Below are 60,948 nucleotides of genomic sequence, written 5' to 3'. Positions count from 1 at the left end.
CCCTAAAACTTAAAGTATAATTAAAAAAAAAACTTTAAAAAATTTAAAAAAATTACAAGATATACTGAAAGGCAAAAACAAAGCAAAACAAAAAACAACAAAGAAAACACAGTCCAAACAGACAAACCAAACAGCAGAACCCAATTTAGATATGGTGGAGATTTTGGAATTATACTGGGAGATCAAAATGGAAAATATGGACAACATGTGGGAACAGATGGGTAACATAAGCTGAGAAATGGAAACTCTAAGAAATAATCAAAAGAAAATGCTAGCAATAAACAACACTGTAACAGAAATGAAGAGTGCCTTTAATGGGCTCATGAGTAGACTGGATATTTCTATGGAAAAAGAATCAGTGAGCTTGAAAATATGCTCTTAGAAATTTTCAGAACTGAAATGCAATGAGAAAAAAATAAGGAAAATGATGGAAGAGAATATTCAAGAAGTGTGAGACAACTACAAGAGGTGTAACATATAAGTAATGGCATTACCAGAGGAGAAGGAAGAAAGGGAAAGAAGAAGAAATATTTGAAATAGTAATGACTGAGAATTTTCCAAACTTAATGACAGACAGTAAACCAAAGATCCATGAAATTCAAGCTCATGAAGCTCAAATCATGAACATCAAGCAGCATAAATACAAATAGACTATATTTAGGTATATAATATTCAAACTGAGGAAAATCTAGGATATTAGGCATATCATATTCAAACTGAAGAAAATCTGATAAAAGAAGAGAAAACATCTTACCTAGAAAGGAACAAGGATAAAAATTTTATCAGACTTCCCTTCAGAAACCATTTAAGCAAGAAAAGAGTAGAGTGAAATATTTAAAGTGTTGAAAGGAAAAAAGACAACCTAGAATTCTGACTTCAGCAAAGGTAAAGGTAAAATAAAGATTTTCTCAAACCAAAATTGGGGAAATTTTTACTAATAGACGTGCCTTACAAGATATATTAGTATTTTAGGGAAAGGAAAATAACATAGGTCAGAATATTTTATCTGCATAAAGAAAGAGTGTCAGAAAAAGAATAAATTAAAGTGAAATTGAATCTTGTATTTTTTTAAATTGATCTAACTGATAACATTTGTTTAAAACAATAACAACAATATATAGGGTGACTATAGCTTATGGATAAGTGAAATGAATGACACCAATGTTCTAAGGGATGTGAGGGAGAATTGGGAATACTTTATTATAAGATACTCTTACTACCCATGAAGCAATATAGTGGTATTTGAAAATAGACTTCGATTGTGCAAATTACTTTATAATTTGTGTAATATCAATTATCTATTGTTTTAAAAAAGGCAAAATAAAGTATTTCTAAGCCTTCTTCATATTCAAGGCCAAGTCTCCTGATCAGTTTTCAATTCAGTCTCTGATATACACAGTATGGTCCTTCCAGTTATCAATAATATGGTGATGCAATGTATCTTAAAGAAAGTCATAGAAGTAAAACCAAATGGTGCTGGCATTTAACCTGGCTTTGGAATTACTATATGTAGTTAATCTACTTTGGACTCTTCATTTAGGAATTTTGGAATGCTGCTAAACTTGTCTGATGCACCACCTTCTAACTCCTTCCCACATCCATTTGGTTCTTGGGTATAAAATGAGTGGTGCTCTTATTGTGTCCAGGTTTTGCTTCTATACTGCTGAAACCTATTCTATAAGTTTTAATCCATGCACTGTTAATATTTGCACATACAGAGGCAATGATGACTGCTTGACCCTCACATGATACCAATAATTGTAAGATACATTCCAATTTTAGAAATATTAAAATTTAGAAAGAAGTGTTCATTGTAGAATTGATGAAACAAAGTAAATTATTTGGATGACTCCTGTGCTTAAACCTCCTGTATTAATCTGTTTTCTTGCTGCTGATAAAAAGATACCAAAGACTGGGCAATTTACAAAAGAAAGAGGTTTAATGGACTTACAGTTCCACGTGACTGGGGAAGCCTCACAATCATGGTGGAAGGCAAGGAGGAGCAAGTAACATCTTACATGGGTGACAGCAGGCAAAGAGAGAGCTTGTGCAGGGAAAACCCTCCTTATAAAACCATTAGATCTCTTGAGACTTATTTACTATCATGAGAACAGCATGGGAAAGACCTGCCGCCACGATTCAATTACCCCCAACTTGTCCCTCCCACAATACCTGGGAATTCAAGATGAGATTTCAGTGGGGACACAGCCAAACCATATCATTCTGCTCCTGTCCTCTCCCAAATCTCATGTCCTCATATTTTAAAACCAATCATACCTTCCCACAGTCCCCCAAAGTCTTAAATCATATGGGCATTAATTCACCCTAAGTCTACAGTCTGAAGTCTCATCTGAGACAAGGCAAATCCCTTCCACCTTTGAGCCTGTAAAATCAAAAGCAAGTTAGTTACTTCCTAGATACAATGAGGGTACAGGCATTGGGTAAATGCAGCCATTCCAAAGGGGAGACATTGGCCAAAACAAAGGGGCTACAGGCTCCATATGAGTCCAAAATCCAGTGGGGCAATCAAATCTTAAAGCTCCAAAGTAATCTCTTTTGACTCCATGTCACATCCAGGTCACACTGATGCAAAAAGTGGATTCCTATGGTCTTGGGCAGCTCCACCCCTGTGGCTTTGCAGGGTACAGCCTCACTCCTAGCTGCTTTCACAGGCTGGCATTGAGTGTTTTCAGCTTTTCCAGGTGCACAGTGCAAGCTGTTCATGGGTCTACAATTCTGGGGTCTGGGGGATGGTGGCCCTCTTCTCGCAGCTCCACTAGGCAGCACCCCAGTGGGGACTCTGTGTGGGGGCTCCAACCTCACATTTCTCTTCTGCACTGCCCTAGCAGAGGTTCTCCATGAGTGCCCCACCCCTACACCAAACTTCTGCCTGGACATCTGGGTATTTCCATACATCCTCTGAAACCTAGGCAGAGGTTCCCAAACCTCAATTCTCAACACCACGTGGGAGCTGCCAAAGTTTGGAGCTTGTACCTCTGAAGCCACACCCTGAGCTGTACCTTGGCCCATTTTAGTCATGGCTGGAGTGGCTGGGACAAAGAGTACCAAGTCCCTAGGCTGCATACAGCAGAGGGACCCTGGGCCTGGTCCACAAAACCATCTTTTCCTCCTAGACCTCCAGGACTGTAATGGGAGGGGCTGCTGTGAAGACCTCTGACATGCCCTGAAGACATTTTGTTCCTTATCTTGGTGATTAACATTCAGCTTCTCATTACTTATGCAAATTTCTGCAGCCAGTTTGAATTTCTCCTCAGAAAATGGGATTTTATTTTCTATTGCATTGTCAGGCTGCAAATTTTGCAAACCTTGTGCTCCCTTTTAAAACTTTCCCTTTTAAAACTGAATGCCTTTAACAGCAACCAATTCACCTCTTGACTGCTTTACTGCTTAGAAATTTCTTCTGCAAGATACCCTAAATCATCTCTCTCAAGGTCAAATTTCCACAAATCTCTAGGGTAGGGGCAAAATGCCACCAGTCTCTTTGCTAAAACATAACAAGAGTTACTTTGCTCCATTTCCCAACAAGTTCTTCATCTCCATCTGAGACCACCTCAGCCTGGATTTAATTGTCCATATCATTACCAGCATTTTGGTTGAAGCCATTCAACAAGTCTCTAGGGAGTTCCAAACTTTCCCACATTTTTCTTTCTTCTTCTGAGCCCTCCAAACTGTTCCAACCTCTGCCTGTTACCCAGTTCCAAAGTTGTTTCCACATTTTTGGATATATTCTCAGCAGTGCCCCACTCTGCTGGTACCAATTTACTCTATTAGTCTGTTTTCAGGCTGCTGATAAAGACATACCTAAGACTGGGCAATTTACAAAAGAAAGAGGTTTAATGGACTTATAGTTCCGTGTGGCTGGGGAGGCCTCACAATCATGGTAGAAGGCTAGGAGGAGCAAGTCACATCTTACGTGGATGGCAGCAGGCAAAGAGAGAGAGAATTTGTGAAGAGAAACTCCCATTTTAAAAACCATCAGATCTCGTGAAATTTATTTACTATCATGAGAACAGAATGGGAAAGACCTGCCCCCATGATTCAATTATCTCTCACTGGGTCCCTCCAACAACAGATGGAAATTCAAGATGAGATTTCTGTGGGGACACAGCCAAACCAAATCACCTTCCCAGTTGATTGTGTGCTGAGCACTGTGATTTCCCAGTCTGATCTTCTATAAAGGAAGGCTTTGCTGCCCAGCTCCTAGAAGTGCTCAGAGGACAGTCTGCAACTGTCCGTCCATCTGGGGACTTCATAGTTGCAAAGAGACCCCATGTGCCAAGATAATTCCCCTTTCAGAGTGGCCCACATCCACTGACTGATGGAGGTAGGAGTATAAAGGCCTAGCTATATCTGCTCAGCATGTGGCCACTCTTACTGGCTGTGTTAGCTCCCTGTGGGGTTGGCTGAAGATGTTGGATCTTGCAGTCCAACTTCTCACTTAGCCCAATTTTGCCTCCCTCGCTGCTTCCCACAGGTATTAATCCCAAGGACATCCCCTAATAATCCTCTTATATACTGAACTTTATCTTGGAATCTGCTTCCTGGAAAATTCAAAATATTACAGCATTCTATGGCACTTGGAAAAAAGTCAAAACTTTGCTGGGTGCAGTGGCTCACACCTGGAGTCCCAACACTTTGGGAGGCTGAGGCTAGTGGATCACTTATGGCCAGGAGGTTGAGACCAGCCTGGCCAACATGGCAAATACCTGTCTCTACTAAAAATACAAAAATTAGCTGGGGTGATGGGACATGCCTGTAGTCCCAGCTACTTGGGAAGCTGAGGCATGAGAATCACTTGAATCTGGGAGGTGGAGGTTGTAGCACACTGAATTGCAGCCTGGGTGACAAAGTAAGACTCTGTCTCAAAACAAAACAAACAAAAACAAAAAACAAAAACTCAGCAAAACTCTTTCCATAGAACATACAGTTTTCCCCCTACTTCTTAGCTTCATCTCCTGCCACTATCTCCCTGGATTCCCAGGTTCTAGACATACTCACTGCTATGAACTCAATTGTGTCACCCTCGAAATTTAAATGTAGAAGCCCTAACCTTTAATGTGATGGTACTTGGAGATGCGGCCATTGGGAAGGATTAGATTTGGATGAAGTTACCAGGGTGGAGTGCTCATGATGGGATTAGTGCCCTTATAAGAAGAGAAACCAGAAAGCTTACTTCCTCTCTTTCTCTCTGTCAAGTGAGTACACAGCAAGAAGGCAACCATGAGCAAGCCAAGAAGAGAGCCCTCAAGGGGGAACCAAAAGGCTGGCTGGTACCTTGATCTTGGGGTTTCCAGCCTCCAGAATGGTGAGAAATAAATTCCTGTTATTTAAACCGTACCGTTTTCTGGTATTTTGTTACAGCATTCTAAGCTAACATAACACCTGCTTTCTACTTTTTGCAAATGTCAAGCTCATTCTCTCTTCTCCCCTGTTCTTTGCTATGTGTTATTCTTTCTGCTTAAGCACCTCTTAAGTGGTGCTTGTTTAGCAAGATCTCTGACCACCACATTCAAATTAGCACCACTCTCTTATTCTCTTCATAACATTTATAGCACTTATATTAAATCAACCAAATTACCATATTTGAGTATGAATTAATTTGTCACTTATGGGACTGCTTCTCTCACCTCCCTACATAAGAATATCAGTTCCATGAAGGCATGCCATAGCAGCTTAACAAATATTTGTTGAATGAATGAATGAATCATGATTTAGAAAGATGAATACGTATATGCTACCACCACCCCACTTAGTTCTATGTGATCTGAGAGGTCTGAGAAGACTGTTGCTTTAAGCCATGATTCTCTCAGATCTGGCTTGGCTTAGAAGAAGTTATGTACAAGACCTAATCATTAGCTATTTTATTTCTGTCATTGTTGTGAAGTGCTTGCCCAGTTAAGGTTTAAACACCAATTAGAAGATGCTGCAACAGCCATATTGTGAATTTCTCAGGGCAGTCTGAAAATTAACCCAGTATTTGGGGTGGCAGATGTCACTCAAACTGGGTTGTTTATTTAAAGGGCCCTCCTGAAGAAAGCAGTCTGGCCTGAATATCTTTCAGTGTGGATTGGAACGAGTCCTGGCCCTTCTCCTTCTGGTGGTTACTGTTCTGAAAGACATCCAATTGCAGCACTCTACAAATAGTTTAGTGAAAAATGCCGAGAGCATCTCTTTATCTTTATCTTGTGTTCTTGCTAAACTGACTGAGTTCAATATCAGCTTCTGGAAAGCATTCTAATAATCTCCAAAGTGTTTAAGAAGCATTACTCACATTATCACAGAAACATGTCTTGCTCCAGAAATGTATTTACTGTTCTTTTTAGAAACACAGATGCATTGTAGGTAAATAATACAAAACAGTTACTTTCTTGCCAAGGGAAAATGCCGTTTTTGTATTTATCTATTTAAGAAGCAAATGAAATCACTCATGCTGGAGGAAGATGTATGATAGATGAAGATCTTAGACTTGCTCACTTCTTAATCTCTATATTTATTCATAACTATATTTTCAAGTTTATCTTTTTTTGGTTTAACTGTGGAAGTCCTATCTTCTTTTAAGTCAGCCTGGTTTTAACAAACAAAAATATATTATCTTAACTCTTCCATGGTTAGGAGTCATGGCTTCTGTTAATTGACCATCTGGCCGCACGCTAGGAAAAAGGTAAGCTTGTGTAAGTCTTGGAAGGAGGAATTTAAAGTCTCAGCATTTAGAGATTATCTATTACTTTATAAAGTTTTAACTTGTTTGAAATATCAAATTGTGAATGATTACCCTTTGATGAGAGAGAATTTGAATGAATCAACAGTGGCAGCAAAGAGCATGCCTCTTCTTGCTTTCTTCCCTCTATTTCATGATATAACAGCCATACCATTTACAATTAGATGGTCATTTTCAAAACGGCAGTTTTTTTTTTTAGTTTGTTTTCTTGAGACGTAGTCTCTGTCACTAAGGTTGGAGTGTGGTGGTTTGATCATGATGCACTGCAGCCTTGAACTCCTGGGCTCAAGTTGTCCTCCCGCCTCAGCCTTCCTACTAGCTGGTACTACAGGCTGGCACCACCATGCCTGGCTAATTTTTTTTTGTGTATATATATATATATATATATATATATATATCAGATATGGGGTTTCATCATGTTTCCCAGGCCAGTCTTGGACTCCTGAGCTTAAGCAATCCTCTTGATTCGGCCTCCCAAAGTGCTGGTATTACAGGCGTAAGTCACTGCACGTGGCCTAGAATGGCAATGTTTTAAGTATGCTGAATCATTCTTGTTGCACCTCAACTACACGTGCATGATTTAATGTCTCTCCTGTGGTTGAAGCAATTTAACCTTCAAGTTATTGATGGAAATCTACAAAATACTTAACATGAGCCAAGTGCCTGGCCCATGGTATGTACTCAAGAAATGAATATTGAATGAATTTGTCCTACTTCTTCAATTCTGTTTCCAATATTGAAATTGCATGTAAATTCCATTGAGACTCACTGCTCCGGAGGTTAGGGTGGGGAGAGGCATTTTCAATCTGGATCTTCCCAGTATATTTGCCAAAGAGCTCTAAGTGAAGTCAAAGCAGCAGGCTAAGGTAGAAACCCTTGATATTGTTGTTGGATTCATCTTGGATATAAAAGGAGGGGAAAGTAGTTTAATATGGGAGTTCTGCTGATTCTCACAGGGGCTTTTCTCTTCTGTGCATAGGCCTAGAATCTATGGAGACCCAGGTGTATGAGCTGGTTTGAAATGGGTGTGCAGATTTCTGAGCCCGAGGCATTTCTTGTTCTGCTCTGTAGTTTCATAGAGAAAATCCAAGAATGAATCAGTGGGAGGTTTTGAGGTTGATGGAAGCTACATTTTGGGCTCAGCTGTATGAGAGGAGGGAACAGTAAGAATTGCTGGCCCACTGATGTGGTGTTGAATCTGCGTGGCATATGTTATCTGACATCACAATCCTGGAACACTCTTAATGGCTGCCAGAAAAATATAAAATCTAATGGAAAAGTAATCCACTGAACCAGAATGAATCAGCTGTTCATTCCTCCTCTATTGGAATTTATCTTAAAAATGGAAATTAAGCCTGAATTCATATAATTTAGAAACTCAAAGCAAGAAATAGAAAAGCTCTTAAAGGATCATTAATCTGTCCCTCTTGCATATCTAGTTAGTTACATAGATTTTATGAAAGAATTTGGAATATAGATGAATCTTTAACTTACAGTTTTTCTTTTTTGAAGAGATCTATTGCTCTCATCTAAGTGGTTCAATGTTTCATTGACACTCATTAATCTCTGTTACATCCTGTGAGTTAGGTAAGTGGAAAATATTTTTCTTCCACTTGTACAACACAAAGTCCTATGATGAACTCCTCTATGAATTTCCACATTCACCCTCTGGGCTTGGAAGCTAAGTATCCATTAGCTGTGCACTCCACCTCCCTCTTCTTCTCTCTACCTGAATCATGGACAGTTCACTTTTTATGAAAAACTGGTTTTGGCATGGGGTCATGATTAACATATTTGCATGATTATTGCTGGCACAGAGCATGACGGTTAGACATGTGCACTGCATTTACCTCTTGCAAAAGCTGGAATAATGTAAATGGCATATAATCATAAGACTGATATGAAGATTAAGTGGGATTTATAGAAAACATCAAAGTTCCTGGCACATGCTAAGTGTTTCATATAAATGTTCAACAGAAATGCCAATACTAATGGTCTAGAGCTGGCTGTGCTTTCTAAAGATGTTAATTGGGTTTTTAAGTTTTAAGTATTTTTAAAATTATAATGTCTTAATTCAGGCTGCTATAACCCAATACCATGGAGTGGGTGGCTTCAGCAACAGAAATTTATTTTTCATGGTTCTGGAGGCTGGGAAGTCTAAGATCAAGGTGCCAGAAGATCTGGTGTCCTGGTGTGCAGATGGCTGATTCCTTGTATCCTTACAGAATAGAGAGCAGAGAGCTGGAGCAAGCTCTCGAGTATCTTTTTCTAGGGGCATTAGTCCCATTCATGAGAGCTTTACCCTCATGATCTGTGTACCCACTAAGGGCCCCACCTCCAAATTACCATTACATTGAAGATTTGGATTTCAATATATATATTTTGAAGGGACATATTCAGTTCATGTGAAAAGAAGAAATTTCTTCATTTGAATATAATACATAGAAAGGACATTGCAACAATATGAATAGTTTTTTTTTTTTGTTTTTGTTTTTGTTTTTTTTTTTTTGAGATGGAGTCTCACTCTGTTGCCCAGGCTGGAATGCAGTGGTGCAATCTTGACTCACTGCAACCTCCACCTCCCAGGTTCAAGTGATTCTCCTGCCTCAGCCTCCTGAGTAGCTGGGACTACAGGCATGTACCACCATGCCCGGCTAATTTTTGTATTCTTAGTAGAGATGGGGTTTCACCATGTTGGCAAAGCTGGTCTGGAACACCTGACCTTGTGATCCGCCCACCTCAGCCTCCCAAAGTGCCGGGATTACAAGTGTGAGCCACCGTGCCTGGCCATCTCTTTTCTCAATATTATATTGTATTATTTGTCTATTGTCTTTCACCATTTCACATGATCAGTGACTTCCCAAAAATTTCAATTGAAAGGAGTGTGTAGTGAACTTGAGAGTATAGGACAATGAGATATGTAACTGCCTATGTTCCATTGCTACTTTGAGCAGAATCCTCTGGAAACACTATGGAGTGATGGAGAAAGCACCATCTGGGGAGTCAGATGACCTGCTCTCTATCCCAGCTCATCAGGGAGTCTCTGAGACAAACACTTACCAGGTTAGAATTTGAAGCTCTTTATCTGTAAAGTAGAAAAAATGGTAATACTTGCTGTATAAACCTCATGAGGTTGCTGTAATGTCCCAATGAGATAATATATGGGAAAGTACTCTGTAAACTCTAACCATTTTAAAAGTAAAAGCATCACTGTGGGTGGAGACTCATAAGTAGATTCTTCCCAAAAAAGATAGTCAAAAGGTAGCAGTTGTTTTAGAGAATCTTCCACATATGATGACATTATTCACTACTGTCATTTGAAATTTTATGAAACAACAAGTTATTAGTTTCCTGATACATTAAACAATTTTAATCTGTTTTCACTTTATGAGATCCCAACTTTAGTGACCTTTTTAACAAGAAACTTCTATCATATTACGGGAAAAAGTGAGAAATCGAGTTCATAGACTTAAAAAATTGTCATTTTAGCTAACTCTGAATGCAGATGTACAGGAGACATTGCAGTTTAAGTTTCCCAATACCTAGCATTAGAGAGTAAAAATTTAGACCAAATTCCTAGACAGTATGTCAATAATGAATAAAGCTTGATTCCTTTTTTTTTTTTTTTGAGACGGAATCTCACTCTGTTAGCCAGACTGGAGTGCAGTGGCACGATCTTGGCTCATTGCAACCTCCACCTCCCGGGTTCAAGCGATTCTCCTGCCTCAGCCTCCCAAGTAGCTGGGACTACAGGCACATGCCACCACGTCCAGCTATTTTCTACTAAAAATATAAAGCTTGATTCTTAACTGAATAATGTATAACAGTGTTAGAACACACAGATGACTATGTTAGGATTAATAAATGATGTTGAATTATCAGACTGCAAAACAAATTGCTGTGATTTTTGGAGACACAAATGTCATTAGCTTGTACATGTTAGAAATAATGTACATATATATATCATGCTTTCATTCAACAAACATTTTTCTGATCACGTTCTTTATGGCAGGCACTGCGTAAGTCCTAGGGAGACAAAGGAATACATAGTACCGTCCCTCTATTTTGGTGGTTTTAACCAAGGTAAATCATGGTGTATTTTTAAAAAATCGTATACACTTCTAGGATTCAGATTCAGTAGCCCTGCAGTGCGAACTGGGAAAGTAGAGTAAGAAACACATCACTCATAATAGAAACAGCTTCCCTGAGGTTTTGATGTGTCACTCTGGTTAATAATCACCAATCACCACCACTAATAGGTGTGGAGAGACACAGCGTGGTAAAAACAATTTCTGAGATGTGGAAAGGATATTAGGGAATCCCAAGTAGGGACATTTCATGTGTCCTCAGAAGGAGCTGAGTAGGGACGGATTCTGGGAAAGGTGACTCCTAACCTTTCCAATATTTTTTCTAATCACAAACCTAATGCAGTAAACCAATGAAGAACACAAGAAGCAAAAATCATCCATTATTTACAGTTTTGATATTCTTAAATTTTGCTATTACATATATAGAGTGAATTTTCTTTTCTTAACTATTCCATTTTTAATTGTATAGATTTTTGAATTTAAGGTCTTTAATCACTCTGTCATTCAGGGAAATATGTCATAATTACCTTCAAGTATTTCTCTCATCTATTTCTTTGTTATTTCTGGGATTTCTATTATGTATATGTTGGCATCAACATATTGTTTATAGATTCTGGAATTTATTCATTTATTGCATTATGTTTTCAGCTATCGTATTCAGTCTAAGACGGGATAAGAGATGAATATTCGATATTCAGTATTTCTACTTGGCTTTTCTTTTCGGCTTTGAGTTCCTGTTTCATATGACCACTAACCTGTTCTATTAGTTTGAGAATTTAATTCTTATTCTTATTCTTACATTATGTAATAAAGCTCTTCTTTATAGTAAATGCACTTGGTATTAGTTATACATTGCTACAAACAAATTAATGACAAATTATCTTAAAATTTAGTGGGTTTAAGAAACAGTAATTTTTTTTTCCTTTTCATGATTTCTGTGGGTCAGGAATTCAGACACTGTACAGGGAGATAACTTGTTTCTACTCCACCTTGTTGGAGACCCCAGCTGGAAGGCTTGAAGCTTGGGGACTAAAATCATGTGAATTGCATTCACTTGCATTTCTGGTGGTTGGTACAGGTGTTACCTGGAGGCCTAGCTGGGGCTGTTTACAAGAATCCACATGTGACCTCTCTATGTGGCTTCAGATTCCTCACAACACGGTGAGACTCCGTGGATGGGCGTATGGTGCAATTTGTTGAGGGAAAGAGAGAGAACGAGAGAGAGAGAAAGAGAGAGAGAGAGAAGGAACGAACCCGGCAGAATTGTATTCCTTTCTTTTTTTTTTTTTTTTTTTTTTTTTTTAAAAAGAAACAGGCTATTGCTATGCTATGTTGCCCAGGCTGGTCTGGAACTCCTGTCCTCAACTGATCCTCCCATTATGCCCCCAACCTCCGCCTATGTAGTTGGGATTGTAGTCTATAGACCTGTACCTGTGTTCTTGTCTTGACCTAGCCTTGCAAGTCACATAGCCTCACTTTTGTTCTACTCCATTGTTTGATGTAGGCAGGAGTCTGCCCAAATTCAAGAGGAAAGAACATAGACCACATATCTTGGTGGGAGGGATGTCAATTACATTGTAAGATGAGCATATGGGAATGCATAAATATATAGGTGTGTGCATCTTTGTAAAACACAATTGTTCACATATTCCTTATTGTCTAGCTATTTTTGCCTATGAGCTCAGCTTCCCCTGAGGCTATAACTATACTTTCTGTAATATGTAAGGAGGTGTGGTGAACCTAAGTGCTAGCTTGTACGTCTTTTGGTGAGTTTAAGGAAAAAAAAAAACAGAGATGCGCTCTTTCTTTTTGTACAGGTGGAAGTTTCCAGAAGATTACTCTTTTGTTTTCCTGTAAGAGATTCTCATAGATTAGTACTTTGGATTCAAGGTTTCTCCTTTCAATACTATTTGCTTCATAATTAAAACATTTTCAGAAGAATTCAACAGTCCAAGCTAGTTCTTTGTCTGTTGGGAACCAGAGGTTACCCATTATCCTTATTTTTCTAAATAGTTTGGAATTTTAGTTTTGTTTTCTTCTTTGCCCTAGGAATTATTTAGTACAGTGTGGTTTTGTTTTCTAAAATTTTCGATTGGATTTCAAAATGTATACTTTAAAAGCTTTTCTTTTTAAAAAAATTTATTAAACTTTAAGTTCTGGGATACATGTGCAGAACGTGCTGATTTGTTACATAGGTATACATGTGCCACGGTAGTTTGCTGCACCCATCAACCTGTCATCTAAGTTTTAAGCCCCACATGCATTAGGTATTTGTCCTAATGCTCTCCCTCCCCTTGTCCCCTACCCCGCAACAGGCCCCTGTGTGTGATGTTCCCTTCCCTGTGTCTATGTATTGTCATTGTTCAACTCCCACTTATGTGTGAGAACATGCAGTGTTTGGTTTTCTGTTCCTGTGTTAGTTTGCTGAGAATGATGGTTTCCAGCTTCATCCATGTCCCTGCAAAGGATATGAACTCATCCTTTATTATGGCTGCATAGTATTCCATGGTGTATATGTGCCACATTATCTTTATCAAGTCTGTCATTGATAGGCATTTGGGTTGGTTCCAAGTCTTTGCTATTGTGAATAGTGCTGCAATAAACATACATGTGCATGTGTCTTTATAATAGAATGATTTATAATCCTTTGGATATATACCCAGTAATGGGATTGCTGGGTCAAATACTATTTCTGGTTCTAGATCATTGGGAATGGTCACACTGTCTTCCACAATGGTTGAACTAATTTACGCTCCCAACAACAGAGTAAAAGTATGCCTATTTCTCCACATCCTCTCCAGCATCTGTTGTTTTCTGACTTTTTAATGATTGCCATTCTGACTGGCGTAAGATGGTATCTCATTGTGGTTTTGATTTGCATTTCTCTAATGACCAGTGATGATGAGCTTTTTTTCATATGTTTGTTGGCCGTGTAAATGTCTTCCTTTGAGAAATATCTGTTCATATTCTTTGCCCACTTTTTGATGGGGTTGTTTGTTTTTTTCTCGTAAATTTGTTTAAGTTTGTTATAGATTCTAGATATTAGCCCTTTGTCAGATGAATAGATTGCAAGAATTTTCTCCCATTCTGTAGGTTGCCTGTTCACTCTGATGATAGTTTCTTTTGCTGTGGAGAAGCTCTTTAGTTTAATTAGATCCCATTTGTCAATTTTGGCTTTTGTTGCAATTGCTTTTGGTGTTTTAGTCATGGAGTCTTTTCCCATGCCTATGTTCTGAATGGTATTGCCTAGGTTTTCTTCTAGGGTTTTTATGGTTTTATGTTTTATGTTTAAGTCTTTAATTTACCTTGATTTAATTTTTGTATAAGGTGTAAGGAAGCGGTCCAGTTTCAGTTTTCTACATATGGCTAGCCAGTTTTCCCAGCACCATTTGTTAAATAAGGAATCCGTGCTTGTTTTTGTCAGGTTTGTCAAAGATCAGATGGTTGCAGAAGTGTGGTGTTATTTCTGAGGCCTCTGTTCTCTTCCATTGGTCTATATATCTGTTTTGGTACCAGTACCATGCTGTTTTGCTTACTGTAGCCTTGTAGTATAGTATGAAGTCAAGTAGTGTGATGCATCTAGCTTTGTTCTTTCTGCTTAGGATTTTCTTGGCTATATGGGCTCTTTTTTTGGTTCTATGTGAAATTTAAAGTAGTTTTTTCGAGTTCTGTGAAGAAATTCAATAGTAGCTCAATGGGAATAGCATAGAATCTTTTTTTTTTCTTTTAGCAATCTACATGTTATTGTATTTTTTATCGTATGACTTTGGTCCCATTGCCATAACTGTTTGGACTAGAGGTGTCTGAAACTAACTCATAAATTTATAGACTGAATACCAATCTATATGGTGGCATGAAAAATAAAATGAGTTGAGCCAATTTATCTCTTTTGCAAGTATGAACTAAGAAAATCTAAGTAAATAATCCAGATAGCCTTGCAATAGTTGGTTGAAAATTCATAAAGAAGAATCAGAACTCTATCAGTTTTGATGTGGTGCCTTACAGACTAAGTAAAGAGGAAACAGAATGTAAGAGTAAGTAGAGGACACCAGTTGGTAACTAAAGGTCATACTGCACGACAGAGAACTTGCCACCTGTGTAGAAGGTAGAACAAGTAAGATTAATAGCATTGTCTCAGTTACTGGTGTCATTACGGTCCAACACCATGAAAATGCTTAATATAAGCATTTATTTTTAATTTATTTACTTTACTTACACATTTGTTCGTTTATTTTCTTGACATAATTTCTTGAGATAAGATTTTGTTACAACTAAAAGAATGTAGTCTGAAGGCTTAATAGAAGTTTTTCTTTATTTTATATGTTTGGTTCTCTTAGGGAGGGTGTGGTGATTAGATACCCATGCTCATTTCTTCTGCTTTTGTGAAGGTTACCTGAGAAGTGGCATGCATGCTTGAAGGGTAGATGGGAGAATATTTAGGCAAGGAAAGTAGTGGCGAGAAAGGCACAAAAGCAAGAAGCAGCAGGATATGCCTTGGCAATTAAAGCATTATGGTGTTTTGTGAATATGAATTAAGCAAATAGCAGGAAGAAATGAGTTATTCTGCCTCCATGTAAAGCAGAATAATGTTTTGAAGTGGTTTGTGTTTTGTTCTTGCTGATATTCAGAGATACAAATTAGATGCATTTTCCTTCCCCTCTCCATCCAGTTAGCTCATTCCTTTGTTCGTTCCTTCCTCCAACAACTGTGTCACTCTCCACCCATTTCCCCACTCCTATAACTTCTCCATCCCTTCTTTCACTACCTCCTCCCATGCAGCCTACAAACCATCTCATTTACCTCACTTAAAAATCAAGAAAAAAGAACATTCCTTTCTCTCTATTCTACTACTTCATTTTACACCTTTTGGTCTTCACCAAACACATTGAAAAAAATGGTCTAGACTCACTTTGTCTCTTCCCAATCAACCATTAACCTGCAATCAAGTTTCTGACTCTATGACTTAAAGCACTTGACACATTGTATTATAGTTTATTTTATCCCCTGCTAGACAGTGTGTGCCTTAGAGGCATGGAGGACTGTCTCTCAGCATACGTAGTATCTGGCACAAAATGTGTACTTAAGAAAATCAACAAACATTGTATGATGAAGCCTGATTCATTCTTCACTTAAGCTTACAAAACTAAATTTATATTTCCTTGGCTTAGATGGTGACAGAAATGCAATACATCCTTTTCTAGGTTTATTTTATGTATCTATATTGTACTTTATTTTTCTTAAAATTCAGTAGGATTGTCTGCCCCTCTGTCTGTCTGTCTGTGTATCTTTCTGTCTGTATATACTTACCTACCTACCTTCCTGTCATGTATCTATCATCTAAAAATGATAGGTTATACATCCATGTTTATTTAAACCCTGAATTTTTATCAAGTTTACATAAATTGTCTTAATAATTGTATACTCTGATGATTCTCAACCCAAGGTAATTTGTACTACAGATTCAGGTAGATGGTACTTTCCCATGAAGATAGTTCCCATTAATGCAGGGATAGAGCACCAGCATCACACAGGCCAAAGTGGCTCAGGAGGTTGGACAGAACATAGTAACCACTTGCTATTCCTGCACAAAGTGTTTGTGTCACATTATTTCATCTGTAGTTTGTGTCACATTATTTCATCTCTAAAAAGAAGATACTGCTAATCTTCTTTTAGCAGTTTTAGGGGGCCAGGTGCAGTGTAATCCCAGCAATTTGGGAGGCTGAGGTGGGAGGATTGCTTAAGCCCAGAAGTTCACGACTACACTAGGCAACATAGGAAGACCTCATCTCTACAAAAAATTTTAAAAATCGGGCATTTTGGTGCCTGCCTATAGTCACAGCTACTTGGGAGGCTGAGGCAAGAGGATTGCTTGTGCCCAGGAGGTGAAGGGTGCAGTGAGTTGTGACTATACCACTGCCCTCCAGCCTGGGCAACAAAGTGAGACCCTATCTCAAAAACAAAATCAAAGAGAAGATTGTACGTGGTACCAATAGCAAAATAAATAAAGATGTTCCTTATCTGGAGATATTTTTCTAGTAGGAACACATACATAAGCATATCACCAGAAAAATGTACACACAATAATTTGGGGGTTGTGTCCTCCACCAAACAATTGTTGAAGTTATTATGAGATCTTGAATGAGATGCAGTTTATCTGGAAAGACTCTATTGAAGAGGTCAATTTTAAGTCATGTAAAGTGTTTGCATCTTTATTCAAGAGAAGGAGCGCCTGACGTTGAAGGAGGGAAAGGACTTTAGGATAGAGAGAAAGGTATGTTAGCTCACAATGAAAGTGAGCAAGCTGGTAGACAGTTTTGATGTTGCCAGTTATTGTTGGTAAGAAGGAGTTCTCGATCATTTCTTAGCTGAGAAAAAAGTCCTGAAAATGAGTAAACACTGACAGGCAGAAAGTTTGAGTCTTGAAATACAATTACATATATAAGACTGAAAAGGAAAAGAAATAGGCTGGGCGTGGTGGCTCACGCCTGTAATCCCAGCACTTTGGGAGGCTGAGGCAGGTGGATCAAGAGGTCAAGAGATCGAGACCATCCTGGCCAACATGGTGAACCCTTGTCTCTACTAAAAATACAAAAATTAGCTGGGCTTGGTGGCGTGCCCTGTAGTCCCAGCTACTCAGGAGGCTGAGGTGGGAGAATCACTTGAACCCAGGCAGTGAGCCAAGATCATGCCATTGCACTCCAGCCTGGCAATAGAGCAAGACCCCATTAAGAAAAAAGAAAGAAAGAAAGAAAGAAAGAAAGGAAGGAAGGAAGGAAGGAAGGAAGAAAGAAAGAAAGGAAAGAAAGGTACGTATGTGACATAGCCCATGACCATGAAGAAGAATAACGATGTAATGAAGTTTTATGTTTGTGATCTAATTGTGATGCTCATGGGGACATTGGGCTGGGTCCTGACAAAACCTTTGTATCTGATAACAAAATGAATGGACAAGACATTAAAGTAGAGATGTTATTTAGAAAACCAAATGTGTCATCCTATAAGACAGAAAGAGAGAAGGAGACCAAGAGAGATAGATAATAGTATTTGGGAAATTCTTATTTTAAAAATAATATTGAACAAAATGGGTAACTGAGTTACTTCAGAGAAAGAGAATGGGAGGGAAAAATGAGCATCTTGCAGCAACACCACAGGGACTAGGCTCTTTTCTTTCTAGGAAAGTCAGTAAAAGGCCCCACAGTAAATGGTTTTCTTGAAGTTTGCTGAGGTTTCTTAAAACAGTTGTCTTCAATTCTTTGAGTGATCACACATCTCCATTATTGTAGGATAGCGCTTTAGTGCGTTATTGCCCATCTGGTGAGGTCACATTTCCCTGAATGTTCTTGAGACTTGTGGACATGTGACAATGTCTACACGTTGAAGGATTAGGTATTTATTTGAGTCTTCATGGTTTGTCTTTGTGCCTGTCCTTGTTCAGAGGGCCTCCAGGGATTCTAATCAGACTGATTTGTGTTTCCTGAGGCCAAGATCATTATTGCAGTCATCACAGCACTAGAGGATACCCCTTGCCCAGCCTTGCTGAGAGCCTTGAGAAGGCTCTGGGGTTGATGTGACTTTCTGCTCAGGTGGACTCGAGGAAGATGCAAAGAGGGTACTGGGGCTGTATGGGAACACTGACCAAGGTCCTGAGTCTAGAAGACTGCCCTGGTTGTTCAGACAGGTGTGCTTCCCAGCAGATGTCTGCACAGGCAGATGGGTCCCCAATTGCAGTGAGAGCAGCCAGAGCTGAGATTGCTTGACAAAAATGTCACGCCCAGAGACCAACAGGAACCTAACCCTATTTTCCCCTTGGAGCAAAGCTTCAGTATTCACTAATTCAGTGTTGGTGACAACTTTATAGAACATAACTACCATAAATAATGAGAATTGACTATAAATGGACAAGTATTAAAATCAAACATCAAGCTGAATACAGATATTTTCGGATTTAAAACTCTAGCTATGAAGTGGTAATTATATTAAATACAATGTAAATTGGATTTAAAAACAGTTTCACTATTAATAATATACTTTGCAGAAACAGACAACTGTAAGTTTGCTGAAAAAGAAAAGCAAATTAAATCCCAGTTTTAATTTGTTTTTTGTAAAAGAGGAATTTTCTTTACCTTTTTAATATGTTTCTTAATTGAAACATATTTACTCTCAAAACAGCAGCAAGCTATCCAGGTTGCTATTCTAGACTTGCTATTTCTATCTTTAAAATGAGAAGTGAATAAAAATTAAACAAATTGTTGTTCAGCTAATAAACAATTAAGGAAGAAATAAAGTAAGGTAGGAATGAAGGAAGGAAGGAGGGAGAAAGAATAGACATAACACAAAGGAAAGCTTTCTGCTGGGCTCCCACCTCAAATTATTTTAATTTTTATTCACTTCTCATTTTAAATATTAGGCAAATATTGTGTGGATTTTTTCCCTTCAAATTCAAGACATATTTACAGAGTCAAAATACCATGAGATCAAACACCTGCAGCCCAGCACTGTAACTATTTTAAATCAAGAGAAGCACAAACCTGGAGAGCAGAGAAACCTGCTTTAAATCTGAGAGATAGCAGACAGCATTCCAACAGGACCACTGGGTGTCATTTTATCTACAGGGAAGTTTCGTCCAAGTGCTGTACATCATTCTGCTTTAGGAAAAGGGGAAAAATGTACAGAAGCACATGCAAGGATTGTAGCCACACCTCCTCCCCATGCAGGACACCACCACCCCTTTAACCAATCCCTTCTCCATTTTCTCTTATTTTAATTTTACTGTCATTGCTCTGCCCTCTGGGAATGAGGAAATCCAGGAGGATTCACAGGGATTCTAAGCCAGGGAAGGCTTTTTGCTTCTGTCTCAGGGAGCTGGTACTTCCTGGCTGATGTCCTCCTCAGGGTGAGAGGCAGCAATTGTATTTTCTCCTCCAAGGTCTGGGTGAATGTGGCATTTCAATTTGCTGGTATGACCCCCACCCTGTCCCTGATAAGGGTTGTCACCTGTGCTTGATGTCCTTCCCAGAACAAATGAGAACATGTAAGGGGGAGACACCAAGGAAGATGTTGGAGGAGAAGGCCAGATTCCTCATTTATTTATATGATATTAAAAAAAAAATTAAACCTTTGATTGTCTCCACTAATATAACTGCTCTGAAGCCCTGTGCCAGAGCTACTTATAGCCTCTGAGCATGGGTGTTGTCTTTGTTGGTCCCTCGATGCCCAGAAAAGACAGAGGAAATTGGTTCACTGCTCCTGAGGCTGCTCTAGCCCTTCCTCTTAGCCACAGGTGGGGCTGGACTTTTCTCACCTCTCTTGTGACTCCTCAAGTGGTGGGCTCCTGCCTCCTCTCAGGTATCCCATCTGTTTCAGTGCCCTGCCTGTTGCAAGCCTCCTGGCCCATGCTGGCCAGTTCTTCTCTTGTCAGGGAAGTTAGAGAAAGAAGCCACCTTCCTGCCCTCCTGCGTGTGGTGTGAAGAGAGGTGCCTTACAAGCAAGTGCCTTCATGGTGAGGATAAGCTCACAGGCTCAAGGAAGAAACACAATTGTAAGAACAACAATGGGGAAAAGGCAGGATCCAAGTATTTTGGTGAGTATAAAAGGCTACCTTAAAATAACTATCCACCTACCCATGCAGAGTGGAGTGTAGACACAGAAACCAGGACAAAAACTGTTCACAGGGTGCCCTAGGCAAGGAAGGAAGCAGTTCAACCCGGGAGAAGGTAGGAGAGGGAATCTGGACAAATGATATTGTGAATGCCAAGATTATTGAGTGGACACTCAGCCAGGACTGATAGCTGAAAAGAGATGATTTGGGGACTTACAGAACTACTGTAGAAACAGAATCAGGTGATTGTCCAGAGTGACTTAAAATAAGGAGTCCCTAAGTGAGGACTCAGATGAATAAAGCAGTATTTTAATTACTCTCTTAGAATGGCCTATTTTTATGTAAAAATATGCTATATTTTCCCCCATGCCTCTGGTGAAACAGTTTGTGCTATAATCAGAATATCTAGCCTGAAAATAGTTTGCTATTCATGGCTACGCTATGAGATGGGATGTAGGTATAATGACCATTTCTTATTTTCAGGAAGCCTCAGTTTGTAATATTCTGGCCCTAAAAAAGAAAACATGTTTATCTAGCATGGTTTTTGATTTGGTACATCAGAATATGTGACCTATATATGGAGCATAAAAGAGAATAATAGTATTTCCAGAATCACAGTCGCAAGAAAGAGCTTCAAGACTCAGTGTGGCACCTGGAAAGCTGAGTCACGATGCTGTTGGTGTGGGCTCACACCTTGTGTGCACAGTGCACATGGCCATGTCTTGCCTCCAGCGGCAGAAGGCCTCATACTGTGTGGGGGGCACACAGCGGGTTGGGGGGGTTGCTCCACAGAGTAAAGAAAAGGCTCTTACCAGATGGAGAGCAGATTTCAGATGAAGATGACCCAATTAGCCTTGATTCCAGCATGTGCACAGATGCTATGACTGAAATAAAGTAGGAAGTGGCACTGGTGAAATGTTGCATAATGAAATACATAGGTTTTTATTAAAGAAAAATGTTGAGATTTTAAAAGGCTTTTAAAAAAGGCTTTTAAGGCTCGCCCCAATCGTGTGAGGCTTTTCCAAAAGGCTTTCCTTATTGATTAAAATGTAGCCTCCAGAATCCTACTCAATGCCCGAGTTCACATCTCAGCTTTATCACTCTGACCTTGGGCACGTTATGCATCCTCACTGCTCCTCAGTTTCTCATGTGTATACTATTGGTGTGATTATACCTAGAAAACAATTGGCACAGTGGCTTGGCACAGAAAAGACTTTCATCTAGTGTTAGTTATAATTATTTATGTATAAAACTAAATATGGAGAAAATTCACTTATTGTCTTCTCTTCCAATTGTTATTAATATGTTGACATCTTATTTTCTTATATATTTATTTGAGAAGGGTGTGATTCGAGATTTTTGTTTCCTTAAAGATACTTTGGTGATAACCAACTTAACTGCTAGTGCATAAATGGATCCTTGTGTAAGTGTGACTGCATGTTCATGATTGTGTAAATGAGTGATGGCTCTGGGTGTGTGTGCATGGTTGGATGAGTGTGTAAATCTGTGAGTGTATGAACCTGTGTGTATATACTGATAGATGTTGTATAAGTTTTCCGTGTGTATATACTGATAGATGTTGTATAAGTGTGTATAAACTGATAGATGTATAAGTTTGCTATAACAAATTACCACAAAGTTGGTGGCTTAAAGCAACAGAAATTTATTCTCTCACAACGCTGGAGGCCGAACCCTGAGATCAGTGTCACTGGGTTGCAGTCAAGGTGTTGGCAGGGCAGCACTCCATGTAGAGGCTCCAGGGGAGAATCTAATCCTTGCTCTTCCAGCTTCCGGGGACTGTGGGCAGTCCTTGAGTTGTGGCCACATCACTCCTGTCTCTGCCTCTGTCTTCACATGGCCTTGTCTTTTCTGTGTGTATGTGTGAAATCTCTTCCTGTCTCTCTCTTCTGAAGACACTTGACTTGTGATGCCATTTAGGGCCTATCTGGATAATCCAGGATAATTTCCCCCTCATCAGGTTATTAGTAATGTTAGCAAAGACCCCTTTTCCAAGTAAGGTAACAGGTACCAGGGGTTAGGACCTGATATCTTTGGGGGGGTTGCATTTTTCAGCCCACTATAGGTGTCTATGTTTATGTACATATGTGTGTATGGGGGCATATGGATGTGTACATATGTGAGTATGTACAGGTATATGTGTGATTGGTATGTGTGTGTATGCATGTGTGAGCGTATGTAAACATGTGAGTGTAGGTGTATATATGCGTATGTGTGATGGGTGTATGTGCATGCATGTGGGCCATTGGTGTGTATATATGCATGTGTGTGTGTATATATGCATGTGTATATGCATGTGTGTGTGGGCTATGGATGTGTATATGTACATGTATATACATGCATGTGTTTCTGCATTATGGGTGTGTGTTGGTATATAAATATGCATATGTGTAAGTATATGCGTGTATATATGTATGTGAATGAGTGATGGGTATGTACGTATATGTATATTTTTTATGGAAAGTAGGTTATCTGTCTGACCTTTGCCTAAAATATTTTATTACAGTTCTGAAATAATCAGTTGGAAGTATATTGTAATGAACCAGTACTCTCTTAACAGATGGTCAAATAAACACAATGTTTCTACCTTCCCAGAAATCATCTTAAGTACAAAATTGTTATGGTTTATGAGAAGAGAGCAACCCTGTTTAAATGCTAGTAAACAAGCAAGCACATACCTCTCTTACCTCTGTCTGAACCTCAGAAAGAGGACCCAAGTGGGAGTTCAATTTAATGAAAAATGCATTAGGAGCCATCCTGATGGCAAGGAGGATCTATTACTCATTTTAATCTCAGCCAACCAGGTAGATAGGCACTGGTCCATGAACCCTGGCTATGAAAAAAATGAGAGAAGGCTTAATGAAAGCCAGACAGTGGCCCTAAATGAGAGGTTTCAAGCTTTCTTTTTTTCTGCATTTAAAATCTGTCTGTGGAAATCACATTTGGGTTTTATGAGGACTGGAAGGTGTTATAATCTGCTTTGGAGTTTGGCATAAGGAAGAGACTAGGAAAGAGAGAGCCATGGTTAATTGCACTAGGGCAACTTTTAAAAGGCCTAATATGAATTTATATATGTTATCATATTATACATATGTTTTCAATAATTATTGTAAATATCTATATATGCTATAGAAATGGAAAAGAGGGCCTATTCAATGGTGTGCAGGCACTATGTTAGTTACCATGGAGATGACTAAGGTAATGAAGTAATGGTATCCACCTTGGTCAGTTAACAGTCTCTTTCTGGAATATAAATGGAGGCAGGGTGTATGGGAAGAGAAGTACATATAGGGCAATTTGGAGGAGGGACAGAGCCTATGGGAAGGGGATCTAGGCTGCATTCATGGCAGCTGGTACATCATCAGGGCTTCGATACATGACTGAGAAGCCAGTTGATAGGGAGGATCAGAACTAATTGTACCATAGCAAAGATAGGAAAATGCAGGGCATACTGGAATAACACCTAATCCAATTTTTCTGGAGCATAGGCTACCTGTTGAACAGGATTTCTCCACCTCAGTCATACTGATATTTTGAATTGGATAATTCTTTGATGTAGGAGGCTATTCTGTACATTGTAGGACATTAAGCAGCATCGTGGGCCTCTACCCACTAGATGCCAGAAGCACCCACCTTCCAGCTCCCCAACTGCCCATGTTATAATAGATAAAAATTCTCCAGACATTATCAAATGTCTCCTGAGGGCCAAAATGGGCCCTATTTTAGAACCACTGTTCAAGAACCTTGCTATTCTAGGGACTCATATACTTTTAAAATCTGAGAACTGTTACTCTGAGGAACAGTAGTAGAAAGGGCTTGTAATTTTAGTTGGGGTTAGATTATAGAAAGATTTGAACGTTTTGCTACACATTTGAAATGAATTTGGTAGGTAATGAGGCTATATTGAATGTTTTGTTTCCATCACAAATTTATTTCAGAAATACTAGACTGGTCATCTACTATTGCCTACTCAATATTCTTCTCACCTTTCTTACTACCTCAATCTTAATTGTAGGGGAATGCAAATGATAGCTAAAAACTGTATTTGCTAGTTTTCTTTGTGGGTGAGAGGGCCATGAGACTATATTCTAAACTGAAGTAACTTGAGGGTTTTCTAGGGAAGCTCCCTAAGATGAAAGCTCTTTGTCCTCGTTTTCCTTAGATCTTTCTTCTTACTTCCTAGAAATGAACATAATGGTTTGAATTCCAGAAGACATCTTTAAAGTTTAAGGAGACGAGCCCCTGTCTAAATATGGTGGAGAACAAAGTTAGAAGGAACCTGAGCCAAAGAGAAAGAAAAATAAACACCAATCTTATTTCAGCCACTATTTTTCAGAGGTTTATTACTTACAGCTGAATGCAATTCCTAACTGGTTAAGATTGTTATTGATGTGATAGATGAATTGGAGAAAAGGCAATCGTGCAGAAACTATTAAAATAGTCTGGGTAGAGCATTCGGAGAACATAAATGGAAATGAAGAGGTATTTAGAATCTGAGTTTGTTTGAAAATGTGGTAATTTTTATGTTTGTTCGTGGAAAAATGGTGATACAGTTTATAAACATTAGAAGTCAGGAAGAGGAGTGGGATTGTGATAATGCCATGAGTTTGGTTTGGGGCGCATTGAAAGTGAGGATTAATTAGACATAAGCTAGATGTGTATATCCAGCAGGAGAGAAGTTGCCTGTGAAGATACTAGGATATTGGCAGTGGAAGCCGAGCAGGAGTGAGGATTGGCAAAATAAAAGGAGAAGGAGAAAGGGATGATTGTGAGCGTATTGTTGAACTGGAGAGAGAAACCTGGAGAAGAATAAAGGGCTAAGTGTTGTTATGGGATTGCTGCTGAGCGGGTTGCACAGGAGCAATTTTACAATGGTGTTTAAATGTGGAATTCAGAGGACCTGGTGCTATTTTATGAGAAAGCCCACTTATTCCAGGAGCAGTCTCCTCTGTGGTGGCCCTATAAACCAGTGAGATCGAGTGTTTGTTCTCTCTCAGCAGTTAGGTTGACTAACAGAGGCATACTCCATCTTTTATAGACTCTTCCCAGGCTGCCTTGACTCTTCAGACATCTCCGTTAGCTAATGCTATCATAGAAATTGTTGATCCATGCTGCATATGATATGAACAAAGTTGCTGCCTTCTGGAAAATATTTTCTCCTTTCTCTGCTCAATATCTTGTGCATATGCAAAAGAATTCTGTGAAAGTTGATTTATTAAGCAGGCATAAATATAGATCATATGCTAGGGGTTTTCATGGATGCAAATATAATAAAGCTGTAATATAGGCCTGGTGGAGTTTATGCCTAGGATGAAAATCAAATAGGTGTGATAAGTGCTATGGTATGGTTTACTTCAGCATTCTCTGGTCATAGGAATTAAAGGTTTACAAATACATCTAATGAGAGGGCTCTTTGTAGCATAGTTGAAATCAGATAGTATAATGCCTCCATCTCATGTTCCTTTTGCTCATTATCCTAGGTATTCAAGTTTTTTAAGGTCCTATATGAATTTTAGGATTGTTTTTTCCGATATCTGTGAAAAATGACATTGAAATTTTGACAGGGATTGCATTAAATCTGTAGATTTCTTTGGGTAGAATGGACATGTTAACAATATTAATTCTTCCAAACCATGACTATAAAATATCATTTCATTTATTTGTGCCTTCTTCAATTTCTTTTATAAATGTTTTATAGTTTTCAGTGCACAGGTCTTTCACCTCCTTGGTTAAATTTATTTTCCCAAGTTTTTTTTTCTTTTTTTTTTTTTTTTTTTGAGATGGAGTTTCGCTCTGTTGCCCAGGCCGGACTGCAGTGGTGCTATCTCGGCTCACTGCAAGCTCCGCTTCCCGGGTTCATGCCATTCTCCTGCCTCAGCCTCCTGAGTAGCTGGGATTACAGGCGCCCACCACTGCGCAAGGCTAATTTTTTGTATTTTTAGTAGAGACTGGGTTTCACCGTGTTAGCCAGGATGGTCTCGATCTCCTGACCTCGTGATCTGCCCACCTTGGCCTCCCCAAGTATTTTTTTGTAGCTATTGTAAATGGAATTGTTCTCTTGATTTCTTTTTAGAAAGTTCATTGGTATTTTAGAAAAACACTGATTGATTTTTGTGTGTTGATTTTGTATCCTGCAACTTTACTAAATTTATCAGTTCTAACAGTCTTTTGGTGGAATCTTTAGGGTTTTCTATATATAAGCTCATGTCCTCAGTAAACAAGGACATTTAACTTATACCTTTTCTGTTGGAATGACTCTTGTTTCTGTCTCCTGCCTATTGCTCTGGCTAGGACCTGTAGCACAGTCTTGAATAGGAGTGGTGAGAGTGAGCATTGTTGTCTTGTTCCAGATCTTAGAGGAAAAGCTTTCAACTTTTCCCTGTTGAGTATGATGTTGGCTATGGATTTGTCGTATATAGCCTTTATTGTTTGAGGTACATTTATTTTATAACTAATTTGTTGAGAGAGTTTTTAATCATGAAAGTATATTATATTAGGTTGGTGCAAAAGTAATTGTTGTTTTTGTCATTTACTTTTAATATTTTGTCAAATACTTTTTCTGCATCTAATAGTATAATCATATAATTTTTGTCCTTCATTGTGTTAATATAGAATATCATGTTTATTGATTTACAAATATTGAACCATCCTTGTGTCCTAGGGGTAAATCCCACTTGATTGTGGTGAATGATCCTTTAAATGTATTGTTTAATTCTGTTCGCTAGTATTTTGTTGAGAATTTTTGCATCTATGTTCATTAGGGATATTGGTCCATAGTTTTAGTTTTTCTGTGACGTTCTTGCCTGGCTTTGGTAATGCTGGCCTGATAAAAAGAGTTTGGAATTGTTTCACTGTCTTAGATATTTTGGAATCGTTTGTGAAGAATTGGTTAAAACAGCATGGTACTGGCATAAAAATAGACACAGCAACCAATGGGACAGAATAGAAAGCTCAGAAAAGAACCCAAGTATCTACAGTCAATTGATCAAAGGGACAAAGAATATATAATGGAAAAAGGACAGTCTCTTGAATGAATGGTGTTGGGAAAACTCAATATCCATATACAAAAGAATGAAATTGGACTCTTATCTCACACTACATATATAAACATCAATTCAAAATGAGTTAAAAACTTCAACATAAGACCTGAAACTGTAAACCTACTAGGAGAAAACAAGGGAAAACCTACACAACATTGGTTTGGACAATGATTTTTTTAGCTTCAGCCACAAAAATGTAAGCAACAAAAGCAAAGCTAGACAAATGGGATTACATCAAAATAAAATACTTCTCTACATCAAAGAAAACAATTAACAGAGTGGAGAGACAGCCTACCAATTGGGAGAAAATGTTTGCAACTCATACATCCCAATTAGTGTAAGAGACTAATATCTAAACATATACGGAACTCAAACAACTCTATAGAAAGAAAACAACCTGATTAAGAAATGGGCAAGACAGTATCCTAGGTGAATTAACACCGAAATAGAAAACCAAATACTGCATGTTCTCACTTATAAGTGGGAGCTAAACATTGAGTACACACAGACAAAAATATGGGAAAAATAGACACTGGGGACTCCAAAGGGGGAGAATGAAGGGGGTAAGGGTTGAAAAACTACCTATTGGGTACTATTTTCACTACTTGGCCTATGGGACCATTAGAAGCCCAAACCTCAGTGTCATGCAATATACTCATGTAACAAACCTACAAATGTACCTCTTGGATCTAAAATAAAAGAAATAAAAAAATAAGAAATGGGAAAGGGACCTAATAGACATTTCTCAAAAGAAGACATACAAATATGAAAAAATATTAAACACTACTAATGATTAGGGAGATACAAATTAAAACCACTATGAGATATCACCTCACATGTATTAGAATGGTTATCAAAAATACAAAAGAAAACAAATGTTAGCTTGGATGTAAGAAAAGACTGTAGTGTGAATGTAAATTAGTACAATCATTATGGAAAACAATATGGAGGTTCCCGAGAAAACTAAAAATAGAATTACTGTATGGCCCAGAAATCCTACTTCTGGGTATTTACCCAAAAGGTTTGAAATCAGTATGTCAAACAGATGTCTGCACTCCCATGTTCATTGCAGCACCATTCACAATAGCCAAGATACAAAAGTAACCTAAGTATCCATAAAGGGATGAATGAATAAAGAAAATGTAGATATACACAATGAAATACTATTCCATCTTTAAAAATGATGGAATTCTGTCATGTGTGACAACATGGATGGAATTGGCAAACATCATACGAAGTGAAAAAAGCCAAACACACAATGACAGACACCTCGTGTTCTCATTTATATGTGGAATCTGAAACAGTGGAATTCACAAAAACAGAGAGTAGAAAGGTTATTACCAGAGGCTGGGGGTGGGGAGAATGGGGGCATGATGGCCAAAGTGTACAAAGCCTCAGGTTCAAAATAAGTTTGATTTTTACAGTTTTCCTTTTTTGAGATTAATACACAGCATGGTGAATATAATTAACAATTGAGCACTGTACATTTAAATTTCACTAAAAGAATAATTTCAATGTTGGTATAAAAATGTAAAATATTTGAGGTGGGGAATATGTTCATTAGCTTGATTTAACCATTGAAGATTGTAATAAAAAATCATAACATATGTACCTCATACCTATATACACCTATAATTTGTCATTTTAACACAAAGCTAGGACTCCTCTTTCATTTGTCCAGAATGTGTGGGCTCTGGGGGTCTGTGTGTTTCCACCCTTTTGGGAAATGCTGCCTCAGTCTTCCCTTCTCCTTTGTCCATACAATTTCATTCTCTTTTAGCATTTCCTTCCTCTACATGTAAACAGTCTCCAGTATCATCTGTTTTTCTCTTTTCAAAAAAGATGCCCATTATAGCCACTGTTTCTTCCTTTGTTGTATTCACAGTTGCCTATCTGCAATTATGAAATCTCAATGCTCTGAAAACCAGAATTTTTTTTTTCAATAACTGATTTGGCAGCAAAACCTGCCCTAAATTGGTATGAGGTGCTATAGAGTGTTTATTCATCCCTAGAACATTCATTTTATTTTTATTAAAGAAATGTTAATATCTTTGGTTAAGGAGCCCTGCTTTATACCTTATATGAGAAATAGTATTAATACATTTAAAATTTTAAAAATTCTTAATTCGAAAACATATCTGGTCCCAAGAGTTTTGAGTGAGGGAACATGGCTCTGTCTGTTCTTGAAGCTCTATACAATGCAAAGAGGAGGAGGAAAGGAGGTTATAATAATTGGGAAAGTGGAGACAGCATGATTATCATTTGCAAAAGATGCCATATGCTAACTGAAAGAGCCATGAGAATCAACTGAAAAGCAAGTAGACATAAATAAGATACCTGAACCCAAAGTAAACATGCACATCAAAAATCCAGCCTACACTACCTTCTGGGACTAATCTCATAGTTAGAAGAATTTGAGGAGCCCCAATTAGCTCATTAGTTTAAGTGACTAAGATCAAATGGAGATTATGGACAATTTTGGCTTGATTTTGTACTCCAAAATGAGGATCTGGGTTCCTGCCTGTACTTGGGGCCAACTTCCCACTTCGCCTTCCAGTTTTTCCCGACTCCCAGGGACTGCAGATCTTACCCTGAACAGCAGCTCTACGACTGGGGAACCACAGCCTGCTTGGCAAACTTTTTAGTTCAACCTTCCTGTCTAATCCCTTTTCAAGGTTCTCTGACTTGCTGGGACCCAGGCTTCCACCTGGATGGATTCTGCTCCCTGGTTGTCTCTGCTCTTTTGCTTCCAGTACTTCTTGCCTGCTTGTCTCTAGAATGCTGTCCCTTGTGTCATTACAGCTGCCAACTTTGGTCTTTTTTAGAGATGACATTCAGACAGCTTTGTTGAGATTTTACCTACAGAGTGATTGTGCAGCATGTCATATAAACAACCTCAAAAATCACAGAAACAGAATGGCACAGCTGTGCCTATATGCCCAGAAAAGCCATCGAGTTTTGGTGACATTTTAAATCAGAACAGTGACTAATGATGCAAGTGGGATGTAAACTCTGAATCATACAAAATCATTAATTGTCTCTGCACCAGGCAGAGCTGAAGCAATGGGATCTATTTTGTATGGCACATGTTTGGGCTTCGCAGACAAGCAGGGTCACAAAAGGAATCTTTTCAGAGAGGCCAAATTCTATATTCTGAAATAGTCTTCCTTTCCTCCTTCTCTCTCCCCTCCCTCCATCCCTTTCTTCCTTCTCTTCTTCCATTTCTTACTCATGTATCAGTTTTTTCACCTGAAAGTGAGATAATAACAGTATCTTCCTTATAGGGTTATTGCCTGGATTAAATAAGTTGACATCACTTTGTATATGTATAAAGTGCTTTGAGTGCCTGGCCCAAAGTAAGCATTTTTTAGGTGTCTACAATTATTATTGATACTGACTCTATGTCTGGCCCTGTTATAGGATCTAGGGATACAAACATTAAAAACACAGGTCCCTTGGGAGGCCGAGGTGGGCGGATCACGAGGTCAAGAGATCAAGACCATCCTGGCCAACATGGTGAAACACTGTCTCTACTAAAAATACAAAAATTAGCTGGGCGTGGTGGTGAGCACCTATAGTCCTAGCTACTTGGGAAGCTAAGGCAGGAGAATCGCTTGAACCTGGGAGGCGGAGGTGGCAGTGAGCCGAGATCACACCACTGCACTCCAGCCTGGCAACAGAGCGTGACTCCATCTCAAAACAAAACAAAACAAAAACAAAACAGGTCTTGCACTTAAGTATCACCAATATACAGGTATTTGCAGGATGTGCTGTTCTGAAGCACTGACTTTGGCATGAGGGGTTGGATTTGAAAGCCAGCTCCATCTCATCTCTCATTAGCTATGTCACCTTGGGGAAGTTACTTAATCTTTCTAAATCTTAGTTTCCTCCAATGAGGATAATAATAATAATTCATGTTTTATAGGTTTTTTTTTTTGAGAAATACAGGACATAAGGCAAATAAAGTACTTAGAATATTCAGCTAGGTAATAAATACTGAATTCCTTTTTCCGGAGGTGCTACTGATTGTGGGTCATAAGATGGTCCTGGACAGGACTTTACATTAGAATCCTTATCCTTACAGATGGATAAGAAGAACATGGGGTTCATTGTGCTCCTCTGGATCTGGTACTGGGGAATTTGTCAAGTTGAATACTTTATCCTCAACATGTTGGCTCTGCCAAGACAGCTGAGGGTCTATATGAAAGAGACAGGGATTCTGGAATAAGAAGACTTGGGTACTTTACCTCTCAAATTCTGTTTTTCCATCTGTAACATGGGTATAATTATGGTCTCTAACTCACACTTATAGTGAAGGTCAGTTGAGATAATCTAGGTCAGGAATTGAGCACAACAAACATGCGTGACATATAGTTAGTGTTCTATTAAACTGACAGCTATTATTATTGTTTTTGCTATTTTTGATTCATAGTTAATTTTCTGCTTGGAAAAGAGCTTGCATAGATGGGACTCTAGTTTTTTTTTTTTTTTTTTTGGAAGATTATCTTAGTTTTTAAAAACAATTGTTTTCTTATTTCAAGAGCAATATATGTTCATCACTGGAAGAAATCTCAGAATATTCTGTTTTGTATTTTCTAATCCTCCATCCCCGAGCAGAGTGGGAGTCATACTGGGTGAGATGGTGCAGGCTGGCTAGACTCCCTTGCCTAGCATATCATTTTTGGTTGACATAAAATTTCATAAGGAATGATCACCAAGAATCACTTAATTGTTACCCCGTTATTGGTTGTCCCCAAAGCAAGCACAGGCTGGGATTACTAAGTTTATTTTTTCTCTCTGGAGAATGTATTTTTTTAAGTTTTAGGGTGAAATTCAGATTCAGTGAGGTAATAAAATAATCATTGAAAATAGATTGATACTGTCTGCCATTGTCTTTATTTCTATAATAGCATGATTTCACACTAAGCAATGGGTGATGCTGCCAATAACTATCATCAATTAAACACCAGACACTTTCTGTGCATTGTCTTATTCATTCCAAATGACAACCCTGTGAAGTAGGTATTCAGTTCCTCTGTTAGCCATGAAAAATCTAGACCTGGATTAAATAACTTGCTCAAGATCAAAGAGTTAGGATTTAAACCAAACTCAATGTGCCTTCAGGCTTTTTAAAACTACTGTGCCCCCAAAGTTAGAGTGGCTTTAAACAAATAAATAAAGAATTAAAAAGCTTTAAACAACAATCTTTACTGAAGCAAAAAACTTCATAAATATTTCTTGGAACACAAAAGAATAAAAACAAAAAATGCAACATTAAACTACAGCTTAAGCATACTTCTCCCAACCTCCCAGCCTCATCCCAACCTACACACTGAGTCCTGATATTTAAAAATCTAATACAGCCAGCCAGTGGGGTTCATAAAACTGTGACCTTATATTTAAATTGTCAGGTGGAAGAAGTTTATAATAAACAAACAGGCAAGAGCAACCAAAAAATGCATACAAAGAGCTTTGGAAACATCTGAATACAAATCATTTTCTAAATGTAAATTGCTCTTATCATTGATTGTATAAGAAACACAACCTTAGACCTTCCCTGCATTGCAATAATAATGAAGGAAAGCCCTTATGCTCAAAATGATTAAAACATTTAACACACAAAATGAACACTAGGGAGAAAGTCTTGTCTTCATTATAGTCAGCGTTATGCCACACAATAAATATAATCTCCCTTAGGTTTTACCAAACATCCAAGCTCTTTAATTTACATTATTTTATTCATTTGAATTCACTTCGGATTTATGAAAGGAAAAAAATACATCTCACAGTAAATGAGAAGGTGTAGTTAACAAGATACCTTAATGAATCTTAATAAAATCCATGTGGGAGTGAAGCGAACATCAACTTACCCTGAAGTCACATCGGTTGGTGGCCAAATATTTTTATGGGGTGTGAGCAAGTGTATTCATCATTAGAAGATAATAATTAAAATTACTGCTTATATATGCCCTTCAGCTTAAGTTATGATCATGCACTATCTCCCAATTTTTGCTTCACATTCAAAGCATTTTATAAAAGGGAGAATAAGCTAGAAAGTAAACGATAGTATTTTCTCTGATGCTTTGCATACAAGCACTCAATGAAGGTAGATGACTGGCTGAAGAGAAGTGAACACTTTTCTTGTTTTTAATCACATTATGCCTTAGATGCTGTGAATATCTTGGCATCTACTTATTTAGCATTTATAGTTTCAACATTCTCAAGTGATACAATGACCATGATATATAGATTTGTTACATTTTGCTGAAAATTATATCCTTTTAATAAAAGTAAAGCGGCCGGCCACGGTGGCTCACGCCTGTAATCCCAACACTTTGGGAGACCGAGGTGGGTGAATCACCTGAGGTTGGGAGTTCGAGACCAGCCTGACCAACATGGAGAAACCCGTTTCTACTAAAAATACAAAATTAGCCAGGTGTAGGGGGGCATGCCTGTAATCCCAGCTACTCAGGAGGCTGAGGCAGGAGAATCATTTGAATCTGGGAGTTGGAGGTTGCGGTGAGCCGAGATCATGCCATTGCACTCCAGCCTGGGCAACGATAGTGAAACTCTGTCTCAAAAAAAAAAAAAGCATCATTATTTTAGCAAATGTAGCAAAAGGAAGAAAAATTTTGCAGTTCTATCATCAAGAATAATGTGTTCACCAGTGATTTTATATGTTGTCAAAAGACAAAATTACAACAAATTTAGTTTTAAATCTAATTGGCTTCTATTTGTGATTCATGAATTGGAGCAAGCTTCATTCTACAAAACTGAATGAGAGATATGACTGGGCAATGGAGAGCCGTGGGTTTTGTAAGGTGGGTTTTGTAAGGTGGAAGCAAGGAAACAGAGCAATAGAAAAAAAGCAAATTGGTTAATGTTAGGTTACTTCAGTTGCTTTTTTTTTTTTTGAGGGAGGATGTTAAAGCAGAGAGGACTTTCTTATTACACTGACCCAGGTAGACTGGAATCTCCTGTTTATCCGGAAAACCTGTGCTGTTTGGGAATCTATCTCCTTTCTTAAAGTTTCAGTTTGATTATGTGGCATTTAGCATGAGTGTTCCATTTTGGTTTGGTCTGATCTGTAGGGGCCTAGTGTAGGAGCTGTGTCCAAAACAATGGCCTCCCATACTTTTGTTTAACAGTGTGTATTTATATAAAAGGATATAAAAAATTAAAATTTACTAAACAGATGCCTTTTTCTTGTATTTCTTGTATTTTTTTTAATCTCCAGGTCAGGAGTTCTGTCTTCATCATCATTGAGAATCTAGGACCCAGCACAGCACAGTGTCTAGAACATACTAAACACAGTGTCTAGAACATAACATACTTCCTGAATAACTATGTTAAGATCTTTCTGTATCATTGCATATTCCACCACATCTTTTTGATGACTTCATAGTTTTCCATCCCATGGATGTATTGTGATTTATTTAGCTAAATTCCTGTTTTTTGCTTAGTAAAGAGGTTACTGATTTTTCACTATTTTAAGTGGGAGTAAACATTCACATAGTGAAATCTTTTCTTAGAAGTCCACTTTGACATCTTTGGAATTGTTGGTGTGAAGAGTAAGTAAAAATATATCATTTTTGATACCTGTTATCAACAAAGTCACCAAATGTATTTAAATATTTTACTTTGGCATCTATAAATATATGAAAATGACTATTTTCCACTTTTCCTAACTGGCAGGTCTTTGACTCTAAGTATGTGGAAAAATCTAAGTAGCGAGTAAGGCTAATTGACCAGCATTTACTCCTTAATGAGGTTTTATTTTTCTCAAGTGTACATTTTATGAAATGAATCATATCCTCAAATTTGTAAATTGTAAACGCTATTGAAATGATCCTCTTTTGAATGTCAATTTTCAGTGGATACCACTAGTGCCGTTAGATACTAGTGTCATTTAAAGACCACTCTTCAGTTAGTGAAAGCCCAACTCCTTTGTCAGTCCAGGTGAATAAAATTTCAGTAGATGAAGTCATTTCATTGGATTGTGAAGATCAGTAACTCATCCCAAATCTCATTTTAGAGAGTAAATACAGCTGGAGGAATAATATATGTCCTAGAGGTGTCAGGTTAGAAAGGATTTAACACCACACGATAAACCATAAATAACAGCATTTTGAAGAACTACGGCACATTCATTAATGTCAAAGAAGGAATCTGGAAATAGCCATCAACCAACCATCGTGGTGATAGGACAATTTCAGAATCCTTCATTGGCAGAGAAAGAGAAAATTCATGATCAAAAAATGGAAATGAAGAGATTTTTCCAATTATCTTTTGACACTAAGCGAGGATGTAATTTACTCTTTCTCGAATATGACCCTTTAAATGTGTGAAATAAGATTGTTCCTTGTATAGTCCAAGTGTTTCAAAAAGTCCATGAACTCTTTGAAAGTAATTCACTTAAGCTTTCAAGTTGTATATAAAATGGTACTAAACAATTTAATTTTAAGAAGCATGAAAAAGGCAAAGCCACAAAAAATTAATAAAAAGCCTTATGGTAGTGAATTTAAACAGTGACAGAAAAAGAATCTTATGGAACTCAGAAGACCAACCATGATATGTGCTCAGAAGCAGTAAAAATAAAGTCTGAGTATAAAGACCATCATGGATGGTCACAAACTCCTGAAAGTGATGTTCAATTATGACAGTTTCCCTAAGGGGGGAATAAACATGACTTTTCAAAATTCTAGATGAAGCAACTTACCATAGAATTATTGATACATAGATATGAACATAAAACAATTCCCTTTTGTGGTGCGTCTCTCAGAGAACAGAGGAAAAGAATAGCAAATGGGGGTTTGTGTGTTTTAACTCAATTGTTATGAAATAGACCTATAGACATAATTCTATGGATTAGAATCTTCATGTATGGTGGTAATTAGAATTTGAGAACAGAATGTGGATTATCTTGCAAGTTTTTAAGGAGCCAGAATATTGCTTTTTCTAGAAAGTTACCTAGATTCCTTTTGTTCTGCCCACCTCCCCTTTATTCTGATTTTATTCACTTTGGAGAATTGGTATATTTATACTTTTTTTTTTCTATCATGTCTGTGAGAAAATTCTACAAATTGTGTTTTCCAGGGAGAAGTTTGAAAAGGGATTCCATTTCTCACAAACATAAAGACAGCTCAAAGGTCTAATGATTCCATGTTTTATTTATTTATTCATTAATTCAACAGATATTTACGGAGAGCCATGTGCTATATTGTGCACAAATGATGCAGGCTTTATATTCATGGAGTTCTCATTTTATTTGGAAAGCAAAAAGTGAATAAATGAATGCACATAAGACAAAACAAACATAAATATTTATAAATTGTGATAAGTGTTATGAAGAATAAGAACAATAGCCTGAGATTGAGAAGACAATTCTACTATTTATAGGGTGATAGATAACAGTCTACTTTTTATAGGGTGGCAGGGCAGTCTTCCCCCAGGAAGTGAAATTGAAGGTGAGAGCCAAAGGATGAGCAGCAACTAGTCATCCAAACAATGCCATATGTAGGGGAAAAAGGAGTTTGTACAAAAAGCCATGAGTCAAGCAAGAGCCTGTTGTGTTGGGAACCCTCAAAGAAAACCAGTGTGGATGGGATGATGAGTGGGGAGGAAAAAGGGCTTGAGGGAAGCTGGTGAGGCAGTCAAGGCCAGAACATGCAGGATCTGTGAACCACGAGAAAGAAGTTTGAGTTCTACCTGAAGTATAATCCCTTAAAAGATTTAATCAGAACTGTAACATGAGCTTGACAAAATTTGATTTATGTTTTAAGAAGATGACTCTGGCTACTAAATATGGAATATAGTGAAAAAGCAGAAGAGTAGAAGCATACACATTGTCAAGAGTTGTCGAAATTTTGGCTAGAAGATGATGGTGTTAACAGAGTAGAAGGCAAGAAATTGATTATTTGAGATATAAATTGATGACAGGATCAAAGGTGTGGGTAGTGCATTGTATATAGGAGCGAGGGAGAATGCAGCATTTCTAAGACTTTGGCTTATGCATCAGGATCAACGGTGGCACCATCTTACTGAAATGTAGATGATTGTAAGGACAGATTGCAATTTATGGATTAGATGATAGAACAAGGTTTTTCTAAATTTCTCTGGTGATGGGTCACTTGGGGTACTTGTTAAAAATACCTGGACCCCATTCCAGGCACTCTGAGTCAGGGTCTGTCACTGAGTGGTCTAAGAAGCCCTAGTTTGAAGAAGCATCAGAGAAGACTTTTTATCACCAGTGAAGTTGGGAAAACATTGTATTAGAGAATGGAACCTCCATGGAAGAGGGTTCCTGTGTGACATTGTGCAGAACCAGAGGATGGGGAGAGAAGAGGCTTGATTTCAAGGAAGAGGAGATTAAAGGCCATCGGACTTCCATTGATTAAGAAAAGGACCCTAATAGGCCAGGCGTGGTGGCTCACACCTGTAATCCCAGCACTTTGGGAGACAGAGGCAGGCAGATCACGAGGTCGGGAGTTTGAGACCAGCCTGGCCAATATGGTGAAACCCTGTCTCTAGTAAAAATACAAAAATTAGCTGGGAGTGGTGGCATGCACCTGTAGTCCCAGCTACTCAGGAGGCTGAGGCAGAAGAATTGCTTGAACCTGGGAGGCAGAGGTTGCAGTGAGCCGAGATTGCACCGTTGCACTCCAGCATGGGTGACAGAGCAAGACTCTGTCTCAAAAAAAAAAAAAAAAAAGAAAAAAAAAGAAAAGGACCCTAATCAAAGTACTTAGCATAGTATCTGGCACAGCATGTTGATTAGTGTCAGTGTAGGATAGTTAAAATATTGTATGCTATATTCAGATGTGCAAAAAAAATACCATCTTTATTTTTCATAACTGGTCTAGTGTTCCTTATGGAGGTAGTAATGGAGTAAGGGAGAAAAAGTATTGGTCAAATCCAATACATCGAATCTGATTTGTTTACTTAAATAATGTTGTTAAATATTTGTCTTTCTGTCACTTGTTAAATAAAACCTCATTTTAAAAGGATTTTCTCCTCCCTTTGCATTTTTCCAAGGTAACATCTTACTGGGAGAGAATGGCTTGTAAGACTTCAGGTAGCAGGCAAAGGAGCTATTATTTTGTAATGTCCTCTGAATTCTCTGGCCTGTGAAGAGATGATCTTTTTCTGGTGTTCACATCTGTGACTGGTGAACTCATTTGTTGCTCTTTAGGCATCAAACCTGAGGCTTCACCACCACTAACTAAGCCCATGTCAGCTCTGAGGCCTGGCTTTGATGCCTCCCATCAGCCTGGGGTTACAGGGTCTTCTTGCCCAGAGAACATCTGGAAAGCTAGTCCTATAAACTCCTTTCCACATTGTTCAAGAGATATGTAGGATGTTTTGCATCTCTTTCTGGATACTTGAGCACCAGTGAAGGCTCTAAGATCCTCCCTTGCCCACCCTTGCCACTTCACCTATGGTCCTCTGCTACAGCCACCCTGGTTGATGTCAATCCATAATGCAGTCTCCTTTCAGAGCCCTGTAAAGTAGAGCAAAAGCTCCTCCTATTTCTGTTTTGTCCCTTAGCCTATCCCATATGCTCTCTCCTTTCACTCAGTCCTTAGCCCAGAGGGAAAGTCAAAACACACACATCTTTTCACCTGTGCCTCCTTCTGACTTTTCTCCTCCCCTCTATGCTTCTCTGGGGGTCAGAAGTATGGACTTTCTTCTTCAGCTGACTTTCTTCAAGAGTTTTTCCACATTATGTCTTCTTTTCTCCAGATGCGGCATCTACTTTTCTGACTGTTCCCTTCTCCAGGGTAATAGTGAAGAATGGCCAGTAAGGAATGGGATTTATGGCAAAGTAACAAAAACCATATTGTTTTACAATTTGTAATACAGTATTTGAAAACATTGTGAATTTTCTTTGTTGCTTTGGTTTATCCCTGATTTAAATTCCAATGATGTTAGTACAAAATCTCTCGAAATGTATACTTAGTTTCCTGGATCACATAAATGTAGAGTACTAGGGGTGGCTTTCCATTCTATACCTAGTTTTGGTTGGACAGAAACTTAAGAAATACAGTAGTTGTACCAGCTGTAAGGAAAAGAAAAGCAAGGTGACTCTTGTGAAGAAGTGAGAGGGAAGAAATAGGAGCCAGATTAGAAAGAAGTCATGTGAGAGCCTTGGGAAGCAGGGTGCAGGCTCAATTTATGTTTAGATACATACAGTGTTAGGCCTGGAAGAGATGCTAGCAATAGATGAATGCCTTCTTTTGCAGATATGTAAATCAGTGCTCAGTAGTGCGAAGTGATCTGTATGGATTTTAGAGCTAGTGAGAGACAGGCTTGAGACTTAGTCACATCCTTGGAGCAACTGCTTCCTAATCCTGAGCTCCCCATCCTCTGGTTCTGCACTATGTCACACATTATTTTCCAAATATCCCAGCAAGCATCAGAAATTACAACTTTAATACTACCTTCAAGTAACCAAAAAGACTAAGATTTGTGAATAAATTGTAATTCCTAATTGATCATCTTTAATCACAGCTCCATCCTAAGGATTGCCTTCGAATAGAAATTCAATTTATTGTATTAATTTAAATCATTGTATTAGTGACATTAGCTGCTACAGGTAACATTAGCTGCTCTAGGCAACATTAGATGCTAAGGTAACATTAGCTGCTATAACAAAAAATTTCCAGAACAACCAATACAGGTGTTAGATGGGTTCCTTCTGTCTTGTACCTCTGCCATCCTGCAGTGGAGAAGTTCCCAAACTTTCTCAGTTCACAGAATGCTTGTTGTCCCCTAGTACTTTTTTTCACAGTGCTCCTAAGCCAAAAGAAATAGCTAACAGCACTGTTGATCAGGTAGTTTGGCTCCCAAACTTAATAAAGATATATGTTCTAACAACTGAGTAGCTTCTTCAGAAAAAAATCATACACATAAATGGAAAGAGAATTTTTTTTGTTATTAATACAATTGTTCAATTATTAAATATATTCTACAGTTGTATTAATTGGAGTGTGTATGCCCATTGAGTACTGCACAACCTCTCAAACCTTGAGATTCTTGAGTTTCTTTAAATGGATTGAGAACCTAAATATGGAATGCAAGGCTGAGTGCATAATGTTTTCAGATTTTAAACACTATTTTACACTTGTGTTGCCACATCTAAATAAAGAGCAATTTTAGAGACTCACTTTTACTAATTCCCTCAGAGCATTCAACTTAGTCATAGTAACAATTATTTTCCTTACATGCTCATATTATTTGTTTACATACTATTTAATTCAATAACATAATTACAATTATGTATAAGACCTGCATAATTAAGTTTGGGAACAAACACAAGTAAGTGTAAACCCACTAGATGAGTAGAAGTCATCAGGAGTGTCGTAGCTTACAAGGGGCAATCATTTAGCAGCTGCAGACATCACTGTGTTTGACAACACAAAAGGTTAATCCACTGAGCTAGGTAAGTAGAGGACTCAGGGCTGCTAGACCTATGCAGATGAAAGAATCAAGGGTACCTAAGGCTTTCTTCTTGTCTGACCAGTGCTGAACTGGTCAGAAAAGCAAAACACAATTGTGTTGCTTCCAGAGACCCAATGTCTTCCGGGTCCTTTATTGATAGGTAAGGAAATGGAGACTCAGATAAATTGTCTTGGCTACAGCCAGTTTGAAATCAGGTTCCTGCTTTTTTTTTTTTTTTTTTTTTTTTTTTTTTTTTTAGACAAAGTCCCACTCTATCACCCAGGCTGGAGTGCAGTGGCGCCATCTGGGATCACTTCAACCTCTGCCTCCTGAGTGATTCTCCTGCCTCAGCCCCCTGAGTAGCTGGGACTACAGGTGTGCACCACCACACCTGGCTAGTTTTTGTATTTTTAGTGGAGATGGGGGGGTTCCGCCATGTTGGCCAGGCTGGTCTCGAACTCCTGACCTCAGGTGAGCCGACCAACTTGGCCTCCCAAAGTTCTGGGATTACAGGCATGAGCCACCTCCCCCGACCTGACATTTAGATCAATATTCTTTCTGTTACAGTAAACCACAGACCCAGACTAGAGAGATCAATTAGGAATTATTTATTCACAAATCTCAGTCTTTTTGGTTACTCAAAAGTAGTATTAAAATTGTGATGTCTGATGCTCACTGGGATGATTGGAAAATAATGTGTTCTGGTACTTCTTTAGTATTCAGAACTATGAACCACCTTACCTGGCACTCCAATTAAGCTAAAATTAACTAACTGTGAGGTAATGAGGATATAGATAAACTAGTCCACATATGTAATTATGAAAACAGCTCTTACTATTAAATAGCAAGCATTTTGTTTTGAGCCACATTATCATGGTTTAATTAATGCCTGTTCTATGCAAGCCTTCTCTAGAGATTACAGAAGAAAATAATCAAACTGTTCTTTTCATTTTTTTTCAAAAAGAAGTGATAGAAAACAGTTTCTTCCTTCGTCTTAGTGGAATCGACAAGAATGGAATTTCTAAAAAGATTTTTTTTCAGCCTACATATTAACTGCCTACATATTAACTATAAAAATTCCAATCTGGAACAACTGCTCCTTTATTTTAAAAACGTCAAGTCAGTAGCCCCCTTGGTTTAAAAATACAAGCACTGTGATTTCTTTTTAGATCTTTATTATATAAAATGTGAGTTTTTGAATTAATTTTTTTGCACAAAACCTTACACAAAATTTCGTTGCACAAAATTAAATTATATTTTTCTTCTTATTTCCTGAGTTGTATGTATATACATACTTATGTTCAATTACATACACACATGCACACACACACGTGTGTCTCTGTGTATAATACATATGTATATATATGTGTGTATGTTCAATGTAATATTTGTGGGAATAATACATATATATGTGTGTGTTCAATTACACACACATAGACATACATATACACGTGTATATATAATACATGTGTGTATATGAGTGTGTGTAATTGAACATATGCATATACACATATGTATTATACACACACGAATATTAAAACTTAGACACAACAAACCTCTGTTTTAGGGAAGTGAATTTTATATCATTTGAAAATAAATTGTAGGCAGATTATTCAGGATAAATCAACTAAAGACATGTTTTAGTTAATGTATGTGTAGGTAATATTCAGTAAAGCATACCACTTAATTCAATGGACCAAACGTTCTGGGCTTTTAGACAGTTTTTAATTTTTGGCTATTACAAATCGTGCTGCTATGAATGCACTTGAACATATCTTTTGGTACACGTATCTACACATTTCTCTTGGTTTTATACTTAGGCATAGATTTGCTAAGTCATAGGCCTTTTACATGTTTACTTTTAGTAGCTACTGCCAAATGGTTTTCCATAGGTGTTATACCAATTTACACTCTACCAGCAGTGAGTTACTGCTGTGTACCCTCACCCACTTAGTCTTCTTTATGTTAGCTACTCTGGTGTGTGTATATTATTTCATCACAGTCTTCATTTGCATTTCCATGATGACTAATGAATGAATGCTTTTATATATGCTTATTAAACATTTGGATATTCTGTTTTGTGAAGTACTCATTCAAATCTTTCATCCATTCTTCTATTTTCTTGTGTATCTTTGTCCTATTGATTTGTAGAAGCTCCTTATATATTCTCCATATGACTTGCTTGATTTATAGAAGCTCTTTTTATATTCTCCATATGAGTTCTTTGTTAGATATGTTTATTGCAAATATTTTCTTCCTGTCCGTGGATAGGCCATTCTTTTTGTATCAACCCTGATGCTGTTAGATTATTCTATGGTCAATCAATTATAAAAGAAAGGAAAGAACACTGGCTTTCATAACAGTAGCCTTGAGGTAAATGCCTGAACCATTACTGTGTGATTTTGGGCAAGTCTTCTAACCTTGAAGAATCTCTTTGCTCACCTTGTAACGTTAATAATACCACTTATAATATGTTGTGAAGATTAAATGAGCTATTTTATGTGACAGAGCCTGGCAGAGTGCCTGGCACATATTAGATCTAGATGCTTAATAAATTTTACAGGATGGAAGGGAATAAAATACTCTTGGTTAATTTCATCTTGGGTATCTGATACTGGCCACAAACTTTTAAAGATTTTCAGTGGCAAGTTTGGTGTTATGGCAGAGCCTCCCTGAGGCCTGCCTTATGTGCATTATGTCTTCATTATCCCTTCTTGTAAACTCAAGGGAGTAAAAAACCCTGAAACCACCAGCCCCTGCTCTGGTTTTCTGAGATGGGGGCTCAGAATATTTGCTTTTTTTCTGTGAAAGTGAAACACACTAGATAATTAGATTTTTAGGAGAGTAAAACACACTGAAAGTAAGAAGATTAAAAAAAATAACAAGGAATACATATTTCTAAGAGAAACAATTTAAGTGTGTCCAATTGTAACTAACTATCTCCCAAATCTTTTTCTTAATGAAAGCTTTCCTTGGGTTCTGATGGATACATTACAGGTTACATATACACCTATATTTCTGCATTTTATGTATATACTTATATGTGTATATATACATATATATACACATTAGGTATATATGTATATATACATATATACACATTAGGTATATATGTATATATACATATATACACATTAGGTATATATGTATATATACATATATACACATTAGGTATATATGTATGTATACATATATATACACATTAGGTATATATGTATATATACATATATACACATTAGGTATATATGTATATATACATATATATACACATTAGGTATATATGTATATATACATATATATACACATTAGGTATATATGTATATATACATATATATACACATTAGGTATATATGTATATATACATATATATACACATTAGGTATATATGTATATATACATATATACACATTAGGTATATATGTATATATACATATATACACATTAGGTATATATGTATATATACATATATATACACATTAGGTATATATGTATATATACATATATATACACATTAGGTATATATGTATATATACATATATATACACATTAGGTATATATGTATATATACATATATATACACATTAGGTATATATGTATATATACATATATATACACATTAGGTATATATGTATATATACATATATATACACATTAGGTATATATGTATATATACATATATACACATTAGGTATATATGTATATATACACATATAAGTATGTATATAAAATGCATAAATATATATATACATTTATATTATACATATATACATTATATATACATATATACATGTTCTGCTCAAATGTTAATGACTTTTATTTCAGTTATAAAACAAATGAAATTGTGACCTGCTTGGTGAGACATGACTAATCCAGGAGCAGCCAGATGGCAGTGCCAGTCAGTTCTCTTGAGTGATGTGACATCATGATCTCATCCAAACACCTGGGTACAGACTTGTAAAACAATAGGGAAAAACAGCACTTCTGGATTTGACAGTTTTCTAAATCAGATTAACAAATAGAAGCTTAGTATTAATTTATGCCATTTAAAAATCTACCACTCAGCATTTCTATAGTAGCCACTGACATTATTCATTTCTACCAGAGGTAAGGCAGAGGACCCCCACTTGAGTGGTGGCAAACAGAAAAAGTAGAATTGAACAAAATTCAAATTATTGTTGTAATCATCAGATGATTGTAAATCATCAGAGGAGCTACAGTAATTACTCTCCATATTCTAAAAAGGTAGATTTACTCAGGTGAAAAGATAGAGAATTCTGCCCTTTGCTTTTCCGTACATGTCAACTACGACTGAATATGCGGAGGGATTATTGGAGTTGATATTTCTCTCAAGCTATAAAATGATTTTACAAATCCCCCACTTCCATTCCATTTATAGATCTTTGCTTCCCCCCTCCCTCCCTGAGGAATGCATTTAAGTTAAATGGGAAAGTGCTGGGAATAGAACACTTAATTTTACAATCTGTTACTATATAATTAAACTAGTTCCAAGGGGCCTATTGACTTCCAAGGTTTAATGGGTTAGTGTGGTTCATGAAAACTCCAGGGGGACGCCTGTAAAACCTGATTTGGGACCACATCCTGGTTTTTAACAATGTTGTCCTTTGAGGAATTGTCACTGAATACGTCCTATATTTTCAGTGTTCTGCAGTGCAACAAGTACTTTCTGTTGACCAGCAACCAGGCATACTGTTCACAGCCAGTTATTAGAGGTGACTTGTTAGTCAGCCCTGGAAATCCTATAGCAGAATCCTGTCCCCAACCCTGTCTGCTCCAAGGTTTTGTTGAACATCACTCATGTGCAAGCTTTCTTATGTTTATACTTGATGATATCCTGAATTCTCAAATTTGGATAATACTTACTGGTTTAAAACTGAAAATAATAAAACTTTTTAGGTACTTTAAAATGAAAATTTCTGCACTTTAAATAAATTGGGCAGAATCAAGGGGTTTAGATAGATGTGTAAAGTGTCCAGGACAGATTTTGATAATTATATAATCTGTTTTGAGAATTCTTTAAAGGGGTTGCTTTGTAGGGCAAAAGCCCAGGGAAGTTGCTCTAAGTAGATCTGGAGGTCTTGAGAGATGCAAACAAACATTGAGACTAATACACTGGGTTCTTTCAGGGAGCAGAATCTTTGGCCTGGAAGTTGAGAGGAAGAAGAAAAGACAGGTTTTGTGAGTTTCATTGTCAGGCATGAAAGCTGTGGGTGGAAATTCAATGGAGATCTTATTAATCATCTCAGCAATCAATCTGTGGACCATGAATTAGTAAGATACTGTAATGTTTGTAATTTATTTTGGTTATGTTTGTCATCTTATGTATTTCCTATGATGATCAGCAGTGAAATCATTGGAATGTAAAGGTCTGGATATGTTAGTTTTGAGGAGGAGTGATAAAAAGAGTTATTTGTTTATTTTTTTTCAGAGCCACTCTTGATGATAGAATTGGTGATGTGACAGCCACCAAAGGAATGTGACACAAAGTAGAAATGAGACCTGAGATGTGGCCTGGACCTTTACCATGGAAATGCCCATAAATTGCGTCCCTATTCCTTAAGATTTTATTTAAAGTTATTTTCAGAATGTTGTGAAGTTTCCAATCATACCAAAATCTTCAAAAAAAAAAAAAAAAAAAAAAACCCACAGAATTTACATTTTAAAAGCACCATTGTTGTCATGATAATGGTGGCAAGTAATTTTCAAATTTGGGTTATTTTAGAAACAGAATAAAAGAAGACAACTATAATATAATCCCAATAAACAAAAGCAAATAAAAAGGCTAAATCATGGGACTATCAGTATATAGATTCTACTTATTACTGTGGTATTTGTTCCTTATCTTTATGAAGTAGTTCATATTTTTTATTATGCAAGTTTTTGAACAAATACAAAAGTTCAGAAAACAGTATAATGAACAGCATATACCTATCACTCAGGTAATCCGGATTTTTCACACTTGCATCATCTATCTTTTGTTTGGGACTGAAATATTTTAAAGCACATCTAAGACCTTATCCTGACTTATCTTTTCATTTTAGTGATCTCCTTGCAAGTAATTGTAGCAGATAATATTATCATCATTTGATAGGAGAAGCTGAGTCCCATACTTTTAACTTGCCTAAGGTCACCCGAGGAGTTAGTAGCAGAGCTATGATCGCCTCTTTCTCAACTCCATTAGACTTGCTGGCATAATTTCACAGTTCCCAGCGCCCCTTGTCCTTGAGAACTGTTCCCTGCGTAAGACTTAGTTTTAGCAGGTCTGTCCTTTTACTGTGTGACAACCCTAACATCCCAACCAAGATGTAACGGATGGACCGTGATGGATACTCAAGCTCTGATGAGCCAGTCAGTTTCCTTCCTTTTGGAATTCATTATTGGGGCTATAAAACAAATCTGTCTTTCAGGAGGCGTTGAGATACATGCTACTTTGGAAATGATGGGTCAGAGAAACTCTCCCTGAGAGGAGATACCTGAATAAAGTCTGGAAAGAATAAAGGGGGGAACTGATATGGTTTGGATCTGTGTTCCCACCAAATCTCTTGTTAAATTGTAATCCCCAATGCTGGAGATGGGATCTGGTGGGAGGTGACTGGATCATAGGAGAAGATTTCTCATGAATGGTTTAGCTCCGTCCCTCTTCGTACTGTCCTTGTGATAGTGAGTGAGTTCTCATGAGATCTGGTTGTTGGAAAGTGTGTAGCACCTCCCCTGTTCTCTCGCTTCCTCCTGGACCAGCCCGTGAAGTGCCGGCTCCCTCTTTGCCTTTCGCCATGGTTGTAAGTTTTCTGAGGCTTCCCCTAAAGCTGAGCAGGTGCTAGCATCATGTTTCATGTACAGCCACAGAACCATGAGCCAATTAAACCTCTTTTCTTTATAAATTACTCAGTCTCAGGTATTTCTTTATAGCAGTGTGAGAATGGACTAACACAGAGACCCATGCTGACATCGGGGAAAAAATGGTGATCCAGGCAGAGTGAACAGCAATAGCAAAGGCCTCAAGGTGGGACATGCTTGGATGTTCAAGGAAGAGGTGAGAGTAGGGGATTCAAAGACAAGCATGGCAGGTGATGGTGGCAAACAGACACCAAAAGAAAGATCATAGAGGGCCTTGAGGGCCAAGGTAAGGTCTTTGGAGGTTTGTCTGAATTTGATGGGAGCATTCTGCAAGGTTTGGAGGTTTGGAGCAAATAGGTGATAGAATCCAACTTACAAATTGAAGGGATCCCAAGTAGCCATGTGGAGAATAGACTGTAGGGACCAGAGGGAAGAAATGGGGAGAGCTGTTAGGACATGGCAACAACCCAGGTAAAAGATGATGGTGGCTAGGATGAAAATGATAGTTGTGGAGGTGGTGAGATACAGTTCCTGGAAACTGTCCCTCAAGAGACCTAACTTCCCCAGGGTTCTGTGAGAAGACACAGAAAAATTTTAGAAAAATTTTAGAAAAATTTCTAAAAATTACTTTTTGGTTTGTTTAACTAGTTTGAGCTGTTTTCTTTGTCTTACAGTAAAAAAAAAATCTTACCAAAGACTCTGTAGTCTTTGCCATTCCACAGTACTTGGTGAATGCTTACTATGTGCATAGTTGACTGTGGCAGGTTGTAGTTCCAAAAGATGGCCAGACAATACTTTCCATCCCACCCAATCTTCTTACAATGTGACCTTGCCATCCCCTATTAACAGCTGGAGTCTATGTCACCTTCCCTTAAGATGGGACTACCTGGCTCAATAGAATCTGGTGGAAGTAACACCATCTGACTTTCTGAGACTACATCATAGAAATATCATTTGACCCAGCCATCCGATTACTGGGTATATACCCAAAGGATTATAAATAATGCTACTACAAAGACACATGCACACATATGTTTATTGCGGCACTATTCACAATAGCAAAGACTGGGAACCAACCCAAATGTCCATCAATGATAGACTGGATTAAGAAAATGTGGCACATATACACCATGGAATACTATGCAGCCATAAAAATGGATGAGTTCATGTCCTTTGTAGTGACATGGATGAAGCTGGAAGCCAACATTCTGAGCAAACTATCACAAGGACAGAAAATCAAACACTGAATGTTCTCACTCATAGGTGGGAAGTGAACAATGAGAACACTTAGACACAGGGTGGGGAACATCACACACTGGGGCCTGTTGTGGGGTGGGGGGAGGGGGGAGGGGGGAGGGATAGCATTAGGAGATAATACCTAATGTAAATGACCAGTTAATTGGTGCAGCAAACCAACACGGCACATGTATACATATGTAACAAACCTGCACATTGTGCACATGTACCCTAGAACTTAAAGTATAATATAATAATAATAATAATAATAATAATAATAATAATAATAATAATTGGACCAAAAAAAAAAAAGCAAGATGGCATTCCTCTGGCTCTCTCAGGAGGCTTGCCCTTGGAATCTGGTCACCATACTATGAGGTGGCTCAGGCCACATGGAAAAGCCACACATAGGTATTCAGCCCCAGCAGAAGTCCTAGCTGACATGGATTTTCTGCATGACCTATTAGTGAGGAAGCCATTGAGATGACTCCAGTATCATCCAGTGTCTGACTGCAACCACATGGGAGAACTTTAGCAAGAACCACCTAGCTAAGCCCAGTCAGCTCCAGAACCATGCAAATAAAACAAATAATTGTTTTAAGTCACTAGTATTGGGTGGTTTGTTACATAGCAATGGATAACTGATTTGGTTACCGTATGTATTGCATTATCTAGGACATCTGATTTAAACCATTATATTTTTCTAATAATAGTGAATAATTCTATGGTACTTATTACATGCCAAACATTGTTTTATGTGCTTTACATGTAATAACTCTTTTAATCCTCACAATGGGCTTATGAATTAGGTACCATTATCATCCCATTTTACATATGAGAAAATTGAGGCGTAAAGAGGCTCAAGGTCAAACACTTTATAAATATTGTGCTAAGTTTTGAACCAGATGGTATGAGCTCCAAAGCCCATATATTTAAACATTACCCTAAGCTGCCTCAGATCCTGATGGAATATTTATCAGGAGCCTTGCCTCAATTCTGTGTCCCTGATAGCCAGTAGTTATGACAGTACTTAGAGAATATCAGAGATAATATAATCCAGAATAGTTGGTCTAAGAAGTATTTGTGTTTGCCATTCTTTGCCTAGAAAAAGCAAACAGCAAAACTAAACATCCAACAGATGAAACAAAGGAAAATAAAACACATTGACCCTCCTAAAATTATTTTTTCTCGAAATCAAATAAAAATGTATTTCCTGGGCCACCCAGATAACTTTAAGCATCCTAGTCAAAGCACTTACGGCAAATACTTAACAGAAGCCATATTTCTTACTGTGTGTGGCTATTTCACTCTGTCATGGAAACAAGGACTTTATAGAAATTTATGAAAATGGGTCCAAATATGCATTTAGACATGGCTCAAGACAATGGTTTAAGTAGATTAAATTTTTTTTTTTGTTTTTTCCACCATTCCCTTGTTTTGTCTTTCTCTCCTCAGGTAACTCTTAGCCTACTTGATGACTTCGCCTAAATTTAATCCAATAAATACTTATTGAGCTCAGAACTTCTTTACAGGCGGATATGTGATTAACCAACACGATGCACTTCTCTCAGGATGTGACCAGTGGAGGAAGGCTAGGGGCTGGGGGTTTGTGCTTATAATGGGAGAAGCTTCTAAAAACTTCATACAGAATGTGAGAGACAGGACTTACATTTCCAAGCAGAGGCAGGAAGAAGGACATTGCAGGTGTATCGACCAGCATGGGCAAAGGCTATGAGGTATGTTCCTGAAGAGTTTAGGTATCAGTGAGTGGCCCCCAGGCTAGAGAGTATTTTCAAGAGAGGAGTAGCAAGGAACAGTTGAGTGGAATCGGAAGAGAAGGGAGTAAACACTTATGGGGTACCTAATCTTGGTATATAAAGTCAGGCACTTGACTATTTCACTTTATCTCCACCCAAATCTGTGAGACATGGGAGAGATGCCTATACCCAAAGAGCTCTAGAAAGTGCCAGAAACTCAACCTCAATGGGTAAATGAACTCCAGCGAGCTATTAGCTGCAGGTTCTTTCATTGTGGAATGGAAGGTTTGGACTTCAGTTAAATTTCTCTATTAGGAGGAGTATTTTTAGAAGTGGAGAGTTGAAAGCTGGCCCTTTTAGGCAGCACGTATCACTTTCAGAGTTACAACCTATACAACACAGTCCTGGGATCTCATTTCCAGAGAAATTCACCCCAGCACTCTCTGGGGTTTGCTCTATGGTGAAAGGCAGGATAGGATGCCTCCTAGTCCTGAATTGGCAAGAAGAGCAGAGTGGCGTCAAAGTCGCCAAAGTGTCACAGTGCTTCACCAGCAGGACTGTTTCCTCCCTTGTCATGTGGGACATATTCCTTATCCTCCTTGCCTCAAAGGATGTTAGTGACAATTAAAAATAACTAGACAGGCCGGGCGTGGTGGCTCACGCCTGTAATCCCAGCACTTTGGGAGGCCGAGGTGGGCAGATCACGAGGTCAGGAGATCGAGACCATCCTGGCTAATACGGTGAAACCCCATCTCTATGAAAAATACAAAAAATTAGTCAGGTGTGGTGGCGGGCGCCTGTAGTCACAGCTACTCGGGAGGCTGAGGCAGGAGAATGGCGTGAACCCAGGAGGCGGAGCTTGCAGTGAGCCAAGATCGCGCCACTGCACTCCAGCCTGGGCGACAGAGCGAGACTCCGTCTCAAAATAAAAATAAAAATAAAAATAACTAGGCAAACATTTCTGTTACAATGAACTTTGCCTTTTAACCCAGTCAATTCCATTTAATTTTAATACCATTTTAAATTTTCAACTGCTTCTTAGAGGGTTGTGGGTGGGGAGGGAAGGGCTGAATTTTGTTTTTCTTATTTTACCAGGATGATATCAGTAGAAAGAAAACTAAATTTGGAAAGAAAACCAAGTTTGGGATCATGGCTTAACCACTTATTTGCAAACTGAGGGGTCTGGCAGGGGCAACCTCAATCTTTTGAACCTCAGGTACCTACAATTAACTCATCATCTACCTCATTGGGCTATTGCAAAGATTTTCTACCTTAATAAAAAATGCTTTGAAAATTATAAACTACTGATATTTGCTATGATATATAGAGCTGTTTTTGTGCAATTGTATTACCCTAGCTCCCAGTAAATAGTCCAACAGGATCTGAGGAAATTTATTACCCTAAACTGCCTCAGATCCTGTTGGACTAACTAAACACTGAGAAGCAGTCCATAATCCTAAATCCATTTATTTGTATAATGTCTCCATTTACTGAGTTCCTGGCATTTTGTATGATACCTATGTACTAACGCTTGGAAGTATAAGAGTTTAGGGTAATAAACTGCCTCAGATCCTGTTGAACTATTTATCAGGAGCTGCATCACCCATGCATATTTACAAGAGATTTTTGTGTCTAGCTTGACTCATTTAACAGGAACAAGATGTCCATATGCCACAACATAGGCTGGCCCATAAATTACATCCTGCCCTTCTTTGAACAATCCGGTGTGTCTGTCATGTGTCAAGCCTAACAAAACACTGAGAAGCAGTCCATAATCCTAAATCCATTTATTTGTATAATGTCTCCATTTACTGAGTTCCTGGCATTTTGTATAATACTTATGTACTAACGCTTGGAAGTATAAGAGTAGTAGTTGAGATTTTATCACGATTTGAGTATTGAAATCTTATCAAGATATGAAAAAATGCACCTTCTTCCTCTACCAAAAGAGATCTAGATACCAAGGTAAAATATGGCTTCTGTTTTCCACATAAATAAATTTTTGATATGCTTAAATATAGCAGTATTGATAGCTTTGATGATTGTATAGATAATGAAAACTGTGCTAGTTGCCGCAAGTCTATCTTTAGTCAAGATGAAAAAAAAATTACCATTGAAGAATATAGATGGGAACAAAGACAAACGTTAGTCCTAGTAGACTTGACTTTATATAATCCACAATTTTTCTTACTTTATTTGCAGCTGAAGTTGATCCTGGAAAGAGACTTTTTAGGGAGAGAACATTGTTTCCTTTCCCAGAACATTGTGTCAGGCGGGTAAGCAAGCAGGCACACTTTATTCTTTTTCTCTCTTTACCTGTAACATTGATATAAAGAAGTTCACAGAGTAAATGCTACTTGGGAAAAGTAGCATTTTCATTTTAATACACAGAAATGACTTGTCATCCAAAATTTAAAGTCATGTTACTTCATAGAGTCCAAAGCACAAGAAAATAGTTATTTTATCAACTAATTGCCTGCCGCTGAATTTCATTTAAGCCTGCTCTACTGCTCCCATAACATTTTACAAATCACTGTCTGCACTTCAATAGGCTCCGTGCAATATGCTAGTAGAATCTATTTCTTTCCATAGGACCTTCGTGTCTTAGAAGTGACATTGATAATTATCTCCCTTTCACATGGGCGCCCACCAGCTGAAGTGCCTAGGTGACTTCCTGCCCACACAGATGATTAGAGTTTTGCAATTCACATTGACTCAGGCAGCAGAATCAAATTCCCCACCTCCATCTGGCAGTTCCCTCTTCGGTCTGCTGCACCCTAAGGACAAAATGAGGGCAGCAACGTCATCCTTACCTACCTCTCTCTGAGGGTGAGAATTTCTCCTTGAATGGCTGTGAAGGCAGCAGGGCGTTGCTTCAATTTAGGTGAACATTAATATTAAACAATGGCTCTCCCTGGGAGTAGGTGGCTGCAGATTGAATGCTAAGCTGCTTCAGTAAGACTGAAACTGAACAAGAAATAAAAAAGAAACTAAATCTAGAAGAGGGCTGAAGGAAGAAAGCACCAGATTTTTAAAGATTTGCCAAGTGCGGAAGCTTAGCAGGATGAAGAACATTTATTTGTCTGTAAATGATGGTAATTTTCCATTGCTCCTTATCATGCAGTCTTTCAATATATTGAATTCAGGTTAGAAATACGTTTGTGATTTCATTCAGAACCTTAGCATTTTGTATTATAGTGGGAAGTACATTATTCACGTTTTGATGACTTAGAGGATTTTAGTAGTTGTTGCCCCAATTTTTCACACTGTGTCCACATCTTTTGCAATGTGATTTTGTGGTTCCTCCCAAGAGATGGCTTCCATTTTTCTACCTCCTGAATACAGATTGGCTTTTTAACATACTTTGGCCAAAGAACTTGGTGAAAGTGACCACACACCATTCTGGCTTCGAGCACTTCCTTCTTCTCTTGGAACCTTGCTACAGCTGTGTGAATAGTCTGCCGAGGATTAGACACCATGTGGAAGGGCTTAGTTGTTTCAGCTAAGGCCATTTTAGAAATGCCTATAGCTAGCTGAACAGTGGCTAGCAAAGAGTGATCCACAGCTGACCATAGATGCATAAGCGAGCCCAGGTGACACAATGACCTGAGTGATAATATAAGACTGTTCTTTTAAGATTCTGAGTTTTGGGTAGTTTGTTATGCTATGATAGCTAACTGATGATGCATCCACCAAGAATATAAGGCATGGTATTTATTTTTGTTTTTAAATATTCATTTAAAACTATTTTAGATCTTTAAATGAATAAAACAACAGGATAAAATGAATTAGGATTCACTGGCCCACTTACAACCAAATCACATGAGTGGCAAACAATGAAGCTTTAGATGCAATCTGAGGTCAGGCTCTTCAGTCTTGTGAATCAGGATGATGCGGCTGGATTTGTTTTTCCTTAAGGGCAATGATGATTCTTTGAAATTTTTTTTTTTAGAATTAAAGAAAATTATAGGATATTGCAAAAATAGTGCACAGAGGCCATAAACTTCACCCAGCTTCCTCCAATGGTGACATCCCATGTAACTATAGCACAATATCAAAACCAGGAAACTGACATCGATACAATGCTGTTAACTAGACTATAGATCTTATTTGACCTGTTTTTAAATCACTAATGGTGTGTGTGTGTGTGTGTGTGTGTGTGTGTGTGTGTGTGTGTTTGCAGTTCTATGAAATTTGATTCCATGTATACATCCATGGGACCACTAATCAATCAAGATGCAGAACTATTTCATTACCATGAAGGAAATCTTTTAGGTTGCTCCCTTTCAGTTGCACCACCCCATCTCTGTCCTCTGGAATCCACTAAATCTGTTCTCATTCTTTTTAGTTTTGTAATTTATTTTTAGAATATTATACAAATAGAATAATCCAGCACACGAGCTTTTTGGATTGCTTTGAAGTGCTGTAAGCAGTGGAAGAATGTGGTTGATTTTCATGTTAGTAAGAGCACTACAGCACTCAGATTGCACTAAGAAGACTGTTTTGGAGAAATGGGAGACTTGAGGAAGGGGAACAGGCAATATATCGTTCTAGTAATACCGGTGGAAGATGATGATGGCTTGAGATACAGTGGTGGTGGTGTGGACAGAACCAAGTGTGAATGATATTCAGGAGATTGAATTGACAGGATTTATATCAGTTAATGTAGAGTAAGAGGCAAGGAATGAGAGAAGTTGAAAATTCATGAACTCATTTGATCATTTGTTTAAAAATATTTGAGTGCCTGCTGTTGTACTAAGTGTAGGCAATACAGCACGAACAAGACTGTGACCTCATGGGAGTTTACATTTTCATTGAGAGGCAAATTGCTAAACACACTCACACATACACACATATGCACACACATATAATAAATAGATACCAGTTGCAAAGTAGAGGATTAAAACTGGGTAATGTAAATAAAAACAAATAAATCTTATTGTCATTCATTATGATAGGAAACTCCAGAATGGAAGGTTGAGAAAGGAGAAGAGGATAACTGAGAAACATGCTAGTTGAAGGTATCTTTGCAGGATATCCTGAGGGCAGTTGTATAAATATCTCACCTAATTCCTCAAGATGCCCTCAGATAGCAAATCAAGAGTCCTTAAAATTCTAACTATTGTTCTTTATAGGAGTACACACTAAGAAGAGTTAGAGGAATGAAAGAATAATAAGACAAGTTAACATTCATTGGATGTTCACAGTGTGCCTGGCACTTTTCTAAGCTCTTTACATAGATTAACTCTTTGCCACAATCCTATAAAATTTAATTAATTGATCTCTGCAGCAAACCTATAAAATAGGGAGTTATTATTGCCATTTTCCAGATGAGGAAACTGCTAAGGAATAGAAAGGTAGCTAGTAAAAGAGCACTACAGGCCGTTGCCCTAACCACTATTCTATACCATCTCTCTTTCAAATGTGTACCCTTACTGGAACTGTGTAAGCACATGTTTTACTCTAATTTTTATCATTCTTGGATTTGTGGTGGTTTTACTTACCAACCTATCTAAAGTAATTATGCTTAATCTCCCAAGTGCTCCCTTTAATAAAAGAGAGTCTGTTCACATCCCATAAAGTATTTAATTTCCCATTAGAGAGGATCCTGGTCCCTAAGGCTCTACCAATCTTCACTGGGATAGTTTTACAAATGACTCTTAGTATATATGGGCAAGTTATAAGTTTTCCATCAGGGCCAGGGCTAGGATGAGGTGCCTAGGAAACAAGATTTAAGGATGTGCTCATCTCAGGTGCTCACCCTACACTTGCATGGCTCTAAGAGTTTATGTCTCCTTAAATGTCGTGCTTTAAGCACTTAGCTTGTCTCTCCTTAGTCTCTGCCTTGTTTTTCATTCTGTCTTCCTGGTGATTAAACACTTTTGCATGTGCTTTTATATATGGTGTCTGAACTTACACTATAACAGCATTTTGCCCTTCTGGTCTGTGGTCCCTAGCTGCTTGAGGGACAGTTCTGTCATCTTTACAATTGTATCTTTAGCACATAGCACACAGTAGATGCTTAATGACTATTTTCCAAATGAATTAAGTGGAGCCTATTCAGAAACATACTCTAAAAATCTGGATTACATTTTCTGTACCCTTGAGGTGTTCAAATACCAAAAATGGAGAGACATAAATCAACTAGTTACACATTGATGAGCTAAGATCTGTGATAAAGGCATGGGCAGAGAGCTTTTCAAGCAGAGAGGAGGTTGTAAAAAAAACTGTGTGAGAGCTGTAGGGTGAGATCTCATATCTTGAGTCAATTCTGACCATCCCATCAACTTCTTCCATGCATACGCAAGTCTGCAGGGCAGCCAGGCTGATTCATTGAAAGCAATGAGGCAGGGAGTGGAAGAGTAATTTCTGAACATGAATTACCTAATGGAGGAGTTGGGGATGGAGTACAGGAAGGACGAGGAGGAGGAGGAATTTGTCTTCTAAAAATTTAATTTGTCATGCCATCAGGACACCCAAATGGAGTATTCTCTGGAAGCCTTGAAATTCTAGGGGGCTCAAGAGAGAAACAATCAAGGATAAAGCTGTAACTTTGGAAGCTGTAGCAGATCAGCAATATTTGAAGAGTTGGAAAAAAGTGAGATCACCTAGGTACAGAATAGAGTAAGGAGAAATAAGCAGCGAAAAACTGATAGAATGTGTGGTGTCCATTTATAATCATCATGCTTCACAGTAACATCCCGTCTTTCTGTGTACGAACAATTTGTCTACAGAAATGCCAAAGCACCCTTTCAGTTAGAGGTGTCACATGGCATGACAGCTGACACCTTCTTCAATGGGAATGCATTTGGGCTATAACATAAACACCAGAGGGGGTAAGCCCTGAGCATACTGCTCTCAGGGGACACCTTTTTTTTCGTTTTGTTTTGTTTTTTAATGAACAAAAGGTGTTCTTTGGTTTTTCAGAAGATAGATTTGTAACCAAACATCTATTCTTGGGAGACAATGAAATTATTCCTGGAAATATTTGTAAAATTCCATATGAACAAGACCGGTGTTTCTTGCATTTTAATTGCCTCTGTCTCTCAAACCCCTGTGATAGCAAAATGTTGTGTTTTATGAGGTTTTTCCAGAGTACTAAATCTTGACATAATCAATACTATGTATGTTAACTATCTTCAGGCTGTCTGTAGTAAGTTTGAATTATTAGATTCCTCTGAGGTCTAGACTATTTTTCTTTCAGCTATCAGTTACCATTTATCTATCCATCTATAGTACATAGATATTTTACAGGAATATTTCTAGGTACATAAATAAATTATGTGGCTGGTGGCAAAGACTGGTTGTTATAGCAAGGCTCCAGTGTATTATATTTAACCCAAACTGTAATAAAAGAGAGAGAGAGATTGAGAGAGAGAGAAGAGGAGAGACTGTGTGCTTCTCAGTCCTTGCTGGTGCCTTCTTGAAATTGCCAGAAAAGACACTCTGTAACAAGACTGTGTTGTCTGTGACACTCTCACATCACAGACACAGCGACTTGGGAAAGCAATGGTATACTGCAGATATAAAGTGTTATTAATTAAACATCCCAATACAGCAGTTCCCAGAAGCTATGATCAACTAGATAGAGAATATTATGTTTTTCTTTTTACAACTGCCTGTGAGCATTTATGGAAAAAAATATTAGATTCATTCTCTTATCCATTCTCCTCAAATCTTCTCCTTCCTCTTCCTCCCTTCCCTGCATCTTCCTCTCAACTCTACTACTTCTCTCCACAAAGAATTGAGAACAGCTTAGATGAGAACACACATGTTAAAAAAGGTAATTAAAATAAAGATCAGGGAAATTTTAAATGAAGCTGGAAATTCAATACCAGGGAAAGGAAGAACACACATTCACAGAGTATCAGGGTCAGCCCAGTTCTTACAGTTGAGCCCCAAATTGGCTCTGAATTTTTTAGCAGGTGAAGCAAAATGGAAGAAAAGCATGGCTACATAATTCTTCTCTTAAAAAAAGAAGTATCACAGTTTCTCAGGGGAAGCAAAGTTATCCTAGTAGAGATTTTTTTTTTCTTAGAGTCTCTGATAGGAGTACCAGGCATTTAAAATTTTTATGTAACCTTTGCAACATGACAAACATTATTTTAAACAGGTCGCAGTTGAAGAAACTGTGAACAAACCCATAAAACTGTTTATTCAAAATCATACCAGTACTAAAAGGTGGTGTCAGGATTCAAACCCAGGTTATCTGATTCTTATTCTGGTTCCAGAATGCTGCTGTTTCCATTGCATGCATCCCCTCTTCTGAGACATTGTAATCTACCCTGCTTTCTTTAATAGATGCATTCCTAAAAGACTTTTTTTTGTTAAATATATGCATATATGTACCTATAAAATAGCAAATAGACAGAACCTATATGTCAAATCAAATTGTATTTTTCCATTGACAAGATTCGTGATTTCAGGGATTTTTTTCTCATAACTACTATTTAGCTGGAAGCAGCTCCCAACTTTTAACCTTATCTTTGTTAGCATCAGAACAATTTTTCAACTGAAATTCTCCACAGAGCCCCATATACAAGAAAAGATTGAAACAGAGCTCCTCTGGAGGAGGCTGGGGTGGGCCAGAGGGAGCACTATGCTCTCAGAGACCCCTGGAGCAACTCCATCAACACAGTCTGAAACAAATCCCTTTAGAATTTACAAACAGCTGCCATAGTCACTGCCTCATTTAACTGTTTAATTTGTAGTTTGAAATAATCCTGTTGAGCAGATCAGTTTGGACTTTCCTTCATTTGGAAGTTAAAAAAACTGAGGCTCTAAGTTTGTGACGTTCTGGCCACTGTTCATCAGCTGGCATCTGTGTTCTTTATTGCTCAGGTTGAGTTAGTCTAGAAAACAGGGAGGACAGCAGGCAGTGTGAGAAGTTGATATCAAAGAACGAGTTGCTTCCTAGCAACGTGTCTTAGGAGTCCCATCTGATTGGTCAAGAAACCCTAAAGCAGAGAGTGGAGGAGCCCAAGTGACTGATGGTGACATATCCTATGTTAACCAAGAGTCAACATTTGTCTTACTGTTCTTAAATCATTTTTCATAACCTCCTTGAACGAGTAAAAAGTCAGGCCAAAGGTACTTTTAAAATGAAATAAGAGGACCAAAGAGATATTGTGGTCATGTAGAAAAGAGCAAAGAAGGACTTAGAAACCCCCTTCATTCTAGAATGGTTGGTAAGAAGGTTATACATTTCTGCTCCTCTGTTTTACCTGGCCTGACTTCTTTTGAAATAAACATTTAAGTCCCTTTCTGTCTTTATTTTTCCATTACAGAAAATTCAAATATGTAACAAAGTAGAGAGAATTTATTCTCTCATCACTCAGCTTCAGTAATTACATGCGTGTGACCAATTTTGTTTTATTCATATACTCCTCCCACCCTGGATTATTTTGAAGCAAATCTATGATATCATTTATTTATTCTGTAAATGTATCAGTGTAATAGAAGCAGTGTCTTACTTACTCGAAGAGCATCAAGTTCTACCTTCTCAATTGAGAGAGGGGGGTGGCCTAAGGGACGTTTCTGCTGTCACAACCACAGATGGCGATTCTGTAACTGATTGTGAGATTCATGCTTAGGAGTTTGTTTCTGTTCTTTCACATTTGGGAAGAGAGGCTGGAGACTTGTCTGTCTCAGAATAAATAATGCCTGAACATTAATTGTTTGGGAAGTCAGAACTTGGTGACTATGCCTTCAAAATACCTTTGGCTGCTCTTTTATGCTCTCTTGCTACCTCTGATTGAAGTAGCTTAATGCTGTAATATAAGAGCATTTATTTTCATAATTGAGAGCAGGATCCTTCAAATGGGGTTCATAGACTCTTAGATACTCCAAGGAGGAGCATTAGGAGGTCTATGGACATCCTGAAATTATGTACAAAATTTTGCATCAATGTGTGATGTATATTTTTCAAGCGTTCGTAGTTTCTGTCTTCTCAAAGGTACCTGTGACTCCCTCAAAATATTAACATTGCTGCACTAATCTTTGCACTTGTGCATGGAGAGGCCCATCTGCTATTGTAGTGGATCACAGTAAACCATGAGTCCATGAGTCTATGAATGCAGATATGATTCATGCCAAAGAGTATGAAACCAAAGTCCTGTAAATGCCAGAGAAGGGATAGAATTTTCATTTTGATAGAAGGTGCCTTGTAGATATCAGG

At 37.9% G+C, this 60,948-nt stretch overlaps 1 long non-coding RNA gene across 2 annotated transcripts; it reads left to right on the top strand.

Moving 5' to 3' along the window:
- The first annotated feature begins 5,227 nt into the window (after window positions 1–5,227).
- LOC107984620 (uncharacterized) lies at window positions 5,228–46,516 on the top strand. 2 transcript variants are annotated; one of them, XR_001749917.1, is made up of 4 exons: window positions 5,228–5,326; window positions 6,634–6,682; window positions 9,694–9,802; window positions 46,370–46,516. It is a non-coding gene; the product is annotated as an uncharacterized LOC107984620 (long non-coding RNA). The 2 variants fall into 2 exon arrangements; XR_001749918.1 differs by lacking the exon at window positions 6,634–6,682.
- Window positions 46,517–60,948: the final 14,432 nt, after the last annotated feature.

Source organism: Homo sapiens, chromosome 13 (genome assembly GCF_000001405.40).
Source record: "Homo sapiens chromosome 13, GRCh38.p14 Primary Assembly".
In the NCBI taxonomy this organism is placed as follows: Eukaryota; Metazoa; Chordata; class Mammalia; order Primates; family Hominidae; genus Homo; species Homo sapiens.
Note: the sequence above shows the minus strand (reverse complement) of the source record. Positions and strands in the feature narration are given on the sequence as shown.